This window comes from Musa acuminata, chromosome BXJ1-9 (genome assembly GCF_036884655.1).
Source record: "Musa acuminata AAA Group cultivar baxijiao chromosome BXJ1-9, Cavendish_Baxijiao_AAA, whole genome shotgun sequence".
Lineage (NCBI taxonomy): Eukaryota > Viridiplantae > Streptophyta > Magnoliopsida > Zingiberales > Musaceae > Musa > Musa acuminata.
In genome coordinates this window covers 27,651,844-27,723,932 of record NC_088335.1, presented here as the reverse complement: position 1 = coordinate 27,723,932, position 72,089 = coordinate 27,651,844, and positions in this window count along the sequence as shown.

Genomic DNA, 72,089 nt, shown 5'->3' with positions numbered 1-72,089 from the left:
CCAAGAAGGACCAAGTTATTTGCTATGAGTGCAAAAAGCCGGGACACTACAAGAGTGATTGTCCCCAAGTCAAAAAGAGAACAACAAAGAAGAAGGCGCTCAAAGCAACATGAGATGATTCGAGCGCGTCCGAAGAAGAGGAGTCCAATACCGAGCAAGTTGCTCATTACGCCTTAATGGCCATCGGAGAAGAGGTAACGAATTTAATAGATGCAGATATATCTTTCGATGAATTATTAAATGCCTTTGACTTATTTGATGAATGCAAAATTATTGATAGAAAATACAAATTGCTAAAAAAGAAGCATGATAGTCTTACTTGTGATTTTGATAAGTTAAAAACTGAATATCATGATAGTTTAAATTCATTCATCAAATGCCATGATCTAGAAACTTTCCAAATGGAAAACTTGCTACTTAAGGATACCTTAAAGAAATTTGAGGTTAGTAGCAAGTCACTGAACATGATCCTCGCAAACAAGGGTCATGTTCCCAAAAGAAGTGGAATTTGATTTGTGAGAAGTCCTCACCAAAATCCAACCACCTTCATAAAAGGACCCATCCTACATGTTCAATACCAAAACAAATGCAACTTTTGTTGCAAATTTGGACACACGACGCATTATTGTCCATTCAAGAAAATTAGTCCAAATAAATTGATTTGGGTTCCTAAAGGAACCATGATAAATGCTATGCAACATGATAAACAATGTAAATCTATTTGTGAGGCACCCAAAAGCAAATGGGTACCTAAAAATTATCTCTTCCTATAAAAACATTAAAAACATAAAAATTTTAGGCTGGAGCAAGAAATAATATTCTGCTCCTTGATTCTCGATATTCATAACCCAAGATCCAAAAAGGAACTCGCAATGCTCTCTAGCCTAAATTACAGACGGAGATTATAAATTTAAAATCACAAATGCGACTTAGATACAACCTTATTTGACTTTTCAGAATTAGAAACATATGATTCCCAAATTCACATATCCCCTGGATTTTCGAACCCATCAATTTCATCCGTTCATAACCTTCGAATCTAACTCTATATCATGAAGTGACTAAGTCTGTCATGAACTTGCAAGACTTACCAACTTGAAGAAACTATCACAAACATGTGTACGACATTGAGAGTATGCACGTTAAAAATCTATCTTGATCATGCAAAAGTCCTTATCTTAAAATAAAAAATTCTTACGTAATTACGTAAGTAAAGTTGATTGCTCTGAATGAAAATTCTCCTCAAGACAGAAAAACTCTCAGATCAGATCACACTGATCAGAACAAGTGCTCACCGCCTGTAGGCGGTGGCACCGCCCCAGCTAGAGGTAGCACCTCCAGCTGTCACGTGTTGCGAGCGGTTGCACCGCTCCAGCCAGAGGTGCAACCGCTCGCAACTCTGCCCCTTTTTAACCCAAGCTAGGGTCGGCGGTGAAACCGACCCCAACTCACTCCCTTCCCTCCTCTGCTCTTCCAAGCCTCCTCCATCCCCATTTCTCCCATCTTAGCATCCCAAAAACCCCTCATTTCGAAGCAAAGCATCAACAATCCTTTCCTCTCTTGAAGATCTCACTAAGGTACTCTCTAAGAAGCCCTTAAACTCTATTTTTTTGATTCATTTACTCTTGCTCATCACTATTGTTCTAAACAGCAGTAGTTATGGGATCTAGAAGATCCTCAAGGGACAAAGGAAAGAGGAGATTAGTAGAATATTTTGATCTCACCCTTTTCTATTCAAAATACCATGCTGAAAAATTTTCTTCTTTCGAACTTAGGAGTGTCAATAAGGGAAAATACGTAGACTTAAATGAACTAAGAGACTTAGAGACAATCCAATGGTTTGCAAACTTAGATCTACTTCCAATTTTACAAATTAACGAACCCATCTATCCAAGACTTGTTAGATTGTTTTACAACAACATACAAGTAGATGAAGAAGAAAGAATGTCCACCTATCTTTTAGGACAACACATCTCAATTACGGATAGATTCATTTGTGACATGATAGGCATTTCCATGAAAAGTAGAGGACTTTACTTTAGAGGATCATGGGATGATGAAACTGTTGGAACAACATACGTTGAAGCCCTAGGAACAATTTTTGCCAATCCCACTTTAGCATTTGTTCCTAAAAGTTGTGAACATCTACTGCCTCTAAACACTAAGGTACTTCATCATATCCTAACTAGCATCATTCTCCCTAAACAATACCATCATGATGAAGTAAGCCAATTAGAATTAGGAACTATGTATTTGATCATGAAAGGACATGACATCTGTCTTGGTTATCTTATCCAACAAAACATGTTAGAATTATCTAAGAAAGACATGATGCTCCCATATGGTGGTATAATAACTAGAATAATGAAAGCCTACGATATTCTAATACCACCAAAAGAAGAAGTAATAAAAGTAGATAGATTTAGCATAATTAATAAAAATCTACTTCACCGATTAAGATGTTTTTATAGAAACGGTAACTGGGTTAGAATGCCAAGAAGAACTGATCCTCCTCAACCTGAACCAGAACCGGAAACACCAGTATTTAGGGGTACCCAATCTCCTCCGATCTGTCCCTTTGAGGAAATACATCCTTCTGAGCAAACTCATACATCATCTGTCGAAGATATTGGGATTCGGATGGACCGATTCGAACAAAGACAAGAACGGCTTGAACAACGACAAGATCAAATCCTATCTGAGCTGTAGCAAATTCATCGTCAATTTGACCCCTTGTTTAGGCACTTTAATTTTTCACCTCATGAATGAGCTTGTATGAACACAATCATCTGTTGTTATTGTAAACTCCTTATGTTACTCACCATGATGTGCTTTGACTTGATCCTTGATATGGTTACCTGATATATTTTGAGCATATATAGAGTTGTAAACATCTATCGTGGTGAATATATGCCCTGTGCCTTGTGGTAAATATAAACTAAATGGTTATCTCGGATTTTATATTAAAACTAAAAGTTTTGAAAACCTTGTGCTTTGATTTCCATGATAAATATAGTTTGAAAAAGTGATATACTAATGCAGTTGATAAGTCATTGTCATTAATACTAAACATCAACTAGCTGACATGTTTTGATTTCATAAGAACAATTTGATTTCATAAGAAGAGGATTAGGAATGTTGATGTGTCCAAATAGATAAACTAGTCAAAATTATTTTTCGGACTTTATTGAATGATCAAATAACTTGATTGCCATGTGTTGAAATGTTTTGATTTTTGAAAAACTATAGCATAATCTTGTCCGAATGCATGAAAGAATTCATCTCATTTTCGGATTCGCTTAACAGTTGGAATGACAAAAATCAAACACACTCTTTTGAAAAATATTTTTTCCAAAATGGATTTGATAAAATGACTTTCCTCCTTCATGCACAAAGGATTATAAAAAAAGGGGAGAAGAAGTATTCAAAGCATTACACGTATCATGCCTTACTTTATATGCTTGATAACTTGCTTATATTATTCTCCTGGTATCACATCTATTATGCTTTTTGTTGATGACAAAGGGGGAGAAATATATGAATTGATTTGATGCTATAAACACTGATGCTATGATTATGCCATGCCTGCATCATCAAGAGATATATAAACAGATGCCATATATAGAATATGCTATAAACACTGATGCTATGATTATGCCATGCCTGCATCATCAAGAGATATATGAACAGATGCCATATATAGAATATGCTATAAACACTGATGCTAATGATATCAAAATCTTACTTCACAGCTTTACATGTTGATATCTTACAATATGATGAATTGTTACAATTACCATCATTCAAAATTGTTATGTAAGAATGAATGTCAAGTATTGACATCATCTTCAGAGATGTCACTTGAATTCTTAGGTCTTGAATTCAAGAATGACTTATCTCAAGTATGGCATATAGACAGGGGGAGTTAAGGTTAACTCCATTATCAATTGATTGTCCTCATAAAAAAAGGGGAGATTGTTGAATCTCGGATTTTGATGATGAAGTAAATTGTCATTTGTTGTCTAACCTATATGTTGAGATAAGTGTGCAGGATTAACTACGATGAAAGTAAGACGTGCAGCAGGAGTTGCGCCGGAGTCATGACAATGATCACGTTGGGAGTTCGAGAGCTTGACGGAAGTTCAGACTATCGTCGGAGGTTCTGCGGGAACAAATCCGAGAAGTCCATAAGCTTGCCAAAGAAGCTCGTCGGAACTCGCCAAGTGTATCGTCGCAAGTCCAAGAGTTTGCCGAAAGTCCGCAGGAGAATCACCGAGGGTTTATCGGATGGTCGACGGAAGTTCGCCGAAAACTCGCCGGAAGATGCGATTGACGCACCGGAGCAAGCTGCAAAAATTGTCTTAGGATTTATCGTAGTTAGCACAATGATTAAGTTGGTAATGGGAGGTGATCCCATTGGCTTAATCTTGGGGCAATTGGGCCCCTGAAAGACCCAATTTGGGTCGAATGGATCTACCCATTCGGACCCTAATTATTGTAGGAGGTGCAACCGCCCAAGCCAGGAGGTGCAACCGCCTGGGCTAAGTCTCCCAGGGAGATTGGGCGGTGCAACCGCCCCAGCCAGGAGGTGCAACCACCTGGGCTCAATCTCCAAGCGAGATTGGGTGGTGCAATCTCTCCTGACAGGAGGTAGCACCGCCTGAGCTCGGTCTTCGAGCTCTGGTAGGCGGTGCAACCGCCCCAGTCAGGAGGTGCAACCGCCTGAGCTCGGTCTTCGAGCTCTGGCAGAGAGGTGCAACCACTCCTGAGAGAGGTGGCACCGTCCAGAGGCTTAGTCTTCGAGCTCTACCAGGCGGTGCAACCGCCCCAGTCAGGAGGTGCAACCGCCTGATCCCGGAATTCCGGGAATTGACAGTTTTGAGCTCCAAATTTGAACTGGGTTGGGGCCTATAAACACCCCAACCATTCAGCACTGAAAGGAGTAACTAACACTCGAAATCTTGACATCTTTTTGTAATTTTTAGAGTTCAAAATTATTGTAAAGGCCAAAAGTTCTCCTCCCTCTGTTCTTCAAGTTTTGAGTTGTAAAGAGAGGAGAGAAAATTTCTGTAAGGGTTGTCTCCTAAGCCCGTCAAAAGGAGTAAAACTATAAAAGGGTGGTTGGCCTTCGCCTATTGAAGGAAGGCCTATAGTTGACGTCGATGACCTCGTCGGTGGAGGAAGCCAAAAGTGGAGTAGGTTAAGATTGACCGAACCACTCTAAATCTCGGTTTGCATTTACTTTGAGCATATTATCTTTACTGCAAACCTCCTCTGAAGCTTATTGCCTTCTGTGCCTTTACGATCGGGTTTCAAGCCTTTTACTTTACGAATCAGCGTTTAAACGTAAATCTGCTTTTTCGTACGATCATCATATTGCAAATTGCGTTTACGTTTTGAGCTTTACCATAACTGCAAACTGCCTTCATACTCTTGCTTAAACTGCATCTTGCCTAATCAAGTGATTTACAAATCAGCACTTAGACGTAAATCAGTTTCTTCGTACGAATGTCGAATTTCAGCTTGCGCCTATATTCTGGTTTTCATCATAGCTGCAAACTCTCTGCATAGATTAACTTTAATATCATCTTACTTAGAATCGGATTTTACACATAAATCATTTTTATCGTTCGAACGCAGCTTTCGATTTTAATCGCAGAAAGTTTTCCGCTGCACTAATTCACCCCCCCCCTCCCCCCCCTCTTAGTGCTCTCAATCCTAACATTTACACCTTTCCAAAGTGCTCCAAACCTCTTGATCCTCTTGCTCTCCTCTAGTAACTCAAAAGAATCCCCATTTTTTTTTGCTAAATCAAGGATCAATCTCAAACACCATTTTGATGATCACAAGAAGGAAAAGCTACTAAAGTAATCCCTAAACCAAATTGATTTCCCCTTTGTATTACCTATTCTTTCCTCTTATTTGTTTTCATAATTGTAATCTCCATGACTTCTAGAAGATCCTTAAGGGACAAAGGGAAGAGGAGATTAGATAAAACCTACGACTCCCTACTTTTTGATTCTCATCAACATGCCCTTAAATTTCTAACCATATAGTCTAGAAATATTCATAAGGGTAAATATGTTGATTTAGAGGAATTAAGTGATTTGGAACCTATTCAATGGTTTGCTAACCTAGATATCCTCCCAATCCTTCAAATATGTGAACCTATCTATCCTAGACTTATTAGATTATTCTATAATAACTTGCATATGGATGAACACGATAGGGTCTCCACTTATATTTTAGGACATCATATACCTATTATGGACATCGTAATTTGTAGCCTTATAGGAATTGCAGAGAAAGGAAGAGGTTGTTATTTTAGAGGATAATGGGATGAAGCATCAGTTGGGACCACTTATTATGAAGCCTTAGGAACCATCTTTGATAATCCTAACTTGTCTATTCCTCTAAAAAGCGTGAACATTTACTACCTTTCAACACTAAACTACTTCATCACATCTTGATAAGCATCATAATTCCGAAACAATATCATCATGATGAAGTTAACTAAATGAAAATAGGAACGATCCAATAATCCATGCTTATGGCATAGTTATCCCACCCGATGAAGATGTTATGAAACTAGATAGACTTAATGTCATTAATAGAAATCTACCATGAAGATTAAGGTGTATATTCAGAAATGGGATATGGACTAGATTACCTAGAAGAACTGGCCTCCCTCTACCTAATCAAGAACCTGAAACACCAATATTTAGGGGCAATCAATCTCCTCCTACTGATCCCTTTGAGGCAACACCTCCAACAGAGCAAGCACCCTCTTCATCTACCGATGACATACAACCTCGAATGGATCGATTTGAACAATATCAAGATCAAATTTTAACTGAATTGTAACAGATTTATCGACAACTTAATACCTTGTTTAGACATTTTGACTTACCTCCACCTAAAGAGCTAATGTATGCCTTTTTGCTGATGACAAAGGGGGAGAAGTTGATGGAATCTCTCTGAATATTGTAATGTTCTCTTTGATATTGTGTTCACTTTGATGTTGTGATGTGTTTATTTTGATAATGTTGTGAAACTTTAATGATGCAATATCGGATTCTTAAACTTTTGGATGTTACCATGCAATATAATTGTAATATCCCTCACTTTTGAAAATTTATTAATAAGGATTTATATGTAAATTGGAGGACCTATATGTAAATATAGAAATTTCAAGGGCTAAACTGTTAAGTTATAAAAATAAAAAAAAATAAAGAAAATCGAAATTTTTGGTTTTATTCCACCGCCCCCCACGCTTTTTGTGAGCGGTGGGGCGTGAGGAGAAGAAGAAGAGAAGTTGAGGGAGAAGAGAAGAAAAGAAGAAGAAGAGGGAAAAGAAGAGAGGAGGAAGAGGGAGAAGAGAAGAAAAGAGGAAGAAGAAGAAGAAAAAGAGAGGGAAGATGGAGAGGAGAGAGAGAGGCAGCAGCTGCAGCTAGGGCTGCAGCACCTCTGTTTCCCGCAGGTGGAAACAGAGGAGAGGATGTGTGGGGCGTTGGGGAGGAGAAGGGAAGAAGAAGAAGAAGAAGAAGAAGAAGAAGAGAGGAGGATAGCTGTGGCAAGGCTGCAGGGAGGAGGTGTGTGACGTTGGGGAGGAAAAGGGAAGAGGAGAAGAAGAGAAGGAGAAGAAGAGGGAAAAGAGAGGGAAGAGGGAGAGGAGCGAGAGGTGGCAGCAGCTAGGGCTGCAGCACCTCTGTTTCCTACAGGTGGAAACAGAGGAGAGGTGTGGGGCGTTCGAAGAGGAGAAGAAGAAGAAGAGGAAGAGAAGAGGAAGAGGAAGCAGGAGAAGAGGTTGTGATACCTCTATTTCCTGCAGAGGAAACAGAGGAGAGGGTGTGTGTGACGCCGGGGAGGAGGAGGGAAGAAGAAGAGGAGAAGAAGAAGAGAAGGGAAAGGAGGAGCTGCGGCTGCGGCGATGGAAGCTACAGCTGGAAGAGAAGGAGAGGAAGAGATGGTGAGGAAGAAGAGAAGAAGTAGAAGCGGGTGAAGAGGCGGCACCTCTGTTTCCTACAGGAGGAAACAGAGGAAAGGAGGTGCTGTTCGTCGGGGAGAAGAAGGGGAGGAAGGAGAAGAAGAGAAGAAGAAGAAAGGAAGGAGAAGAAAGAGGAGAAGGGAAAGAAGTAGCTGCGGCTGCGGCTGTGGCAGCTGCAGCTGTGGCAGGGAAAGAGGAAGAGAAAGGAAGAAGGGAAGGAGAGGAAGAAGAGAAGGGGAAGAAGGGGCTGCGGCTGCGGCGATGGCAGCTGCAGTTGGAAGAGAAGAAGGAGAGGAAGATGAGCAGGGAAGGAAGAAGAGGCTGTGGCCGTGGCTGAGGCTGCGACTGCAGCAGTGGAGCTGGGAAAGAAGAGAAGGAAAGGAAGAAGAAGAGAAAGGAAGAAGGGAAGGAGAGGAAGAAGAGAAGGGGAAGAAGGGGCTGCAGCTGCGGCGATGGCAGCTGCAGTTGGAAGAGAAGAAGGAGAGGAAGATGAGCAGGGGAGGAAGAAGAGGCTGTGGCCGTGGCTAAGGCTGCGACTGCAGTAGTGCAGCTGGGAAAGAAGAGAAGGAAAGGAAGAAGAAGAGAAAGGAAAAGGGAAGAAGAGAGGAAGAGGAGATGGGGAGGCAGCTGCGGCAGTGGCAGCTGCAGTTGGAAGAGAAGGAGAGGAAACAGAGCAGGGGAGGAAGAAGAGGCTACGGGTGTGGTGGCTGCGGCTGTGGCTGTGGCTGCGACTGCGGCTGCGGCTGCGGCTGCGACGTTGGCTGCGGTAGCTGTGGTAGCTGCGGCAGCGGTGGTGGCTGTAGCAGCTGCTTTTGGGAAAGAGAAAGAAAGGAAATGGAAAAAGAAAGGGACTGTCGCCGTGATTGCGGTTGCGATGGTGGCGGCTGCATCTGCGACAGCTGTGTTTGGGAAAGAAAGAGTAGGAACGAGAGAAGGGAGGAAGGAAATAGTGTGGTAGAAGGGGCTGCGGTCGAGGCTACGACTATGGTAGTGGCAGCGGCGATGGCTACGACAGTTGTGTTTGAAAAAGAAAACGGAGGAATAAGAGTAAGAGAGAGCAGGTGACTATGCCTCTATATTCTGCATGAGCTACAGTTGTGGAGGAAAAAGAGAAGAACATATGTAGAACACGGAACAAGGAGAGGACATGGAAGAAAAGTAGAAGGAGTTGGGCTGACACCTTCTTTGGATCTTCGGATCAAAACCTTTAAAAGGCAAGTTTCCTAATCGTTTCTCCTGTTATTGTTCTAATCTTTCCTATTGCAAGTTTCCCAATCGTTTCTCCTGTTATTGTTCTAATCTTTCCTATTGCAAGTTTCCCAATCGTTTCTCCTGTTATTGTTCTAATCTTTCCTATTGCAAGTTTCCCGATCGTTTCTCCTGTAATTGTGCAAGTGTTCTAATCCTTTCTATTGCAAGCTTTTTAATCTATCCTATTGCAAGTGTCATGATCTTCCTTAATGCAATTTTATCTCTACATTTGCTTTGAATATGAGGAACTTTGAATTGTTTTAGCCTTGCATTTGATATATCTCCTGTTTAGACATATTGATCCGAATCTGTGCAACTTTTGAGATTCTGACCTTTCTACCTTGTTATGATTATAACTTCATGTATTGACCTCTGATTTGGACAAAAATTATTTGATCAGAATATAGACTCATAAACCTTTTTTTGATATCTTTCTTTAGTATATTGGAGCACAATTGATAGTTTGAATCATTTGTCCAATGTGCCTCTTGAATTCTATCAGAAATCGAGCTTTGGTCGATTTCGTATATTCTGGTTTCATTCCTTTAGAAATTGATATCTTTTAGCTTTCTTATTCAATTGAGCTTTATATTACTGCTTTGAATTCTTGTATGCTCTTGTCCTACATGTATTTGGATACCTAAATCTGTTATGTAAACTTCATGTTTGTATCGTAATTTTTCATAAAGGCACATGTACATTTTGTTGTTCCGCATGTACTTCCGATATGTCCCAATTTATTGTTCACAATACCCTTTTGTACTCTGGTGTTTGTGGGATTATTTGGACCTTTGCCAGAAATGGTAAAGGGTATGTGCTTAGAGCCCGCGATGCTCTAGATTATGTTTGGTGGTCATTCAGAAATGAATAGACCATATTATGTTTGGAATCCCACTTCACCTTCTATCTGTTTGATATGAAATTCAGAGCCGACCTAGCACTTGGGTAGGGTGAGAGGGCTCGAGTAGGAAAGGGCTACCCATGGATGGAGTTGAGAACTCATCACGGCGTGGAGCCACCACTGAGTTAAACCTCACATGCACTATGCTAGGGTACGATGTCTGAGCTTCTATTTCGTATTCGTTCTTTGATATGCTTTGAAATGGTCCATATGCCATTGTTATGTTCCGAAATGTTTCATTTGTCATTGATATGCTCTGAAACATTTCATACGCCTTTGATATGCTCCGAAATGTTTTATTTGTTATTGTTACGCTTCGAAATGTTCCATACGCCGTTGATATGCTCAGGAACATTTCATACGCCATTGATGAGCTCCGAAACGTTTCATTTGTTATTGATATGCTCCGAAACGTTCATTCGTTGTTAATATGCTCCAAAATATTTCATCTATTATTGTTTCACTTCGAAATGTTCCATATGTCATTGATATGCTCCGGAACATTTCATAAGCTATTGATAAGCTATTGATATGCTCCAATTACTTTGTGCTTCATTTGCTATGAATTGATATGTTTGGAAATGTCCTATTTGCAATTGATATACTCCGGAACATCTCGTACGCTATTGATATGCTCCAATTACTCTATGCTCCATTTGTTATGAACCAAATATGTTTTGAATGACATGACATATATGATTTTGTATCTAATGAGATGGTATCCTTGAGAAATCTTGTATTCTGTCTTGCATTATGATATCTTACTTGTTTGAAATCGTTTCTTTTATTCTGAATATGCTTTGTCACTTGCTGAGCTGTTTTTAGCTCACTCCATTATTATATAAATCTTTCAGAGCAAGTTATCACTCTTTGAGATGGTTTGAATTGGGCTGAGGCAGTGGAGAACTATTCAGAATTATGGGCAAGTCTTGTTGGTTATTATGTTATTATTGTATAAGCATATTTTGTATGTAATGAAATGTTGTCGATAAATCGAAATGGATATATTATGTAAAAGTGTTAGAAGATCTCTCTTATTTGGAATTTCAGAATGTTAAGTCTAGTTTATGATGATATGAACTTATGGTGAATAGTTGGAGTTCTGATTGTATAATTTATTTAGCTTGTGGATTTATAAATGTTGTTTATGTTTGTCAAGTTGGCTTGGGTTGCCATAAATACGAATTATCGAGTGATGTGATATATGATTATAAACTGCACAGGTTTTATAGATGTGAATTTGATAGAATGTTTTTTAGTATCCTCAAATGTGTGTTTGGATCCTGGATTAGTTTGTGTTGAAAAAAATTTTAATATCATGGATATTTGAGGGGCGTGACAATAATGATGATGTTTCATGCATTGTAAGGCCACTTTATCATGCATGAAGTGATAAAACCATTCATTTAATATCTTAATGGCTTGAAATGTATCATGGCATGATAACTTGTAAACGTTTTTTTTTATCATGCTTGATTTCATATCAAAATGTTATCATAAGCTTAATTTGCTATTTACAATTGATACCAATGTCATCTTGCTAGATTCCACATTCATATCATCTTTCAAAATTTGAAAATGGATACGTGGTATCATATTTTGAACTAGTGAATCATGACTAGTAGTATCATGTTGATAAGTTTAAATGAATATAACTTATCAGTTTGATGCTTGAATTCAACAACCTTGAATTCAAGTATGTCTTTTCTCAAAGTATGGCATATAGATAGGAGGAGTTAAGGTTAACTCCTTCACCAATTGGTTGTCATCATAAAAAGGTGGAGATTATTGAATCTCAGATTTTGATGATGAAATCAAATGGTAAATTGTTCGACCTAATCTATGTGTTAAGATAAGTGTGCAGGATTAACTACGATAGCGGTAAGGTATAAAGCAGATGATAGGCCAGAGTCAAAGATTCGGATGAAGTACCGGAAGTGTGCCAGGAGCTCACCGAGATCGCCGAGAGCTCATTAGAAGATCGCCGAGAGTTTATCGGAAGATTGCCGAGAGCTCGTCGGAAGATCACCGAGAGCTCATCAGAAGATCACGAGAGTTCGTCAGAAGATCGCTGAGAGCTCGTTGGGAGTTCGCTAGAAGCTCGCCGGAAGACTCGTCGAAAAAAAAATTGACATACCGAACAAATTACTTGCCTTAATCGTAGTTAGAACATTAGTTGAGTTAGGATCGTGAGGTAATCCCACTAACTCAGTCAAGGACCAACTGGGCCCTTAATAGGGCTAAATTGGGTCGGATAGAATAGCCTATTCAGCACCTAAAATCATGACCGGTGGTGGCACCGCTTGAGACTCGGTCTCTTAGGTATTCTGGGTGGTGGTACCGCTTAGACTGGGCGATGGTACTGCCGACAGTTAATGCTAGCAAGTGGTGGTACTATCGGAGCTCAGTCTCCGAGCTCTATCAAGCGGTCGTACCGCCTAGATTAAGCAATAGTACCACCCAGTGTCAGTCTGCAAGCAGTAGTACTACCCAATAATGGCGGTGGTATCGCCATTACCTTGAAATCTGGGGATGTAACACTTTTTGGTTCTAATTCTAATGCCATTGGGGCCTATAAATACCCCATCCTTTTCTGCATGAAAGGGCATGAAAGTGTTAACATAATCTTGAATTCTTGGGGTGTTAAAGTGTTGTAAAATTGAGAAGAGTCCTCCCCTCCCTCTCTTAGCTTTGTAATCATCCAAGAAAGAGGAGTGAGGCTTATAAGGGTTATCTCCTAAACTCGGTAAAAGGAGAAAGAGCTTTAAAAGATGGTTGGTCTTCACCTATTGAAGGAGGACCATTAGTGGACGCCGTTGACCTCGACAGAGGAGGAATCATAAGTGGAAGTAGGTCACAACGATCGAACCACTATAAATTCTGGTGTGTTCTTTCTTTACTACAAATTCTCTTTACTACATTCAACTTTATTATATTGCAAACTGCCCAACCTTCTCTTCTCTACTTATTCAAAGTGAAACAAACGATTTGAGTTAAAATCGGTTTTTATCGTATGAAGTTCTTCGAATCGACATATTTTTTCCGCTGCACTAATTCACCCCCCCTCTTAGTGCCGCTCTTGATCCTAACATATGTAAACAAGGGCAACTTCTGATGATTGAACCAATTGGAGAGGAACTAGAAGCTAAGAATATGGACTCCGATCATGAAGGTAGAGATTCTAATGAAGATGTTGGACCTAACATACATACAATGCATGCATTAACCGGTTACTCTAACCCGCATTCTATGTTAGGGGTTTATTTAATATTTATTTATTATTAAGAGTCCAAGTCCTAGTGGACTTTAGGTGGAACTTTATAAATAATGATGTAACCCTTTCTGTTTGGCAATCAATAAAATATTATTTCAGTTTGTGGACAAACCCTAAGAGGCCGATCTCCTCGAATCAAGGAGGCCGATCCCCTCGAAATGATCAAAGGAGGCCAATCCCCTCGAAGTGATCTTCCTCTTTTTCTCTTCTTTATTTTACGATAAGACCTTTGTTGAATATCATATTTTGATGATGAAACCAATTGATAAGTGATTATGATTTGATCTACATTTTGAGTGACACAGGAAGCTTCGATCAAGGAGAGATAATTAAAGCAGGAAGAATAACGTTGGGCTAAAGAAAAATATGTCAGAAGATTGGACGTTGAGGCGAAGGATCGGTCGATATATCGACAGAAGGCTTCAGTCCATGGGTTCAGGCATCAGGCCAAGAAGAGCAAAAATTTCACCAAGTAAATCGGAGATGTAGAGGTCAACTAGCCGATTAGGTAATCGGCCGTAAGAGAGGATGATGCGCCAAAGATTCGGACGAAGCGCCGATAAACCAATGACATACTGGACAACTCTTGATTTGCTTTGTAATAATTATCTAAATCAAAGTAGGTTTTATGTGTGCAGGATTAACTATGATAGCAAGACATAAAGCAAAATGAAGTCCCGGAGTTAAGAACGTGATTTCATTGGGAGTTCGAGAGTTCGTCGAAAGTCCGGACGTTCATCGAAAATTCTACCGGAATTGACCGAGAAGTCTAAGAGCTTGCCAAAGAAGCTCATCGGAACTTGCCAAGAAGATCGTCGTGAAGTCCAGGAGCTTGCTAGGAGTCCGCTGGAACATTACCGAGAAATTTAATATTTTCATTACATCATGATGCATTACTTCAAATCAAACATGTTTTCATTTAATCAAAATCGAGAAATTAGTTAATCAAACATGATACCATTCAACAATGTTAATCAAACATGATACACATTATTACTTCTTAACCACATATAGCATGATTTCATAAGGTATTTTTAATCATTTTGTTTATTATAAACATGTAATTTTCATGATTATTTTTAAAATTACTAGAATGATAAGCATGATTCCTAATTTTTGTATTTTCATTATAAAACATGTAATTTTTAAGAAAATTAATTCTAAACAAAAAAAGAAAAATACATCATGAAAAATATCAAGTAATTTTAAAATAAATTAAGAGGGTTTCGATTACCTTATCGTTGAATGTCCTTAAGGCGTAGTTTGTCACCTTGCCTTTCTTGATTTTCTCCTCGTCTTCGAAGGAGCTCGATTCATCCCAAGTTGTTTTCTTTTTCTTGCGTTCAAAGCAAGTAGTTCCGTTCTTTTTGCTTTTTAATTTTTGTTTTATGAACTTTTTAGATTTCATTTGTAGTTCTTGTTCACCATCACTTGAGCTTATGCTCGAGTGGTCTTCAAATGTTCTATATCCCAAATCCTTCCTATTCTTTGGAAGGTTGTTTTGTTCATCATGTGCATTATGCACCATTTCATATGTCATCAACGAAACGATTAGTTCTTCAAGTGAAAAAAAATTTAAATCTTTTGTTTCTTGTATTGCCGTTACTTTTGATTCCCAAGCTTTAGAAAGTGATCGTAAAACTTTACTAACAAGTTCAAAATTTGAGAAACATTTATCAAGAGCTTTTAAACCATTGATAACATCCGTAAAACGGGTGTACATGTCAACAATGGTTTCGCTCGGCTTCATTCGAAAAAGCTTGAAATCATGCATCAAAAAATTTACTTTAGAATCTTTTATAGTACTTGTGCCTTCGTGTGTGATTTCAAGAGTGCGCCAAATATCAAAAGCCGTTTCGCACATAGAAACCTGATTAAACTCATTTTTGTCTAAGGTACAAAATAGAGCATTCATAGCTCTAGCATTTAAAGAAAACGTCTTCTTCTCCAAATCATTCCAATGGTTCATTAGAAGAGAAGACATTCAAAAACCGTTCTCGACAATATTCCATAAATTTAAATCTAACAAAAGCAAGAAAACTTCCATTCGAGTTTTCCAATAAGTGTAGTTCGTCCCATTGAAAAAGGGAGGACGAATGAGAGATTGACCCTCTTGAATGCCGAAATGAGCCATTTCTATTTGGGTGTTAAACCAAATTAGAAAATCATGGCTCTGATACCAATTGTTAGGATCAAGAGCACTAAGAGGGGGGGGGGGGGGGGTGAATTAGTGCAGCGAAAAACTTTCGACGATTGAAACTGCATTCATACGTTGAAATCCGATTCCGACGTGAAAGTCGTTCCATGCAGATAATAACTTTGAAAGCTTACGAAAATGTATTTAAAGTAAAGTAAGGAAGGCAGTTTACAGTTAAGATAAATAGCACAAAGGAAATGCAAACCGGATTTTAGAGTGGTTCGGTCAAACGTGACCTACATCCACTTTCGGCTTCCTCCTCTGACGAGGTCACCGACGTCCACTAGAGGCCTTCCTTCAATAGGCGAAGGCCAACCACCCTTTTACAGTTTCACTCCTTTTGATAGGCTTAGGAGACAACTCTTACAGAATTTTCTCTCCTCTCTTGAAAGATCAAAACTTGGAAGAAAAGGGGGAGGAGAACTTCTAGCCTTTATAACACTTTTGAGCTCTAAAATCATAGAGTAAGATCAAGTTTTCAGTGCACTTTCATGTAGGAAAGGGTGGGGTATATACAAGCCCCAAATAGTTTGAATTTGGAGCTAAAAAATGTCACCTCCTGGATTTCCGGGGTCCTGGCGGTACTACCGCCATACTGGGCGGTACGACCGCTTGACAAGGGCGGTTGCACTGCCTAGTCTCACTCGGAGACTGAGCCTAGGTGGTGCCACCGCCTGACTGGGGCGGTCGCACCGCCCAGTCTCGCTCGAAGACTGAGCCCAGGCGGTGCCACCGCATGGCAGAAATTCTGGTCCGAATGGGTTGATCCATTCGACCCAATTTGGGTCTATCAAGGGCCCAATTGCCCCCCAGATTAAGTTAATGGGATCACATCCCATTCCTAACTTAATCTACATGCTAACTATGATATTTCTTAAGATATTTACCGTAACTTGCTCCGGTGCGTCAATCGCTTCTTCCAACGAGCTTCCGGCGAACTTCCGACGAACATCCGACGAACCTTCGATGATGCTCCGATGGACTTCCGACAAACTCCTGGACTTGCAATGATTCACTTGGCGAGTTCCGATGAGCTTCTTTGGCAAGCTCCTAGACTTCTCAGATTTGTTCCCGTAGAACCTCCGATGACCGTCCGGACTTTCGTCGAACTCTCGAACTCCCAACGTGATCATAGTCTTGACTCCGGTGCAACTCCTGCTGCATGTCTTTCTTCCATCATAGTTAATCCTGCACATGTAAAATAAATCTTCGATCGAGACAATTAATCCTAAGCAATTAACCAAGTTGTCCGGCATGTCATTGGTCCCTCGACGCTTCGTCCGATTATAAGGCGCATCGTCCTCTCCTACGGCCTATTGCCCAATCGGCCAGTTGACTCCACAACTCCGATATCCTTGGCACAATACCCGCTCTTCTTGGTCCGATGCCCAAGCCCACGGCCCGAAGCCTTCTGTCGATACGTCGACCGATCCACTGGCTCGATGTCCAATCTTTTGACATGTTCCTCCGACACAACATGATTTTTCCTGCTTTAATTGTCTCATCCTGCGTCACTCAAAATGCAGATTAAATCATAACATATATATCATATCATCAAAATATTAGATTCAACATAATAGGCGAAGACCAACTACCTTTTACAACTGGATTATCCTTTTACCGGATTTAGGAGATAACCCTTACACCCCCACTTACTCCTCTCTCAAACTATTCTAACACTTGGAACTTTTGAGAGGAGTTCACATAAGATTGCAGCAGCGTTTCTTTCTATTTTTACTCTCAATTCTTATGTTACTTAACTAGGGATGAGAGGGGTATTTATAGGCCTCAAGTTGATTCAAACTTGGAGCCTAAAAATATCCATCCCAGGTTTCCTGGGTACGAGTGGTAACACTGCCAATGTCAGTCTGACACTAACACTGCATTGGGCGGTACCACTGCCTGACACGGGTGGTGCCAACGCCTAGCACCCGCCACTAGGCGGCACCATTGCCTGCAGCCTCTCGAAGACTATGTCTGGGCGGTACCACCACTCAGACCGACGGTACCACCGCTTGACATAGTCTTGGAGATTGTGCCACGATGGTGTCACCTCTTAGGTCACTGTTTGGGCCTTTTCATTGGGCCCAACACAATTCATACATGGGCCCAACTGGCCCATAATTGGGTTGACCCAATTTCAATCTCAATTATGTGCTAACTATGAATTCTAAGACATTTACTAAGCTAAACAAGTCTATAAGTCTAGTTTCTTCCGGCAAGCTTCCGGCGATCTTCTGACGAACTTCCGGCGAACTCTCAGCAATGTTCCAACGGACTCCCGGCAAGCTCTTGGACTTCACGAAGATCTTCTTGGTAAGTTCTGATGAGCTTCTTTGGCAAGCTCCTAGACTTCACGATGATCTTCTTGGCAAGTTCTGATGAGCTTCTTTGGCAAGCTCCTAGACTTCTCGATCAATTCCGATAGAACTTCCGACGAACGTCCAAACTTCCGATGAACTCTCAAACTCCCAACGAAGTCTCGTTCTTGACTCTGAGACTTCATTTGTTTTATGCCTTGCTATCGTAGTTAATCCTGCACACATAAAAATATACTTCGATCTAGACAATTATTACTAAGCATGAATTATGTTGTTCGACATGTCATTGGTCCATCGACACTTCGTCTGATTTTTGGGCGCATCGTCCTCTCTTATGGCCTATTGCCCAATTGGTTAGTTGAGCTCCGCATCTCTGATATCCTTGGTGCAATATCTGCTTTTCGTAGCCCGATGCTCGAATCCATGACCCGAAGCCTTCTATCGATACGTCGACCGATCCTCCGGCTCATCGTCCAATCTTCTGATATGTTTTCCTCTGGCCCAACATGATTCTTCCTGCTTTAAATGTCTTTTCCTAATCGAAGCATCCTGCATCACTCTGACCGCAGATCAAATCATAAACACTTATCAATTGGTTTCATCATCAAAATACGAGATTTAATAATCTCCCCCTTTTTGATGATCATAACCAATTGATGACGGAGTGAACCTTAACTCCCCCTATCAATATGGCATATGTGGATGAACCTTGAATTCAAAATTGTTAGGATCGAGAGCACTAAGAGGGGGGGGGGGTGAATTAGTGCAGCGGAAATCTTTTAGCAATTAAAAACGAAAGCTGCGTTCGTTCGATAAAAACTATTTTGATGCAAAAGCCGATTCTAAGATTGCTTATGATTAAGTGCAGTTTACGTCTAAACACAGTTTGCGTCTAAGCGCAGTTTACGCAGTTTGCGTCTAAATGCGGTTTGCGTCTAAATGCAGTTTACGTCTCAATGCAGATTGCGTCTAAGCGCAGTTTGCGTCTAAGCGCAGTTTGCGTCTAAGCTCAGATTGCGTCTAAGCGCAGTTTGCGTCTAAGCGCAGTTTACGTCTGAGCGCAGATTGCGTCTAAGCGTAGTTTGCGTCTAAACACAGTTTGCAGTTATAAATGGAATCAAAACGTAAACGTAAACTGCAAAGAAACTTGTTCGTAAAAGCGCAGAAGACAGTTTGCAGTTATAAATAGAATCAAAACGTAAATGTAAACTGCAATGTAAAGATCGTACGAAAACATCGATTTACGTCTGAATGTAGATTCGGAAAGATCAGAACTTAGAAACTTGTTCGTAAAAGCGCAGAGAGCAGTAGCTATGTAGGAGGTTTGCAGTAATGATAAAGTGCTCAAAATAAAAGCAAACCAGAGATTTAGAGTGGTTCGGTCAGTCTTGACCTACTCCACTTTTGGCTTCCTCCACCGACGAGGTCACCGACGTCAACTAGAGGCCTTCCTTCAATAGGCGAAGGCCAACTGCCCTTTTACAGTTTCACTCCTTTTAACGGGCTCAGGAGACAACCCTTATAGAACCTTTCTCTCCTCTCTTTACAACTCAAGACTTGAAGAACAGAAAGAGGAGAACTTTTGGACTTTACACAAATTTAGGCTCTTAGAATCACAGAAAAGATCTAGAATTCGGTGTAGGTCTGTATCTTTTCAGTGCTAAATGGGTGGGGTATTTATAGGCCCCAACCCAGTTCAAATTTGGAGCTCAAAACGATCAAATCCCGGAATTCCGGGATCAGGCGGTTGCACCTCCTGACTGGAGAGGTTGCATCGCCTGGCAGAGCTCGAAGACTGAGCCTCTAGGCGGTGCTACCTCTGTCAGGGGCGGTTGTACCTCGCTGCCAGAGCTCGAAGACCGAGCTCAGGCAGTTGCACCGCCTGACTGGAGAGGTTGCACCGCCTGGTAGAGCTCGAAACTTGAGCTCTGGCGGTGCTACCTCCTAATAGAGGAGGTTGCATTGCCCAGTCTCGCTCGGAGACTGAGCCCTGGGCAGTTGCACCTCTTGGCTGGGGCGGTTGCACTGCCCAGTCTCGCTGGGAGACATAGCCTGGGCGGTGCTACCTCCCTGCCTGGGCGGTTGCACCTCCCATAGCAACCTGGGTCCGAATGGGTTGAACCATTCGACCCAATTTGAGTTCTTCAGGGGCCCAATTGCCCCAGGATTAAGCTAATGGGATCACCTCCCATTTCTAACTTAATTAAAGTACTAACTACGATTATTTCCTAAGACATATTCTGCAGCTTGCTTCGGTGCATCACTCGCTTCTTCCGGTGAGTTTCCGGCGAACTTCCGTCGATCATCCGATGAACCCTCGGTGATGCTCCTGCGGACTTCCGGCAAACTCCTAAACTGCGACGATCCACTTGGCAAGTTCCGACGAGCTCCTTTGGCAAGCTTCTAGACTTCTCGGATTTGTTCCCGCAGAACCTCCGACGACTGTCAGAACTTCCGTCGAGCTCTCGAACTCCTAACGTGATCATTGTCATGACTCCGGCGCAACTCCTGCTGCATGTCTTTCTTCCATCGTAGTTAATCCTGCACACTTATCTCGACACATACATTAGACAACAAATGACAATTGACTTCATCATCAAAATCTGAGATTCAACAATCTCCCCCTTTTTGATGATGACAATCAATTGATAATGGAGTTAACCTTAACTCCCCCTGTCTATATGCCATACTTCTTGAATTTAAAAACTTTATAAATTCAAGAGACATATTCCCATCATGATTCCTATCATAATGTATCTCTTTGAAGATGATGTCAAGGCTTGACATACATTTTCAAATTTAACAAGTTTGAATGATGGTTATTGTAGCAATTCATCATATTGTAAGATATCGACATGTAAAGCTGTGAAGCAAGATTTTGATATCATTACATGATGTATACATTTCGAATATTTTAGCAAGTGTAGCATTGCATCACATGGTAAGATATCAGTTCGTACGATGCAAATTTTTGTTTGATATCTTGATACAGGGCATATGGCAATCATATATTTCTTGGTGATGCAAGTATGGCCTAATCATAGCATCAGTGATAGCAACCATATCAACATCAGTAATAGCAACCATATCATTATCAGTGATAGCAGGTATGGCCTAATCATAGCATCAGTGATAGCAACCATATCAACATCAGTAATAGCAACCATATTATTATCAGTGATAGCAGGTATGGCCTAATCATAGCATCAGTGATAGCAACCATATCAACATCAGTAATAGCAACCATATCATTATCAGTGATAGCAGGTATGGCCTCATCAGTAATAGCAACCATATCAATTCATATTTTTCTCCCTCTTTGTCATCAACAAAAAGCATAGTAGCATTATCAAAAAGCATGGTAGATGTGATTCCAGCAGGTTATCAAGCACATAAAGGAAGGCATGACACATATAATACTTTGAATATCTCTTCTCCTTGTTATGTTATAGTTCATTGCTTGAAGGAGGAAACTCATTTTTCAAAAAGTTTTCATAAGAGTGTATAGGAAAATCCTATTTTTAGCATTCAAACCGAAAATAAGATGAACTTCTTACATGCATTCGGATATGAGTAAGCTACTGATTTTCAAAAACATTTGTCACATAATTTCCAACATGTTATTTGATCAAGTGATACCAAATCATGTAATAGTAATCAATAACATCCGAAAAATAATTTTAACTAGTTTAAGTATTCGGACACATCAACATTCCTAATTCTCTTCTTATGAAATCAAATTGTTCTTCACTTAGAGGTTTTGTAAAGATATCAGCTAGTTGATGTTTCGTATCAATGAATTCTATGATTACATCATGATTCGTAACATGATCTCGTATAAAGTGATGTCTGATATCAATATGTTTTGTTCTTGAGTGTTGTATAGGGTTTTTTGTTAGGCATATTGCACTAGTGTTATCACATTTAATGGGAATATTTTTAAGATGAACTTTATAATCTTCTAAGGTATTTTTCATCCAAACAACTTGTGCACAGTATGCACTTGCTGCAATATATTCAGCTTCGGTTGTTGATAGTGCAACCGAGTTTTGTTTCTTAGATGACTAGGAAACAAGGGCATGTCCTAAGAATTGATATGTTCCTGATGTGCTTTTTCTATCTAATCTACAACCAGCGAAGTCCGCATCAGCATAAGCAATTAACTCAAGCTTTTCTGATTTTGGGTACCATAATCCTAGATTTGTGGTACCATTAAGATATCTGAGTATTCTTTTAACTGCCTTGAGATGAGATATCTTAGGGTTTGATTGAAATCTAGCACAAAGTCCTACACTGAACATTATGTCTGGTCTAATTGTAGTGAGGTAAAGTAAACTTCCTATCATACCCCTATAGGTTTTTTGATCGAAGCTTTCTCCACTTTCATCAATTTCAACTTAGTGGAGGTGCTCATAGGAGTGTTAATAGCTTTTGAGTTATTCATATTAAACTTCTTTAGTAAACTCATAGCATATTTAGTTTGACTAATAAAGATGCCATTGCTTAGTTGTTTGATTTGTAGACCTAAGAAGAATGTTAACTCTCCCATTAGACTCATTTCAAATTCAAGACTCATAGTTTTAGCAAAGGATTCACAAAGAGATTCATTCGTAGAACCAAAGATAATATCATCAACATAAATTTGAACAATGAGAAAATTATTTTCAAAGTTCTTGATAAATAATGTAGTATCAACCTTGTCTTTTATGAAATTATTTTCAATAAGAAAAGAACTAAGTCTCTCATACCAAGCCCTTGGAGCTTGTTTTAAACCATAGAGAGCTTTAGTTAATCTAAACACATGATTAGGGAGACTATTATTTTCAAATCCAGGAGGTTGTTCAACATAGACTTCTTCGGAAATAAAGCCATTAAGAAAAGCGCTTTTAACATCCATTTGAAATAATTTAAAATTATTACTACTAGCGTAGCAAAGGAGCATTCTTATGGGTTCTAATCGAGCCATAGGAGCGAAGGTTTCTTCATAATCGATACCTTCTTCTTGGTTGAAACCTTTGGCTACTAATCTAGCCTTGTTTCTAACCAAGATACCATTTTCATCTTGCTTGTTTCTAAAGACCCATTTAGTACCAATAACTAAATGGTCATATGGCCTAGGAACAAGCGTCCACACCTCATTTCTCTCAAATTGATTCAATTCATTTTGCATTGTGATAATCCATGAATCATCTTTCATGGCTTCATCAACACATTTGGGTTCAATTTGGGAGAGAAAGGCGGCGTTGGCACAAAAATTTTTAAAAGAAGATCATGTTTGAACCCCCTTTGATGTGTCTCCTAAGATTAGCTCCTTAGTAAGATTAGCTCCTTAGGATGAGCATCTACATACTTCCAATCATTGGGTAAGGAAATCTGGGAAGTGGATGCATCCAAGTTGCTAGTTGGAGACGGGGTTGCATTTAAATTCAAAGAATCAAAATTAACATCATCATCAAGATCATTTTTCCTAATTTCGGAAATCTCATTGAAAACAACATGGATGGATTCTTCAATAATTAAAGTTCTTTTATTGAAAATACGAAAAGCTTTAGAAACCGAAGAATAACCAAGAAAGATTCCTTCATCAGATTTAGCATCGAATTTTCCTAAGTTATCCTTTTCATTTAAGATAAAACATTTACACCCAAAGACTTTAAAATATGAGACATTGGGTTTTTTGTTATTCCATAACTCATAAGGAGTTTTGGTGAGTAAGGGTCTTACTAGAACTCTATTCAAAATATAGCATGCAGTGTTTACGGCTTCGGCCCAAAAATATTTGGGTAGGCTATGTTCATTCAACATGGTTCTTGCCATTTCTTGTAGATTTCGATTTTTTCTTTCTACTACCCCATTTTGTTGAGGATTTCTTGGAGTAGAGAAGTTATGGTTGTATCCATCGAGTTCACAGAATTCTTGGAAGTCATGGTTTTAAAATTCTCCACCATGATCACTTCTAATTGACGAAATCATAGAATCCTTCTGATTTTGAACAAGTTTACAAAACTTGGTAAAATATTTAAAGCAATCATTTTTTTGTTTTAAGAAGTAGGTCCATGTATATCTGCTATAGTCATCAACAATGACAAAGGCGTACTTGCTACCTCCAAGACTCGATGTAGAGATTGGTCCGAATAAGTCCATATGGATCAATTGTAAGGGCCTAGAGGTGCTTATTTGATTCTTAGCTTTGAAACTACCCTTAATTTGTTTACCTAATTGGCAAGCATCACATACATTATCTTTGATGAACTTGATATGAGGAATTCCTCTTACAAGTTCTATAGATGATATTTGAGTGATTAGTTTCATGCTAGCATGACCTAATCTTCTATGCCATAGCCAAGCATCCTCATTCATAACCGCAAAACACATTTCATCACATAAATCATTGATGTCAATAGTGTATACGTTATTTTGTTTTAATGCAATCATAGACATGTTCTTATGTGGTTTTTCAATGATGCAAGCATTAGATTCGAATTTGACAGTGTATCCTTTATCACATAATTGACTAATGCTCAAGAGGTTATGTTTTAAACCATCAACTAACAAAACATCTTCAATAAAGAAGTTGGATTTGTTACCTATGGTTCCTTTGCCAATGATTTTACCCTTGTTGTTGTCTCCGAAGGTGACATAGCCTTCGTCTATGCTAGTGAGCTTAGAGAATTGAGATAGATCTCCGGTCATATGCCTTGAGCATCCACTATCAAGGTACCATCTCTTGCTCCTAGCTTGCGATGGTGTGGGTTTCTACAAGAAAGGATGATTTTTAGGTACCCATTTGCTTTTGGGTGCCTCAAAGATAGATCTACATTATTTATCATGTTGCATAGAGTTTATCATGGTTCCTTTAGGAACCCAAATCAATTTGTTTGGACTAATTTTCTTGAATGGACAATAATGTGTCTTGTGTCTAATTTTGCAACAAAAGTTACATTTTGCTTGGTGTTGAACATATAAGATAGGGCCTTTTATAAAGGTGGTTGGATTTAGGTGAGGACTTCTCACAAATCCAATTCCACTTCTTTTTGGAATGTGACCCTTGTTTGCAAGGATCATGTTCAATGACTTGCTACCAACCTTGAATTTCTTCAAGGTGTCCTTAAGTAGCAGGTTTTCTTTTTGGAGAGTTTCTAAATCATGACATTTGATACATGAATTTAAACTATCATGATATTCAATTTTTAACTTATCAAAATCACAGGTAAGACTATCATGCTCCTTTTTCAGTAATTTATATTTTCTATTGATAATCTTGCATTCATCAAATAAGTCATGGAAGGCATTTAATAATTCATCGAAAGATAAATCAGCATCTAATAAATTCGTTACCTCCTCTCCGATGGCCATTAAGGCGTAATGAGCAACTTGCTCGGTGTTGGACTCCTCTTCTTCAAACGGGCTCGAATCATCCCATGTTGCTTTGAGCGCCTTCTTTTTTTTTGTTCTCTTTTTGGCTTGGGGACAATCACTCTTGTAGTGTCCCGGCTTTTTGCACTCATAGCAAATAACTTGGTCTTTCTTGGGTTCAAGTTTACTTTTAGTGTCATTCTTAAACTTGTTTCTTTTAATGAATTTTTTAAATTTTCTTGTTAGAAGTGCCAAGTCATCATCACAGTCCTCATCACTTGAGTTTTCTTTCAAGTGATCTTCCAAAGTTCTAAGTGCCATATCCGTCCTGTTCTTTGGAAGGATGTCTTCTTGCTCTTCATGAGCTTTGCAAGTCATCTCGTAGGTCATTAATGACCCAATTAGTTCTTCAAGAGGGAAGTTGTTTAGATCTTTTGCCTCTTGAATAGCAGTGACTTTGGGATCCCAACTCTTAGGAAGGGATCTTAGAATCTTATTTACAAGCTCAAAATCCGAAAAACTTTTTTCGAGTCCTTTTAGACTGTTGACAACATCCGTGAAACGGGTAAACATGTCGCCAATAGTCTCACTCGGTTTCATCCGAAAAAGTTCGAAAGAGTGTAACAAAAGATTGATTTTTGACTCTTTCACTCTACTTGTGCCTTCATGAGTCACTTCGAGTGTGTGCCAAATATCAAATGCAGTTTCACAAATCGAAACACGATTAAACTCATTTTTATCAAGTGCGCAAAATAAGGCATTCATAGCCTTTGCATTAAGAGCGAAAGCCTTCTTCTCCGAATCGTTCCAATCGATCATTGGAAGAGAAGACTTTGAAAAACCATTCTCGACAAGATTCCAGAGTTCAACGTCCATAGAAATAAGAAAGATCCTCATTCGGGTCTTCCAATAGGTGTAGTCCGTCCCATTAAACATGGGTGGACGTGTAATGGAATGGCCCTCTAGGTTTCCGGCGTAAGCCATCTCTCTTGGGTTTTAATTCGTTTGAGAGTTAACCGGGCTCTGATACCAATTGTTAGGATCGAGAGCACTAAGAGGGGGGGGGGTGAATTAGTGCAGCGGAAATCTTTCAGCGATTAAAAACGAAAGCTGCGTTCGTTCGATAAAAACTATTTTGATGCAAAAGCCGATTCTAAGATTACTTATGATTAAGTGCAGTTTACGTCTAAACACAGTTTGCGTCTAAGCGCAGTTTACGCAGTTTGCGTCTAAATACGGTTTGCGTCTAAATGTAGTTTGCGTTTAAATGCAGATTGCGTCTAAGCGCAGTTTGCATCTAAGCGCAGTTTGCGTCTAAGCTCAGATTGCGTCTAAGCACAGTTTGCGTCTGAGCGCAGATTGTGTCTAAGCGCAGTTTGCATCTAAACACAGTTTGCAGTTATAAATGGAATCAAAACGTAAACGTAAACTGCAAAGAAACTTGTTCGTAAAAGCGCAGAAGACAGTTTGCAGTTATAAATAGAATCAAAACGTAAATGTAAACTGCAATGTAAAGATCGTACGAAAACACTGATTTACGTCTGAATGCAGATTCAGAAAGATCAGAACTTAGAAACTTGTTCGTAAAAGCGCAGAGAGCAGTAGCTATGTAGGAGGTTTGCAGTAATGATAAAGTGCTCAAAATAAAAGCAAACTAGAGATTTAGAGTGGTTCGGTCAGTCTTGACCTACTCCACTTTTGGCTTCCTCCACCGACGAGGTCACCGACGTCAACTAGAGGCCTTCCTTCAATAGGCGAAGGCCAACTGCCCTTTTACAGTTTCACTCCTTTTGACGGGCTCAGGAGACAACCCTTACAAAACCTTTCTCTCCTCTCTTTACAACTCAAGACTTGAAGAACAGAAAGAGGAGAACTTTTGGACTTTACACAAATTTGAGCTCTTAGAATCACAGAAAAGATCTAGAATTCGGTGTAGGTCTGTATCTTTTCAGTGCTGAATGGGTGGGGTATTTATAGGCCCCAACCCAGTTCAAATTTGGAGCTCAAAACAATCAAATCCCGGAATTCCGGGATCAGGCGGTTGCACCTCTTGACTGGAGAGGTTGCACCGCCTGGCAGAGCTCGAAGACTGAGCCTCTGGGCGGTGCTACCTTTGTTAGGGGCGGTTGCACCTCTCTGCTAGAGCTCGAAGACCGAGCTCAGGCGGTTGCACCGCTTGACTGGAGAGGTTGCACCGCTTGGCAGAGCTCGAAACTTGAGCTCTGGTGGTGCTACCTCCTAACAGAGGAGGTTGCACCGCCCAGTCTCGCTCGGAGACTGAGCCCTGGGCGGTTGCAACTCTTGGCTGGGGCGGTTGCACTACCCAGTCTCGCTGGGAGACATAGCTTGGGCGGTGCTACCTCTCTACCTGGGCGGTTGCACCTCCCACAACAACCTGGGTCCGAATGGGTTGAACCATTCGACCCAATTTGAGTTCTTCAGGGGCCCAATTGCCCCAGGATTAAGCTAATGGGATCACCTCCCATTTCTAACTTAATCAAAGTGCTAACTACGATTATTTCTTAAGACATATTCTGCAGCTTGCTTCGGTGCGTCACTCGCTTCTTCCGGCGAGTTTCCAGTGAACTTCCGTCGATCATCCGATGAACCCTCGGTGATGCTCCTGCGGACTTCCGACAAACTCCTGGACTGCGACGATCCACTTGGCAAGTTCCGACGAGCTCCTTTGGCAAGCTTCTGGACTTCTCGGATTTGTTCCCGCAGAACCTCCGACGACTGTCAGAACTTCCGTCGATCTCTCGAACTCCCAACGTGATTATTGTCATGACTCCGGCGCAACTCCTACTGCATGTCTTTCTTCCATCGTAGTTAATCCTGCACACTTATCTTGACACATACATTAGACAACAAATGACAATTGACTTCATCATCAAAATATGAGATTTAACAAAAATGAATTCAAGTCATTGCAAATTTCATCATGAATATTTACAACACGTCATCATGCATAACATGCTCATACTTCTCCCCTTTTGTCATCAACTAAAAGGAGAAGTTCAACTATCAAGTGTTTGAGGCATACTTTCAAATCATTGCAAAATAAATCTCAAGTTTTATCATCATGCAAGCTAGCAAACATTTGAGTTTTGCAAGATTGTAAACTTTGCTAGATGTGCAAGTTAGCATGTTTTGCTTCTTAAGATAGGCAATCTATCAATTTTTTTGGTGATGTTCAAGATAGCAAGCTCTTTCTTCTATTTTGAGAAGTGCCATTTTTGCTTCCTTTGCAAAGTGCAAGCTAACAAAATTTTACATTATTTTACAACATACAAGCTAGCAATTTGACAAGTGTTACTTCTCTTTGAAGTATGAAGGCTAGCAAGTTTTTGAAAAATAATGCAAGATAACAAGCTAGCAAGATGCAATGTTTTACATGAAGCAAGCTACATGAAATACGTTTGCATCTTCTCTTTAGATGTGCTAGCAAGTAAACAAGTTTTTCTCCTTATAATTTGTGAGCTAGCAAATTTTACACATATGAAAGTTGGCAAGATTTTTATATCTTTTTGAGATGAGCAAGCTTTTTGCTTCTTCTTGAAGTATGCAAGTTAGCTAGCAAGCTAGCAAGCTAGCAAAATTCGAGAAATCAAGAGAAACCATAATCTATTTTAACAAATCTTCTCTTAAATAATTAACGAAAAGAATTCTTAGGAGATCATGATATAGATAAAATTCATTTAATCTTGTAGGAAAACAAGATCTCAATTCATGCATATAAAATCTCTCAATTCATTATGAATTATAATTCCGATAAATCATGATTCATTTAGATAGTATATAGCAAAAAGAAACAAGGAGAAAATGATTTTCATTCATAGAAAGATTTCAAGTATCAAATATCGAGAAATTAAGATCATGAATTGAATTATTTTCCTCTTTAGTAAATGACAAAGTGAAATGTAGGAGAAAAAGATTTCAATTCATACATAAGAAATCATATGATTCACATAGAAAAATCTATCTCTAGTAAAATACCAAGAAAAAAATCATAGGAGTACAAAGAAGAGATATTGATTCAAAAAATCTCAAGTAATTCCAAGAAACCAAGATCATGATTTTGATAAAACTCATTCAAATTCAAATCGTCTAAATCATCAAAATCTCAAAATTTCTTTCAAGAGATTCAAAATGACATAAATAATTTTATTGATTTCTTAGTGAAAAATCGATAAGATAGAGAAAAGGAAATTTTATACTTTCCTCCTTTTGTTTCAACTCATTGATTGATTTTATACATGCATGTTTTTTTTTTTAAATCCATGCATCATTCATTAACACCAAAAAAGAACTTTCAAAAGATCGTAAAAATTATCATGCATAAGTTCGAAATATAAACTCATTAATCATGCTTTTAAATCATCATTACATTTTCATTAAGACATCAAGCATGGTTTCAATCAAAATCGGAAATCATCAAGATACACATTATTTCTTCTTGAAAAACATACATAGGATTATCATTAGATTTAAATCTAACATTTAATCCTTTAACATAAAATATGTAATTTTTGTTATCATTTTCAAAATTACTAGCATGATCCCAATTTTTACATTTTCATTACATCATTAAACATGCAATTTTTTTAAAAAAATTATATAATTTTTTAAACTAAATTAAAAACAACTCATGAAGAACATCATGTAATTTCAAAGTAAACTAAGGGAGTTTCATTTGAGTTGTTTATCTCATTGTCAAGAGTCACCAAAGCGAATTTCATCGTTTCTTCGTCATCGGTTTCCTCCTCATCTTCGAATGCACTCGATTTGTCCCAAGTCACCTTCTTCTTCTTTTTTAGTTTATTTTTAATTTTTAATTCATGTTTTAAAATTTTCATGAGGAGTTCAAGTTCATCATCACTTGAGCTTATGCTCGAGTGGTCTTCAATTGTTCTAAGTATGAAATCCTTCCTGTTCTTTGGAAGGTGGTTCTTGAGTTCATTTTGTGCCACATTGGTCATTTTGTAGATTATTAAAGATCTAATTAGTTCTTCAAGTAAAAATTATTAAGATCTTTTTCCTCTTGTATTGCGGTTACTTTCAGATTCCAACTCTTATTAAGAGAACGTAAAATTTTATTTACAAGTACAAAATCTGAAAAGCTTCTACGAAGTACTTTTAAACCATTGACGACATCCGTAAAACGAGTGTACATGTCAACAATAATTTCTCTTGGTGTCATATGAAACAATTCGAAATCATGCATCAAAAAGTTAATTTTCGAATCTTTAACTTTGCTAGTACCTTCATGTGTGATTTCGAGAGTGCGCCATATATCGAAAGTCATTTTGCAAGTAGAAACCTAATTAAATTTAATTTTATCCAAAGCACAAAATAGAGCGTTCATAGCTCTAGCATTTAAGGAAAAAGTCTTCTTCTCCAAATCATTCCAATGGTTCATTGGAAGAAAAGGCATTCGAAAATCGCTTTCAATAATATTCCATAAGTTTAAATCCAAAGAAAGCAAAAAAACTCTCAGTCGAGTTTTTCAATATGTGTAGTCCATCCCATTAAATAAGGGAAGACGAATGAGAGAATAACCCTCTTGAAAGCCGAAATGAGCCATTTCTCTTGGGTGTTAAACCAAACGAGAAATACGAGGCTTTGATACAAATTATTAGGAACGAGTCGACACTATGAGGGGGAGAAAGAATTGATAGTGTGCACATCTCAAAGGAGAAGCAAAGATTGTTAACTAGCATATTTCAAGAAGAAAAAGTTGCTTTCTTGAACATCTCAAATATTGTTAGCTTATATTTTTTAAAATGATGTAAAAATTTGCTAGCTTACATAATGTAGAACTTGCTATCTTGAACATCACCAAGACTTGCTAGCTTGCAATCTCAAGAGAAGCATTGGTGCTATCTTGCCTATCTCAAGAAGCAAAACATGCTAAACTTACATATATATAGCAAAATTTATAAACTTACAAAACTCAAAATTTTTGCTAGCTTGCATGATGATAAAACTAAAGATTATGTTTATTATGCAACGATTTGAACTTGTATGTCTTAAAAACTTGATAGTTGTACTAGTTTTTGTTGATGACAATAAGTTTTATCATAAGTTTTATGATAATATGTTGCTTGGATTTTTGAATCCAAGAGTTCTATCAAATATGTCATATTGATACGGGGAGTTTGTTTAAACTTCGTCATCAATTGGTTGTCATTATCAAAAAGGGGGAGATTGTTGAATCTTAGATTTTGATGATGAACCAATTGATAAGTATTTATGATTTGATTTGCATTTTGAGTGATGTAGGAATCTTCAATCAGGGAGAGACAATTAAAGCAGGAAGAATCATGTTGGGCTAGAGAAAAACATGTCAGAAGATTGGACGTTGAGCCGAAGGATCGATCGACATATCGGCAGAAGGCTTTGTTCCATGGGTTTAAGCATCGGGCCAAGAAGAGTGAAAATTACACCAAGTAAATTTGAGTTACGGAGGTCAACTGGCTGATTAGGTAATAAGCCGCAAGAGAGGACTACTAGTCATAGGTGCCCAAAAAGCCAATCACGTGAGTGATGGCATGTGTGACTTGACATAAAATCTTTTTGCTTATTATATTTTGACATTTATCACTTTATATTGATTGTTACATATATGTATGTATATATTGTGATATCCTTGGATCTGTGCAATGGGAATCAAATTGTGATGAGATCACGATAATGAGACTGATTCACCTTTAAACACAGGTCCTAAATAATCCCGGTCATAGGTTACTCGAGAGGGACATCGAGATAACCGGACAGACTAGTGTGCTGTATACCCATCCATATGATGGATGTAGTTGGTCTCATAGTTGCTCGTGTGGGGACACTAGAGATACAGTACAGGTGCTCATTGGAGAATGAGTTCACTGATTGATCCGCTTACAGAATGCTGGATGGTTGATGATGCCTTATTGTCAGACAACGATTCCATAGTCCTAGTGGTGTATCTGGTCCTTAGACTTGAGACACCAAGGATGTCCTGTATGAGTGCTCCAGCCTTTGATACCAGACTTATAGGTTTGGATGTCCCAGATCTAGTATAGTAGGTCATTGGGAGTGGTAGCTGACCTTACGAGGGCTATTGAGTATCGATAGAGGATCATCCACTCTTGGCATCATGAGAGGAATATCCCATGTGTTCTGCTCAGACAAATCCCTGGCTAGGGTCATTTGGATTGAGAGAGAAAGAGTTCTCCGGGAGAATTCGATTAGAGCGAGACTCGAGAAGAAACCGTATAGGTCTGACAACATCATGCCCGATATACGGTATTTGGGATATTAGATGGATGAGGGACTATAGGTATACGGTAACTGAGGATAGACAGGTCCAATAGATTAGATTCCCCTGTATCGTTTGGGGACTACGGCGTAGTGGCCTAGTACGTCCGTAGTCGATGAGTCGAGTGAATTATTATAGAGATAATAATTCACTAAGTTAGAAGGAGTTCTGATAGGTATGACTCACGGCTAGCTCGAAATTGGGCCTAGAAGGTCACACACATATGATATGTATTGCGATAAGTAGAGGTTCGGATATGAGATGTCCGCTGGAGCCCCTATCTGATTGGATATCCAATAAGCCCCTGAATTATTGGATCCCATGGATGAGATCCAATAAGAGCCCATGTGAGATTATTGGATAAAGATCCACTAATCTAAAAGGCTTAGGTAATTGGATGCAGATCCAATACCCACTAGGGGAGGATCCATTTGAGTTTGACAGGGGACCTCTATAAATAGGAGAGATTCAGTGGTTTATAGGCTAGAGCCTTTACTTGCCTCTCCTATTTTCCTCCCCCTCTCCACCTTAGAGTACGCCTGGAGTTTTGAGGAGCGTCATCCTACTATGTGGATCACCGCTAGAGAGGTGGACGCTTGACCTCCCTCACCCTCTCCTAGAGATTTGTAAGGAAACAAAGATATACGATCTCCCAAGGTAACACAATATATTATATACGTATTTTGTTTCACGGATTTTTATGCACCAATCTTTGTACGATGATGAACATCTTTTTGAGAAATTGGGGATTTTATTTTCTTGTTCTTCCGCTGCGCATGTGATGTCCCCCCCAAGATTTCCCAACAGTAGTATCAGAGCCAGGTTATTTGTGCGAATGATTAGTTTTGAACCGCGTGTGTTGTGTTTAAGAAGAATTTTGACGTCAAATTATTGACGCAATAGACGAGGAAGAGCAGCAACTATTGCTGCCCTTGCTACGCTCAAAGATGGCTGCTTGCTTGCGGCCATCTTGATGTAGGCAGGCCGCCTACAGTGGTGGTGTGCAAGGGCGGCGCCTGTAGGTGTTGGACCCGTGGGTAGAGGCACCGCGGGGCAACGACGCCTGTGGTCGCTTCTCCCGCGGGATTAGGTGCCGCTGCCCTAGCGGCACCTGCGGCTGCTACTCCAACGGGCAAAACCCCCCCGCAGAGGCGGCCTCCCAGTGGGGCAGCATCGCTAGCGGGCGTGTCGCCTGCAAGCGAGGGCAGCGCCCTGCCCTCTACCGCACAACCTGCCGCCGGCAGGGTGGCGGCAACGACGGATACAACAGGGGAAAGGGAGAAAAGGGGGTTAGGGTTTTGGGCAAAAAGATAGTTTTGCCCCTCAGAATTTGAGAAATTTCAATGTTTGTCTTTTGTACAAATTATGAAAATACCCCTAGGAATTCATAAATTTCCTATATGTCCCTGATTTCAGAAAATATTAATTAATTAAAAGGTTTAGTTGATTATTATTATTTATTATTATCTAGTAGTCCTACATGATAATGATTTATATATGTGATGTTTAATATGTGGACGGATGATCATGGACCGTGTGATGTGTGTACTTGTGATTATTATTATTGGAGTCTGCGAGTCTCCATTATATTTCTTGTTTATTGTCGGGCTTACGTGCCTATGATTAAGTTGTAATCACATGACGAGGCGCAGCGGGAGCGTGGATGCGATAGCGGGACCCACGAGATGGACGATCGCGATGCATGAAGATGCATCAAGATGTCGACGGAACCGATGAGGACGAGATGGATGATCATAGGGCATGGAGATGCACCGTTGCACACATAGATCTTGATGTGAGTGATTAGGCTTACTGGCTTGGGCCTGATCACATTAGGTTGTGGTCCATGATCATCTGGTGTGATTGCTTATACACATACTAGATATGTATATATATTTGCATATATATATTTGCATATGATGTAGACATATATTAAATATGTATATGTGTGACATGTCATATTAGGAGACCAAATCATAGAAACATCTCTCTCGATAATATTAAGTCGGTAAACGTGAGGCAATTATATTGACCCACGTGGCCTTCCATCGTTATAGGTAGGAACTGATTCCCGGTGTAGGTTGAGTTGGTCGAGTCCCTCGAGGCTCACCTATATCGCGATTCGCTATCTAGCTTACGACATAGAGATGTCACCGATGACCTGAGGACATGGTATGCTTGGTTGAGTCCCTCGAGGGTATATCATCAAATCAGACTCATCTTGTAATGATGGTATTGACTTAATCGAGCATTATGGTTGGTTGAGTCCCTCGAGACCATGGTGATTCGAAGGCCGAACAGGACGAGAATCACAAGGAGTTATGATCGGCAAGAGTTGCCTACCTTTTGGGATTAGTGTGATTGGTCGAGTCCCTCGAGGTTATACTAAGACGCTGATTGGATCCTGATCCCCACTAGAAGTCTAGGAGACTAGAGAGAGGCGAGATGGACCTCAAGATGGGCAATGGAGCAAAAGTTGTTGTAGTAGCTGTTGGTGAGGTCACCCTACATCTGCTTGGTGGAGCTTTTATTGCATTAGATGCATGTTATTTTGTTCCTTCTATTATCAAAAACATCATCTCCATTTCATGTTTGATAGTTAGTGGATATAAATTCATGAAAGGAACATTGCCCATATAAGCCAATCATACTCTTTGCCCACTTCTGATGTGGGACTAATGGGATGTTACAATATCCCCAACTTAATTAGCTTGACGTCCTCATCAAGACCCAATATAACTTAGATCGAACCCTAGCATAGTGCATATGAGGTTTAACTCAATGGTGGCTCCGAGTTTTCTGACTCCATCCATGGATAGCCCTTTCCTACTCGAGCCCTCTCCCAAATTCTAGGTCGGCTCTGATACCAAATGTCATGACTCGAGTCTGATGAGCCAACTGGTCAATAATTTCATTTTGGTCCTTCAACCACGGACCAAAATGCTTAAGCGGGAGTTAACATAGTGCACTCATCAGGCCCATATAAGCCAATCATACTCATTGCCCACTTCCGATGTGGGACTAATGGGATGTTACAAGAAGGTGAGTACTTAAGTATAGAATTTACTCAGTTCCTTAAGGACCATGGGATATTATCCCAATAGATACCTCCTTATACACCTTAGCTCAATGGTGTCTCTGAAAGGAGAAATCGTACACGATTAGACATGGTATGGTCCATGATGAGTTTCGCTGACCTACCCATCTCATTCTGGGGATATACCCTAGAGATCGTAGCTTACCTTCTGAACAGAGTTCCAACTAAGTCGGTAGTGTTTACACCATATTTGATATGGAAAGGGAAGAAGCCCGATCTTAAGGTTGTTAAGATTTGGAGCTGCCCTGCCCATGTTAAAAGACACAACCTCGATAAGTTGGAATCGAGGACAGAGCGGTGCAAGTTTGTGGGATACCCCAAGGAAACTTGTGGGTATTATTTCTATCATCTCGAGAACCAAAAGGTCTTTGTATCCAAGAGAGCAGTGTTCCTTGAGAAGGAACACATTCTTGGCGGAGATAGTGGGAGCATGATAGAGTTGAGCGAGGTTAGAGAACCAAGCTCAAGCACCACTCTACAGCCCAAGTCTGTTCAACTACCTAACACACAAGTTTCAACTTTACGTAGGTCTAGCAGGGTATCCCATCCTCCTTAGAGATACGTGGGACATATTAAAGGAGAGGATGTTAAGGATATTGATCCTCAAACCTACGAGGAGACTATTATGAGTTTGGACTCCAAGAAGTGGCAAGAAGCCATGAATTTTGAGATGGATTCTATGTACTCTAATAAGGTTTGAAACCTAGTTGATGCACCAAAAGGTATTATACCCATCAGTTGCAAGTGGACCTTTAAGAAAAAGATTGGAGTAGATGAAAAGATAGAGACCTATAAAGCAAGGCTAGTGGCTAAGGGGTATCGTCAAAGGCAAGGTGTTGACTATGACGAAACCTTCTCACTTGTAGCAATGCTAAAATCTATTCGAATTCAATTGGCTATTGCAGCACACTATGATTATGAGATCTGACAGATGGATGTGAAAACAACATTCCTCAATGGGAACCTCGAGGAGGAGGTGTATATGATACAACCTGAGGGATTTGTATCCAAGAACTGCCCAGATAAGGTGTGCAAGTTGCTTAGATCCATTTATGGACTAAAGCAAGCTTTCCAAAGTTGGAACATAAGATTTGATGAGGCAATCAGATCTAGGAGTCGTGCCGGGTTGCGAGGAGCCGATTTCCTTATATTGCGACAACAATGGGGCGATTGCTCAAGCAAAGGAACCCAAGTCTCATCAGAAATCTAAGTATGTTCTGAGGAGGTTCCACCAAATCAGAGAGATCGTAACCCGAGGAGATGTAGTAGTGCAAAGAGTTTCATCCGAAGATAACATTGCAGATCCACTAGCTTTAGGTCAAGTGGGAGATTGCTAGTCATAGGTGCCCAGCAAGCCAATCACGTGAGTGATGACATGTGTGACTTGACACGGAATCTTTTTGCTTATTATATTTTGGCATTTATCACTTTATATTGACTGTTGCATATATGCATATATATATATATATATATATATTGTGATGTCCTTGGATCTATGCAATGGGAATCGGATTGTGATAAGATCATTATAATGAGACTGATTCACCTTTAAACACAGATCCTAAATAATCCGGGTCATAGATTACTCGAGAGGGACATTGAGATAATGGGATAGACTGGTATGTTGTATACCCGTCCATATGATGGATGCAGCTAGTCTCATAGCTGCTCGTGTGGGCACACTGGGGGATACAATATAAGTGCTTATTGGAGAATGAGTTCACTAATTGATCTGCTTACGGAATGTTGGATGGTTGATGATGCCTTATTGTGAGACAGCGATTCCATAGTCCTAGTGGGGTATCTGGTCCTTAGACTTGAGACACCAAGGATGTCATGTATGAGTGCTCCACTCTTTGATACCAGACTTATAGGTTTGGATATCCCAGATCTAGTACAGTTGGACGTTGGAAGTGGCAATCGACCTTAAGAGGGCTATTGAGTGTCAATAGAGGATTATCCACTCTTGGCATCATGAGAGAAATATCCCATGTGTTCTTGCTCAGACAAATCCCTGGCCAGGGTCATTCAGATTGAGAGAGAAAGAGTTCTCCGGAAGAATCCGATTAGAGCGAGACTCGAGAAGAAATCGTATGGGTCTGATAGCACCATACCCGATATACAGTCTCTAGGATATTAGATGGATGAGGGACTATAGGCATATGGTAACTGAGGACATACATGTCCAATGGATTGGATTCCCTTGTATCATCTAGGGACTATGACATAGTGGTATAGTACGTCCGTAGTTGATGAGTCGAGTGGATTATTATAGAGATAAAAATTCACTAAGTTAGAAGGAGTTCTAACAGGTATGACTCACAGCTAGCTCGATGTTGGGCCTAGAGGGTCACACACATATGGTAGGCATTGCGATGAGTAGAGGTTCGGATATGAGATATCCGCTAGAGCCTCTATCTTATTGGATATCCAATAAGCCCCTGAATTATTGGATCTCATAGACGAGATCCAATAAGAGCCCATGAGAGATTATTGGATAGAGATCCACTAATCTAAAAGAATAGGGTAATTGGATGTAGATCCAATACCCACTATGGGAGGATCCATTAGGGTTTGACAGGGAACCTCTATAAATAGGAGAGATTCAGCGGTTCATAGGCTAGAGCCTTTGCTTGCCTCTCCTATTCTCCTCCCCCTCTCCACCTTAGAGCTGTTAGGATCAAGAGTACTAAGAGGGAGGGGTGAATTAGTGCAACGGAAAACTTTCAACGATTTAAAACGACGTTCGTACGATGAAATCGTTTCCGACGTAAAATCGTTTTCGGAAACTTAACTTGAAAGCGAGATCGTAAAGGAGTGCAGCAAAAGTAATTAGGAAGTAAAGAACATATAGAGGTTTGCAGTAAGGTAAGTAGCAAGAATAAATGCAAACCAGAGAGCATCACAAATTTTAGAGTGGTTCGGTCAATCTTGACCTACATCCACTTTTGGCTTCCTCCTCCAATGAGGTCACCGACGTCCACTAAAGGCCTTCCTTCAATAGGCGAAGGCCAACCATCCATTTACAATTTCACTCCTTTTGACGGGCTTAGGAGACAACCCTTACAGAATTTTCACTCCTCTCTTGAATGATCGAAACTTGGAAGAAAAGAGGGAGGAGAACTTTTAGCTTATACAACACTTTTGAGCTCTAAAAATCATAGAGTAAGATTGGATTTTCGGTGCCATTTCATGCAGGAAAGGGTGGGGTTTATATAGGTCCCAAACTGGTTTGAATTTGGAGCTCAAAAATGTCATCTCCCAGATTTTCTAGGTCCTAGCGGTACTATTACCATAACTGGGCGGTACTACCTCTCGGAGATCGAACTCAGGCGGTACCACCACCTAACAGGGGTGGTACCACCGCCCAGTCTCCCTCGGAGACTGAACCCAAGTGGTACCACTGCTTGATAGGGGCGGTACCACCGCCTAGTCTCGCTCGGAGACTGAGCCCAGGCGGTACCATCGCTTGACCTAGGCGGTTGCACCGCTGGCTAGGAAATCTAGGTCCGAATGGGCTAATCCATTCGGCCCAATTTGGGTCTGTCAAGGGCCCAATTGCCCTCAAATTAAGTTAATGGGATCACCTCCCATTCCTAGCTTAATCTACATGCTAACTATGATATTTCTTAAGACATTTATTGTAACTTGCTCCGGTGCATCAATTGCTTCTTCTGGTGAGCTTCCGGCGAACTTTCGGTGAACATCCGACTAACCCTCGACGATACTCCGGCGGACTTCCGGCAAACTCCTAGACTTGCGACGATCCACTTGGTGAGTTCTAACGAGCTTCTTTGGCAAACTCTTGGACTTCTCAGATTTGTTCCCGTAGAACCTCCGACGACCGTCCGGACTTCCGTCGAACTCTCAAACCCCCAACGTGATCATGGTCTTGACTTCGGCATAACTCCTGCTGTATGTCTTACTTCCATCGTAGTTAATCCTGTACACTTATCTCAGTATATGGATTAGATAACAAATGACAATTGACTTCATCATCAAAATCCGAGATTCAGCAATCTCTCCCTTTTTGATGATGACAATCAATTGATAACGGAGTTAACCTTAACTCCCCCTATCTATATGCCATACTTGAGATAAGTCATTCTTGAATTCAAAGCCTTTGAATTCAAGAGACATATTGATAAGTTAAGATCGTTTAACCTTATCAATACTCCCATCATGATTCCTATCATGATGTATTTCTTTGAAAATTATGTCAAGACTTGACAACCATTTTCAGGTTTTATATTTCAAATGTGAAAGATAGCAATCGTAGCAATTCATCATATGGTAAGATATCAACATGTAAAACTGCGATGTAAGTTCTTGATATCTTAACATAATATAAATGTTTCAAGTGTTTAGCAATCATAGCATTTCATCACATGACAAGATATCAATTTGTAGAATTACGTTGTATGCTCTAGATATCTTAACATAATGCAAATATGGCAATAACATAGTGCAAATATGGCATAGTGCAAATATGGTAATCATAGCAATTCTATCACCAATTTATCATATATTTCGATGCAAGCTTTTGATATCTTAACATAATTCAAATTCAAATATGGCACTCATAACATCAATTTATATAGCATTAAATTCAAATATGGCACTCATAGCATCAATTCATATATTTCTCATTCAAATATGACACTCATAGTATCAATTCATATATTTCTCCCCCTTTATCATCAACAAAAAGGAGAACAATATTAACAAATTTTAACTAGGTTTATGTCATTTTTCAATAATGAATGATAGGATACCAATTATACAAACATCTCACGGAAAACATAACATGGAGATGACTTTCATTACTTCTTCCTCTTTATTTGTTATTATCTTTTTGCATAAAGGAGGAAAGTCATTTGTGAGCTTACTCGAATGAAGTTAAAATTGATAAGATATTAAAGTATGCTTTATTTTTACAAGAATCAAGATATGTGTGTGAATCAAATCCTTCCACGTAAAACTATTTCTCAAAAGATATAAGAAGGAATCGTCAAATCTATTTCTCGAAAGATATTTTTCACATGATAAGTCTATGAGAGATAGATTTGTTAGTTGATTCCATATGTCAAAAATCAATGATGTGAATCCAAAACTCGATATGACATATGTTTAGTCCGGAAGAGAATAATGTATTGAGAAAATCCGATTGTTAGGATCAAGAAGATCCGAAAATGAAATTTAACACTTTCATGCATTCGGACGAGGTTTTGCTATAGATTTTCAAATTCAAAAATGAAGATAAAACATGCTTATTATCATGGAAATTTTTGTATCCAAAACACATAATTTCCAACATGTAATTAAGGCATGTAATTGTATAAAATCATCATGACAGTTAAGTGATTTGATCATTAAATCAAAAAAGTCTGAAAAATAATCTTAACAAGTTCATGCATTCAGACATATTAACATTCCTAATTATCTTCTAATGAAATCAAATTGTTCTTCACTTAGAGGTTTTGTAAAAATATCAGCTAGTTGATGCTTAGGATTAATGAACTCAATGATTACATCATGATTAGTGACATGATCTTATATAAAGTGTTGTCTAATATCAATATGTTTTATTCTTGAGTGTTGAATGAGATTTTTTGTTAAACATATTGCACTTGTGTTATCACATTTAATGGAAAATACTCAGCTTCGGTTGTTGATAGTGCAACTGAGTTTTGTTTCTTAGATGACTAGGAAACAAGGGAATGTCCCAAATATCGACATGTTCCTGATGTGCTTTTTCTATCTAGTCTACACCTAGCAAAATCCGCATCAGCATAAGTAATTAACTCAAAATTTTTGGTTTTTGGATACCATAATCCTAGATTTGTGGTACCTTTAAGATATCTAAGTATTCTTTTAACTGCTTTGAGATGAGATATCTTAGGATTCGATTGAAACCTAGCACAAAGTCCTACACTGAACATGATATATGGTCTAGTTGCAGTGAGATAAAGTAAACTTCCTATCATACCCCTATAAGTTTTTTGATCGAAGCTTTCTCCACTTTCATCAACTTCTAACTTAGTGGAGGTACTCATAGGAGTGTTGATAGCTTTTGAGCTATCCATATTAAATCTTTTCAGCAGATCTAAAGCATATTTAGTTTGACTAATAAAGATGTCATTGCTTAGTTGCTTAATTTATAAGCCTAAGAAAAAGGTTAATTCTCCCATCAAACTCATTTCAAATTTGAGACTCATGGTTTTAGCAAAAGATTCACAAAGAGATTCAACCAAAGATAATATCATCACCATAAATTTGAATAATGAGAAAATTATTTTCAAAATTCTTGATAAACAATGTAGTATTGACCTTGCCTTTTGTGAAATTACTTTCAATAAGAAAAGTACTAAGTCTCTCATACCAAGCCCTTGGGGCTTGTTTTAAACCATAGAGAGCTTTAGTTAATTTAAATACATGATTAGAGAGGCTATTATTTTCAAATCCGGGAGGTTGTTCAACATAAACTTCTTCAGAAATAAAGCCATTAAGAAAAGCGCTTTTAATATCCATTTGAAGCAACTTAAAATTATTATTACTAGCATAGGCAAGAAGCATCCTTATGGCCTCTAATCTAGCCATAGGAGCGAATGTTTCTTCATAATCGATACATTCTTCTTGGTTGAAACCTTTGGCCACTAATCTAGCCTTGTTTCTAACCACGATACCATATTCATCTTGCTTATTTCTAAAGACCCATTTAGTACCAATAACTAAATTATCATTTGGCCTAGGAACAAGTTTTCACACATCATTTCTCTCAAATTGATTTAACTCATCTTGCATTGCAATAATTCATGAATCATCTTTCATGGCTTCGTCAATATATTTAGGTTCAATTTGGGAGAGAAAAGCGGCGTTGGCACAAAAAATTTTAAGAGAAGAACGTGTTTGAACCCCCTTAGATGTGTCTCCTAGGATTAGCTCCTTAGGATGAGCATCTACATACTTCTTGGGTAAAGATGTTTTGGAAGTGGATGCATCTAAGTTGCTAGTTGGAGAAGGGGTTTCATTTAAATTCAAAGAATTGAAATTAACATCCTCATCAAAATCATTTTTCTTGATTTCAGAAATCTCATTGAAAACAACATAAATGGATTCTTCTATAATTAAAGTTCTTTTATTGAAGATACGAAAAGCTTTAGAAACCGAAAAATAACCAAGAAAAATTCCTTCATCGGATTTAGCATCAAATTTTCCTAAGACATCTTTTTTATTCAAGATAAAACACTTACACCCAAAAACTTTAAAATATAAAATATTAGGTTTTTTTATTGTTCCACAACTCATAAGGAGTTTTGGTGAGTAAGGGTCTTACTAGAACTCTATTCAAAATATAGCATGCAGTGTTTACGGCTTCGACCCAAAAATATTTGGGTAGGCTATGTTCATTCAACATGGTTTTTGCCATTTCTTGTAAATTTCTGTTCTTTCTTTCTACTACTCCATTTTGTTGAGGATTTCTTGGAGTAGAGAAGTTGTTGTTTCCATTAGATTCATAAAATTCTTGGAAATCACGGTTTTGAAATTCACCACTGTGATCACTTCGAATTGATGAAATCATAAAACCCTTTTCATTTTGAACAAGTTTACAAAACTTGGTAAAATATTTAAAGCAATCATTTTTATGTTTCAAGAAATAAGTCCATGTGTATCTACTATAGTCATCTACAATGACGAAGGCGTATTTGCTACCTCCTAGGCTTGATGTAGAGATTGGTTCGAACAAGTCCATATAGATCAATTGTAAGGGCCTAGAGATGCTTATTTGATTCTTAGATTTGAAACTACCCTTAATTTGTTTTCCTAACCGACAAGCATCACACACATTATCTTTGATAAACTTGATATGAGGAATTCCTCGTACAAGTTCTTTGGATGATATTTGAGTGATTAGTTTCATGCTAGCATAACCTAATCTCCTATGCCAAAGCTAAGCATCCTCATTCAAAATCGAGAAACACATTTCATTGCAAAGATCATTGATGTATATGTTGTATACGTTATTCTATTTTAATGCAACCATAAATGTGTTTTTGTGTGATTTTTCAATGATGCAAGCATTAGATTCAAATTTGATGATATATCCTTTATCACATAATTGACTAATGCTCAAGAGGTTATATTTTAAACCATCAACTAACAAAACATCTTCAATAAAGAAGTTGGATTTGTTACCTATAGTTCCTTTGCCAATGATTTTACCCTTGTTATTGTCTCCGAAGGTGACATAGCCTTCGTCTATGCTAGTGAGTTTAGAGAATTGAGATGGATCTCTAGTCATATGCCTTGAGCATCCACTATCAAGGTACCATCTCTTGCTCCTAGCTTGTGATGGTGTATGTCTCTACAAGAAAAGATAATTTTTAGGTACCCATTTACTTTTGGGTGCATCAAAAACTGATCTACATTGTTTATTATGTTGCATAGAGTTTATCATGGTTCCTTTAGGAACCCAAATCAGTTTGTTCGAGCTAATTTTCTTGAATGGACAATGATACGTTTTATGTCCATGTTTGCAACAAAAGTTGCATTTGCTTTAGTGCCAAACATGTAAGATAGGGTCTTTTATGAAGGTGGTTGGATTTTGGTGAGGACTTCTCACAAATCTGATTCTACTTCTTTTGGGAATGTGACCCTTATTTGTAAGGATCATGTTCAAAGACTTGCTAGCAACCTCGAATTTCTTCAAGGTGTCCTTAAGTAGCAAGTTCTATTTTTGGAGAGTTTCTATATCATGACATTTTATACATGGAGCTAAACTATCATGATATTCAGTTTTTAATTTATCAAAATTACTAATAAGACTATCATGCTCCCTTTTTAACAATTTATATTTTCTACTAATTATTTTGCATTCATCAAATAAGTCATGGAAGACATTTAATAATTCATCAAATGATAAATCTGCATCAATTAAATAAGCCATGGAAGGCATTTACAAAATTTTCACTCCTTTCTTGAATGATCGAAACTTGGAAGAAAAGAGGGAGGAGAACTTTTAGCTTATACAACACTTTTGAGCTCTAAAAATCATAGAGTAAGATTAGATTTTTGGTGCCCTTTCATGTAAGAAAGGGTGGGGTTTATATAGGCCTCAAACTGGTTTGAATTTGGAGCTCAAAAATGTCATCTCTTGGATTTCCGGGGTCCTGGCATTACTACCGCCATAACTAGGTGGTACTACCTCTCGGAGACCGAGCTCAGGCGGTACCACCGCCCAATCTTGCTCGGAGACTGAGCCCAAGAGGTACCACCGCCTAGTCTCGCTCGGAGACTGAGCCCAAGCGGTACCACTGCCTAACTTAGGCAGTTGCACTACCCAGCTTTCCTAAGAGACTAGCTCCTGGGCAGTGCCACCGCCTAGCAAGAATTTTGGGTCTGAATGGGCTAATCCATTTGGCCCAATTTGGGTTTGTCAAGGGCTCAATTGCCCCCAGATTAAGTTAATGGGATCACCTCCCATTTCTAACTTAATCTACATGCTAACTATGATATTTCTTAAGACATTTACTGTAATTTTCTCCGGTGCGTCAATCGCTTCTTCTAGCGAGCTTCCAGCAAACTTCCGGCAAACATCTGACGAACCTTCGGCGATGCTCCGGTAGACTTCCGGCAAACTTCTGGACTTGCGACGATCCACTTGGCTAGTTTCGACGAGCTTCTTTGGCAAGCTCTTGGACTTCTCGGATTTGTTCCCGTAGAACCTCCGACGACCGTCTAGACTTTCGTCGAACTCTCAAACCCCCAACGTGATCATGGTCTTGACTCCGGCGCAACTCCTACTGCATGTCTTACTTCCATCGTAGTTAATCCTGCATACTTATCTCAACATATGGATTAGATAACAAATGACAATTGACTTCATCATCAAAATCCGAGATTCAACATATTCATCATTCTGAATTATAGATATTTCACATCACGATGGTCTCAATTTGTCAAATTACATCCTACCATGCATAATCATAACTTCTCCCCATTTTGTTATTGTAAACAAGAAAGAAGAAGGGAAGAACATAATGGTGTAAAATATTTCAATTATTACAAGGCATATAAGTCATAAATACCAAGAAATCATGTCATGAAAGATAAGACCATTTGAATACGAAAAGATATGATTCATATAGTAAATCTCTTCTTTAAATAAAATACCAAGAAAATCGTAGGAGTACAAAGAAGATATCTTGATTCAAAAAATCTCAAATAATTCCAAGAAAATAAGATTATTATTTAGATAAAACTCATTCAAATTTAAATTATCAAAATCATCAAAATTACTTTTCTTAAAGTTCATTGAAAGCAACGTAAATAGATTCACATGAGAACTTGATTCATGCATAATGTCTCAATTTAAAAAAAAGTTATAATTCTGAAAAATTCATGATTCATCTACAAAATTTTCTTCTTTAGTGAATGACAAGAAGAAGCATAGGAGATCAAATACAAGATCTTGATTCACAGAAAAATCTCAAGTATCAAATATCGAGAAATCAAGATCATGAATTGGATTATTTTCCTCTTTAGTAAATGGTAAAGAGAATCATAAGAGATCAAATAAGAGATCTTGATTAATAAAAGATTTCATATTATAAGTCTTGAGAAATTATGATTTTGATAAAACTCATTCAAATTCATTTTCATAGTCCAAGATATTCACAAAATCATAATATACATGGATTCATTAGTCTTTTATCAAAAAATCAATAAGATAGAGATGGAAAATGTATTCCCTTTTTATGTGTTTTATTTTAAGTTGTTTATCTCATACAAGCATGATTTTTTCTTTTTATGCCAAATAAAATATGCATCGATGTTTAGGATAGAAAAATAAATTTTGTCATAAAAACCATCAAGACCAAAAAATCACAAAAATCATCATGTATAACTTTAACATCTCATGTATAGAATAAAATCATCAATCATGGTATCAAAATATTTAATATTTTCATTACATCATTAAATCATCAAGCATGATTTTATTAAACATGAAGCATTTTTAATCATGATCGAAAATCATCAATTTAGATACATATTATTAAAAAAAACATACATAGGATTAATCATATATTTAAATCTAACATTTTGTTCCTTTATCATAAAACATGTAATTTTTATTATCATTTTCAAAATTAGTTAGAAAAAGAAAAGCATGATCCCCTTTTATTTATTTATTTATTTTTTACATTTTATATACTAATTTAAAAACAACATATGAAATGAATCAAGTAATTTCAAAATAAATGAAGGGGGTTTCGAGTAAGTCATTTACCTCATCGTCTAGAGCTGTTAAGGCGAAGTTCATCGTTTCGTCTTCATCGGTTTACTCCTCGTCATCGGATGTACTCGTTTCGTCCTAAAGTGCTTCCTTCTTCTTGTGTTCATAGCAAGTAGTTGCATTTATTTTAAGTTTAGTTTTGTTCTTAGATTCTTGTTTTAAGAATTTTTTAAGCTTTATAGTCAAGAGTTCATCATCCCTTGAGCTTTTGCTCGAGTGATCTTTATTTGTTCTAAGTCCTATGTCCTTTTTGTTCTTTGGAAGGTAGTTCTCGAGTTCTTCATGTGCATTGCACGTCATTTTATAGGTCATCAAAGATCCAATAAGTTCACTAAGTGAAAAATAGTTCAAAACTTTGGCCTCTTGAATGACCATTACTTTAGGGTCTCAACTCTTTGGAATGGATCTTAATATTTTGTTAATGAGTTCAAAGTTCGAAAATATTTTACCAAGAGCTTTAAGACTATTGATGACATCTGTAAAACGGGTGTACATGTCTCCAATAGTCTCGTTTGGTTCTATACGAAATAATTCAAAATCATGCATCAAAAGATTAACTTTAGAATCTTTTAGTTTACTAGTGCCTTCGTGTGTAGTTTCAAGAGTATGCCAAATATCGAAAACCATTTCAAAAGTAGAGATGCGATTAAACTCATTTTTGCTCAAAACACAAAATAGAGTGTTCATAGCTCTAGCATTCAAAGAAAAAGTTTTCTTCTCCAAATCATTCCATTCATTCATTGGAGTAGATGACTTTTGAAAACAACTTTCGATAATATTCCATAAATTTAAATCCAAAGAAAGCAAGAAAACTCTCATTCGAGTTTTTCAATATGTGTAGTCTGTCCCATTGAACATGGGAGGACGAACGATAGCAAAGCCTTCTTGAAAGTCGAAAAGAGCCATTTCTCTTAGGTGTTAAACCAAATGAGAAATAACGAGGCTCTGATACCAACTGTTAGGAATGAGTCGGTACTAAGAGGGGGGGGAGGGGGTGAATTAGTGTAGCGGAAAGATTATGTTGGTTTATAAAATATTCGTTCGATTAAAACCGATTTCAACGAAAACTGTTTCGGAGATATATTAACTTTGAAATCATATTCATAAGTGTAATGGAAGTAAAGCAAGTAAGTAGTTTGCAGTGAAGGTAAATAGTAAGAATAGAAATATAAACCAAGTTTTTATAGTAGTTCGGTCGCCGTGACCTACATCTACTCCGCCGATTCCCCTTCCGTCGAGGTCACCGACATCCACTAATGATCTTCTTGTAACGAGCAAAGATCAACTGCCCTTTTACACTCTTCCTCTTTTTCATGGGTTTAGGAGACAACCCTTACAAGCCTCTCTTTTTAGACCTCACTTCTCCCTTTAGACAAACTTCTAAATACTAGGAAGAAGTGATCCTAAATCCTAAGAGAGATTTCCAATTTTTTTATTAAGTATTTTTTCCCTTTTTTTTAAACTCAATTTCATGCTTAATTCTTGCTACTCTATGCAAGAATAGCTGGGGTATTTATAGACCCCAAATGGCTCAAAACTTGGAGCCAAAATTCAAATCCCCGAAATTTCAGGGTATGGGTGGTACCACCGCCTGCACTGGGTGGTACCACCGCCTGCAGCCTGACACTGGGCAGTACCACCATCCAGTCTGGCAGTACCATCGCCTAGAAGACTGCGTCTGGGCAGTACCGTCGCTTGACACAATCTCGGAGACTATGCTACGATGGTTCCACCTATTTGATCACTGTTTAGGCCTTTCACTTAGCCCAACACAGCCCAAACTTGGGCCCAACTGTCCCCTCATTGGGTTGGCCCGATTCCAATCCCAATTATATGCTAACTATGAAATTTAAGGTATATACTTCTGGTTAGTCTAGGTTTCTTCCGATGAGCTTCTAGCAATCTTCCGGTGAAATTCCGATGATCTCTCGGCAGTGTTCCAACGGACTCTCGGCAAGCTCCTGGACTTCACGATGATCTTCTTGGTGAGTTTCGATGAGCTTCTTTGGCAAGTTCCTGGACTTCTCGATCAATTCCGATAGAACTTCTGACGAACATCCGGACTTCTGACGAACTCTCGAACTTCCAATGAAATCTCTTTTTTGACTCCGAGACTTCATTTTGCTTTATGCCTTAATCACTATCATAATTAATCTTATACATTTAAAACCTCCTTCGATCTAGATAATTATTATAAGGCTTAAATCAAATGTTGTCCGGCATGTCATTGGTTCATTGAATCTTTGTCTGATTCTTCGGCGCATCATCCTCTCTTGCGGCCTATTGCCCAATCGGCCAGTTGACCTCCACAACTCCTATTTCCTTAGTGCAATTTCTACTCTTCTTGGCCTGATGCCCGAACCCATGTGTCACGCCCCATCAAATAATATCCATGATATTAAAAGATTCATCACAAATCCATCTAGGATCCAAACACACATTTGAGGACATTGAAAAACTTTCTATCAAATTCACATCTATAAAACCTGTGCAGTTTATAATCATATATCACATCACTCGATAATTCACATTTATGACAACCCAAGCCAACTTAACAAACATGAATAATATTTATAAATCCACAAGCTAAGTAATTTTTGCAATCAGAACTCCAACCATTTACCACAAGTTCATATCATCGTAAACTAAACTTGACATTTCGAAATTCCAAATAAGAGAGATCGTTTAACACTTTTACAAGGTATATCCATTTCGGTTCATCGACAACATTTTATTACATACAAAATATGCTTATACAATAATAACATAATAACCAACAAGACTTGCCCATAATTCAGAATAGCTCTCCACTGCCTCAATCCAATTCAAACATCTCAAAGAGTGACAAGCTGACCTGAAAGATTTATATAACAACGGAGTGAGCTAAAAACAGCTCAGCAAGTAACAAAGCATATATAGCACGAGAAGGGACAGTTTCAAACGAACAAGATATCACAATGCAAGAAAGAATCCAAGAGATTCAAGGATATCATCTCATTAGATACAGAATCGTAAATGTCATTTCATTCATAACATATTGGATTCATAACAAATGAAGCATAGAGTAATTGGAGCATATCAATAGCATACGAGATGATCCGGAGCATATCAATGGTAAATAGGACATTTCAGAATATATCAGTTCATAGCAAATGGAGCACAGAGTAATTGGAGCATATCAATAGCGTATGAAATGTTCTGGAGCATATCAACGACATATGGAACATTTCGAAGCGTAACAATAACAAATGAAACATTTCGGAGCATATCAAAGGCGTATAAAATGTTTCGGAGCATATCAATGACAAATGAAACATTTCGGAACATATCAATGGCATATGGACCATTTCGAAGCATATCAAAGAACGAATACGAAATAGAAGCTCAGACGTCGTACCCTAGCATAGTGCATGTGAGGTTTAACTCAGTGGTGGCTCCATGCCGTGATGAGTTCTCGACTCCATCCACGGGTAGCCCTTTCCTACTCGAGCCCTCTCACCCTACCTAAGTGCTAGGTCAGCTCTGAATTTCATATCAAACAGATAGAAGGTGAAGTGGGATTCCAAACATAATATGGTCTATTCATTTCTAAATGACCACCAAACATAATATAGAGCATCGCGGGCTCTAAGCACATACCCTTTACCATTTCTGGCAAAGGTCCAAATAATCCCACAAATACCAGAGTACAAAAGGGTATTGTGAACAATAAATTGGGTCATATCGGAAGCATATGCGGAATAACAAAATGTACATGTGCCTTTATGAAACATTACGATACAAACATGAAGTTTACATAACAGATTTAGGTATCCAAATACATATAGGACAAGAACATACAAGAATTCAAAGCAGTAATATAAAGCTCAATTAAATAAGAAAGCAAAAGGATATCAATTTCCAAAGGAATGAAATCGAGAAATCGACCAAAGCTCGATTTCTGGCAGAATACAAGAGGCACATTGAACAAATGATTCAAACTATCAATCGTGCTCCAATATACTCAATAAAGCTATCAAAAGAAAGGTTTATGAGTCTACATTCCGATCAAATAAGTTTTGTCCAAATCAAAGGTCAATACATGAAGTTATAATCATAACAAGGTAGAAAGGTCAGAATCTCAGAAGTTACACAGATTCGAATCGTTACGTCTAAACAGGAGATATATCAAATGCAAGGTTAGAATAATTCAAAGTTCCTCATATTCAAAGCAAATGTAGAGATAAAATTATAGTAAGGAAAGATCAGGACACTTGCAATAGGAAAGAATTGAAAGCTTGCAATAGAAAGGATCGGAACACTTGCAATAGAAAGGATCAAAACACTTGCAATAGAAAGGATCGAAACACTTGCACAATTACAGGAGAAACGATCGGGAACTTGCCTTTCAAAGATTTCAATCCGAAGATCCAAAGAAGGTGCCAACCCAAATCCTTCTACTTTTCCTCCGTGTCCTCTCTCTGTTTTGTTTTCTACATGTCTTTTCTTTTTCCTCCACAACTACAGCTCATGCAGAACATAGAGGCATAGTCACCTGCTCTCTCTTACTCTCATTCCTTCGTTTTCTTTTTCAAACACAGCTATCGCAGCCATCGTCGTTGCCACTACCACAGTCGTAGCCATGACCGCAGCTGCTGTCACAACCGCAGCCCCTTCCACTGTACTACTTCCTTCCTCCCTTCTCTCGTTCCTACTTTTTCTTTCCCAAACACAACTGCCGCAGACGCAGCCGCCACCACCGCAGCCGCAATCACGGCCATGGCCCCCTTTTTTTCTCTTTTTCTTTCTTTCTCTTTCCCAAAAGCAGCTGCTGCAGCTGCCTCCCCTTCTCCTCTTCCTCTCTTCTTCCCTTTTCCTTTCTCTTCTTCCTTTCCTTCTCTTCTTTCCCAGCTGCACTGCTGCAGTCGCAGCCTCAGCCACGACCCTAGCCTCTTCTTCCTCCCCTGTTCATCTTCCTCTCCTTCTTCTCTTCCAACTGCAGTTGCCATCGCCGCAGCCGCAGCCCCTTCTTCCCCTTCTCTTCTTCCTCTCCTTCTCTTCTTCCTTCCTCTTCCTCTTTCCCTGCCACAGCTGCAGCTGCCACAGCCGCAGTCGCAGCTACTTCTTTCCCTTCTCCTCTTCCTTCTCCTTCCTTTCTTCTTCTTCTCTTCTTCCTCACCATCTCTTCCTCTCCTTCTCTTCTAGTTGCAGCTGCCACCACCGCAGCCGCAGCTCCTCCTTTCCCTTCTCTTCTTCTTCTCCTCTTCTTCTTCCCTCCTCCTCCTCGGTGTCACACACACCCTCTCCACTGTTTCCTCTGCAGGAAACAGAGGTATCACAACCTCTTCTCCTGCTTCCTCTTCTTCTTCTCTTCCTCTTCTTCTTCTCCCCGACGAACAACACCTCCTCTCCTCTGTTTCCTCCTGCAGGAAACAAAGGTGTCGCCTCTTCACCCGCTTCTACTTCTTCTCTTCCTCTTCTTCTTCTTCTCCTTCTTCTCCTTCTTCTTCTCCTCTTCTTCCCTTCTCCTACCCGACACCCCACACCCTCTCACTGCAGCCCATGCCGCAGCCATCCTTCTTTTTCCTCTTTTTCTCTTCTTCTTTTTCCTCTTCTTCTTCTTCTCGTCCCCAACGCCCCACACCTCGTCTCCTCTGTTTCTGCCTGCAGGAAACAGAGGTGCTGCAGCCCTAGCTGCTGCCACCTCTCGCTCCTCTCCCACTTCCCTCTCTTTTTCTTCTTCTTCTATTCTTCTCTTCTCCCTCTTCTTCCTCCTATATTCTTTTCCCTCTTCTTCTTCTTTTCTTCTTCTTCTCTTCTTCCTTTCTCCTCCCAAATGCCCCATAGCTCCTCGCTGTAGCCCTTACCATAGCCACCTCCTCTTTTCTTCTTCTTCTTCTTCTTCTTCTTCTTCTTCCTCTGCTTCTCTTCTTCTCTTCTTCTCCTCTTCTTCCCTTCTCCTCCCCGATGCCCCCACACATGAACTCCTCTATTTCCTCCTACACGAAACAGAGGTGCTGCAGCCCTAGCTGCTGCAGCTATCTCTCTTTCCTCTCCCTCTTCCCTCTCTTCTTCTTCTTCTTTTCTTCTTTTCTCCCCTCTTCTTCCTCTCTTCTTCTCCCCACGCCCCACCGTTCATCTCTCTGTCTCGAGAATAGAGAGCGTGGGAGGCGGTGGGATAAAACCGAAATTTTTGGTTTTCTTTATTTTCTTTTCATTTTGCAACTTAGCAGTTTAGTCCTTGAAATTTCTATATTTACATATAGGTCCTCCAATTTACATATAAATCCTTATTAATAAATTTTTAAAAGTGAGGGATATTACACCATGGCCCAAAGCCTCCTACCGATATGTCGATCGATCCTTCGGCTCGACGTCCAATTTTCTAACATGTTCTATTCCGGCCCAACATGATTCTTCCTGTCTTAATTGTCTCTCCCTGATCGAAGCTTCCTGCATCACTCAAAACGCAGTTCAAATCATAAACACTATCAATTTAGTTTCATCATCAAAATCCGAGATTCAACATGCCGGTGGCCTCGACGGAAGAGGAATCGGGAGTGGATGTAGGTCACGACGACCGAACCACTATAAAATCTAGTTTGCATTTCTGCTTGGCCATTTATATTTATTGCAAATTGTTATACTTCTTTATTACTTTGGTTGCACACTCTTATGAACATGTTTCAAGATAACATCTTTCCGAAATCGATTTTAATCGAACAAAGAAATTTCGAACCGACGTAATTTTATCCGCTACACTAATTTAACCCCCCCCCCCCCCCCTAGTATCGACTCGATCCTAACATTTGGTGTCAGAGCCACATTATTTCTCGCTTTGTTTAACACCTAAGAGAAATAGCTCTTTTCGACTTTTAAGAGGGCTTGTTTATCGTTCGTCCTCCCATATTCAATGGGATGGACTACACTTATTGGAAAACTCGGATGAGAGTTTTTTTGCTTTCCTTGAACCTTGATTTATGGAATATTATTGAAAACGGTTTTTAATAGTCTTCTACTCTAATAAATGAATGAAATGATTTAGAAAAGAAAACTTTTTCTTTGAATGCTAGAGCTATGAACGCTTTATTTTATGCTTTGAGCAAAAATAAGTTTAATCGTGTTTCTTTATGTGAAACTAAACATGAGATTTGGCACATACTATAAGTAATTCATGAAGGCACGAATAGAGTAAAAGAGTCTAGAATAAACCTTTTGATGCATGATTTTAAATTATTTCGAATGGAATCATGTCAAACTATTATTGACATGTACACCGGTTTTACGGATGTCATCAATAATTTAAAAGTACTTGATAAATCTTTTTCTAATCTTGAACTTGTAAACAAGATTCTAAGATTTCTTTCTAAAAATTGGGATTTGAAAGTAATCACAATACAAGAAGCAAATGATTTGAACTATTTTTCACTTAATGAACTTATTGGGTCTTTGGTGACCAATTAAATAACTTATATTGAATATAATGAACATGAAAACTACCTTCTAAAGAACAGGAAGGATTTGACACTTCGAATAATAGAATACCACTCGAGTGATAACTCAAGTCATGATGATGATGACCTTGAACTTCTCACAATAAAACTTAAAATGTTCTTAAAACACGAATCAAAAAATAAAAATAAACTTAAAAAGAAGAAGCTGCCAAAGAACAAGAAAGCACTTAAGGTGACTTGAGACGAAACTAGTGTATCCGAAGACGAGGAGCAAACCGACGAAGACGAAGTGGTGAACTTCGCTTTGGTGACTCTCAACAATGAGGTAAACAACTCAAACGAAACTCTTTTGCTTTATTTTGAAATTACTTGATGCATTTCTTGAGTCATTTTTAAATTAGTTTAGAAAAATTATAAATTGTTAAAAAATAAATAAAAAAATTGGGATCATGCTAGTAATTTTGAAAATGATAATTGCATGTTTTATGAAAATACAACAAAATGCTAGATTTAAATATAATAATTAATCCTATGTATGTTTTTAAGAAAAAATAATATATATCTAAATTAATGATTTTCAATTTTGATTGAAGATGCCTTATGTTCAATGAAACCATGCTTGATGTTTTAATAAAAATGTTAAAAGATTTGATATCATGCTTAATGAGTTTATAGCTTGAAATTGTGCATGTTATACCTTAAAAACTTGAAACCATGTTTTGGTATCATGCCCAAAGTAATGATGCATAATGATCATGCTTCATGAGTTTATATTTCAAAATTATGCTTGATGATTCTTATAATTTATTGCTTATCGATCTTTGCCATAATGAAATTTGATTTTCGATTTTAAACATGAAGCATATTTTGATTTGACATAAATAGTAGAGGCATGCTTGTATGAAATAAAAAGGGAATACATTTCTTGAAAATTTCTCAATCTCTATCTTATCGAGTTTTCATCTTAGAGATCATTATTAATGAATCTATTTATGTTATTAATTTTGTGAACCATGAAATTGATTTTGATGATTTGAATTTAATGGGTTTTATCAAAATCATCATCTTGATTTCTCAAGATTTATAACTTGAAATCGTTTTTGAATCAAGATCTCTTATTATGTGTTCTCATATCTTCTTATTGAGATTTATCCAAATGAATCATGGTTTTTCTCTTGATTTCTCAGAATTTATAACATAAGATTACCTTTGAAGATCATTGATTATTTAATCTCCTTATATTTCTTTTTGTTTAGTGTATGTCTTAAAATTCATAGTTAGTACATAATTAGGTTAAAATTAGGTCAACTCAATTAGGGGACAATTGGGATCATGTTTGAGCTATGTTGGACCAAGTGAAAGGCCCAAACAGTGACCCAACAGGTGGTATCATTGGTGGCTCAATCTATGAGACACTGTCTCCGAGACTATGTAACATCCCTCATTTTTAAAAATTTTATAAGGGCCTATTTGTAATGTAGGGACATAAACATAAATATTAGAAATGTGATACGATTTATGAAAGATTCATATTAGGTTAAAAAAAAAAGAAAAATAGTGGACATGTATCACTAGCTAACCTTAAGTTGGTGCCACCTATGTTTATTCTAAGGATGACACATAGGCTTCTTTTATGTATTCTTGCCACCTGCAATCCTTATATTAGCTAAATCTAATGCATTAGAGGAGAAATTAAAAGAAGAAAACTTAAGAGCTGCAACCAACGCGGGTTTGAGAAGAGAAGGGAAGAGGAAGAAAAAGCTTTGCTTTGGCTTAAGATTTTGCATCAATTCCACACTTTTGTGACTCAAAATTTTTAAAGACAAGTGTTTTAACCCCTTCCTACAGAAATCTTGATCTCTTATTTTATCTTAATTTTGAAAACTTTGGAAGATTTTGGCTTCATACTTGATATTTCTATCGTTTAGGAATTAAACTGTGAATCTGAAATTTTTCGAGATTTAACTTTTCTGTATTGTTCTAGCCATAACATTCTGCATAGACTCTTGATTTTGGAAAATCTAAATGCATCTAAAAAAAGACTCATATCTCTTTCTTTTGATACCAATATTGATAAATTTAGAGTCTATTTACCTATTGAAAATATCATTTCAATTAACCCTATGAAATAAGTGAAATAAAGACTATCGGTTTTGACCTTTCAGTACTGTTTTAACTCTCTATTGAAAACTTTGATTTATGAGAAACATAATTTATTGGAAACTAGACTCATAAACATTTCTGATCATATATGATTTGAATGATTTGGAGCATAAATTCCTATTAAATCATTTGTTCTTATCAACACTATAAATTTTGAAAACAGAGATAATATTCTCTGACCTTTGGTTACTAAATTATTTATGACTCCTTGTTCGAAACTTCAATTCATACAAAACTTAATTTATCTAAAACTAGATTAATACATATTTTGAATGATCCCTATTTTGTATAAATTGGAGTATAATTGGTTATCTAAATAAATCATGCAATGTGCTCCTCAAATTCTATTAGAATCGAGCTTTGATTGATTTCACCTATTCTTATTTCGTTTATTTGGAAATTCATTTCAGCTAAAATCATTACTTCAGTTCTGCTTTACATTATTGCTTTAAATTTCTGTATACTCTTGTCCTATAAGTATTTGCATACCTGAATCTATTATATAAACTTTATGTTTGTATCACAATGTTTTGTATAGGCACATGCATTCCGTTGTTCTGCATGTGTTTCCGATATGTGCCAACTTTATTTTTCACAATGCCCTTTTATACTTTGGTGTTTGTGGGATTATTTGGACATTTGATAGAAATAGTAAAGGGATTATCTGGACCTTTGCTAGAAATGGTAAAGGGTATATGCTTAGAGCCCGCGATGCTCTACCGGACCCCTTTGGCTTCATCCAAACGTGGATGAATGATGCTCCCAAACATGGGAGATTATGTTTGGGATCCCGCTTCACCTTCTCTCTATTTGATATGATATCTAGAGCTTTGGTTATGTGCTTCTATATGTGCTTTGGATAAGAATGAAATGTATGTAACGTCAAATGCGACATTGAGCTTCTGTTTCATATTTGTTCTTTGATATGTTCCGAAATAGAATATCTCCGAAATGTTCTATTTGTTATTGATACGCTCTGAAACATTTCATAAGCTATTAAAATATTCTAAAATGTTTCATCTGCCATTGATATGTTCCGAAGCATTTCATCTGCCTTTGATATGTTCCGAAGCATTTCATCCGCCATTGATATATTCTGAAATATTTTTTCTGTCATTGATATGCTCTGAAATGCTTCATATGTCATTGATATGCTCCGTAACATTTCATATATCATTGATATATTCCAAAATGTTTCATTTGTTATTGATATGCGATGAAACATTTTATATGTCCTTGATATGCTCCGAAATGCTTCCTATGTCATTGATATACTCCGAAATGCTTCATATGCCGTTGATATGCTCTAAAATATTTCATACATCATTGAAATATTCTGAAATATTTTATTTGTTATTGATATGCTCCGAAACATTTCATACGTCCTTGATATGCTCCGAAATGCTTTTTATGCCATTGATATATTCCAAAATGCTTCTTATGCTATTGATATGTTTTGAAATGTTTCATCTGCCATTGATATACTTCAAAATGCTTCATATGCCATTGATATGTTCCGAAGCATGTCATTTGCCTTATTTTATATTCTGAAATGTTTCATCCACCATTGATATACTCCAAAATGTTTATATGCCATTGATATATTCTGAAAAATTTCATACGCTATTGATATGCTCCAAAATATTTCATCTACCATTGATATGATCCAAAATGTTTCTTATGCTATTGATATGTTCCAAAATATTTTATACGCTGTTGAAATGCCTCGAAATGCTCCTTACATCAATGATTTTCTCCAATTAGTCTTTACTCCCTTATTATGAGCAAAACATGCTTCGAATGAAATGACATTTTAATTCTGCATTTGTTAAGTGGCTATCTATAAACTCTTGTATCCTTGCCTTGCATTTGGTACCTTATTTGTATTAGGAATGAGTCAGCACTAAGAGGGGGGGGGGGGGTGAATTAGTGCAGCGGATAAAAATAATGGTTTTGAAAAACTTTGAAAAACTTCATACGATGAAAAATTGTATCGAAAATGTACTTGACTTGAAAGCGTATGAAAGCGTAATGAATAAATAAGTAGATCAGTTAACAGTATGTAAATGGCAACAATAGAAATGCAAACCATAGAAGAACACGCCAATTTTATAGTGGTTCGGTCGTCCGACCTACATCCACTCCCGATACCTCCTCTAATGAGGTCACCAACTTCCACTATTGATCTTTCTTAAAGGACAAAGATCAATCATCCGTTTACAAAACTTTCACAAGTGGCTCACTCTCCTTTTACAAACTTTCACACTTAGAAACTATAGAGGTGAACTCTCAACTTTTACAAGCTATTTCACTATAGTTTCGTATCAGTTCTTATCACTTTTCTTCACTTACTAGCTGAGAAGTAAGGGGTATTTATAGCCCTCAATTGGCTTCAAAATTGGAACCAAGAAGGTCTCATCCCGGGTTTTCCGGGTCTAGCGATACCACCGCTTGTGCTGCATGGTACCACCGCCCAGACTGACAGCACCATCGCCTGACACTGACACTGATACTAGGTGGTACCATAGCCCAGTCTGGTAGTACCACTGCCTGACACATTCTCGGAGATTGTGCCACGACGGTGCCACCTGTTGGGTCATTGTTTAGGCCTTTCACTTGGTCCGACACAGTTCATACATAGGCTCGCTTGGCCCTTAACTGGGTTGGCCCAATTTCAATCTCAATTATGTGCTAACTATAAAATTGAAGGCATACACTAAACAAGTTTGGTAAGTCTAGGTTTCTTCCAGCGAGCTTCCGATGATCTTTAAGCGAACTTCCAACGATCTCTCGACATTATTCCAGCGGACTCTCGGTAAGCTTCTAGACTTCATGATGATCTTCTTGGTGAGTTCTGATGAGCTTCTTTGGCAAGCTTCTAGACTTTTTGGTCAATTCTGGTTGAACTTTTGACGAACATCCGGACTTCCGACAAACTCTCGAACTCCCAACGAAGTCTCGTTCTTGACTCTAGGACTTCATTTTGCTTTATGCCTTGATCACTATCATAGTTAATCCTGCACAAATAAAACCTACTTTGATCAAGATAATTATTATAAAGGCTTGAATCATGTTATCCGGCATGCCATTGGTTCATTGATGCTTCATTTGATTCTTTGGCGCATCATCCTATCTTGCGGCCTATTACCCAATCGGCCAGTTGACCTTGGCAACTCCAATTTTCTTAGTGTAATTTCTACTCTTCTTTGCTCGATGCCCGAACTCATGACCCGAAGCCTTCTATCGATACGTCGATTGAGCTTCCGACTTGACGTCTCTGACATGTTCCACTCCGGGCCAATATGATTCTTCCTTCTTTAATTGTCTCTCCCTAATCGAAGCTTCCTGCATCACTCAAAACATAGATTAAATCATAAGCACTCTCAATTGGTTTCATTATCAAAATTCGAGATTCAACAATCTCACCTATTTTGATGATGATAACCAATTGATGATGGAGTTAACCTTAACTCCCCCTATCAATATGTCATATTGATAGAACTCTTGGATTCAAAAATCTAAGCAACATGTTATAATAAAATCATGCATAACATCATACTTCTCCCCCTTTGTCATCAACAAAAAGGAGAAGTTCAACTATCAAGTGTTTAGACATATAAGTTTAAATCATTACATAATCTCTAGTTTTATCATCATGTGAGTTTTGTAACATACATCTAGCAAATTTGTTCATCACCAAATCATCATTAATGTGCAAGATTACAAATTTTGTAAGTTTACATTTTTACTTCTTAAGATAGGCAAGCTAGCAATCTTCGGTGATGTTCAAGATAGCATTTTCTTCTCTTTTGAGAAGTGTGATTTTTGCTTCTTTTGCAAAATGCAAGCTTACAAAATTTTACATTATTTTACAACATGAAAGCTAGCAATTTGGCAAGTGTTACTTCTCTTTAAAGTATGAAGGTTAACAAGTTTTTCAAAAAGAATGCAAGATAGCAAGCTAGCAAGATAGCAATGCATCATTTTAGAATATGCAAGCTAGCAAATTTTAAGTTTTGCAAGTTTGTAAATTTTGCTTGATGTGCAAGTTAGTATTTTTGCTGAGTATCATGTATGATATGCCCATATTAACGATTGATTTATTTTTTGTATCATGTATGAAGTAAGGATGAAATGTAAGGTTTTGAAATTGTGCATATTTTAATTTGAAACTATAATGATGCACAAACATATTGAAATAAGATTGATACTTTACCTTTGTCATGATTTAGAAATTGATATAAAGGGAAAAGAATTACAAAATTATATTCTTCCCTTCTTTTTGACAATGACAAAGGGGGAGCAAACTTGCTAGTTTGAACATCGTAAAGAAGAGCAAACATGCTAACTTGTATATCTAGTAAAATTTATAAACTTGCAAAACTCAAAATTGTTGCTAGCTTGTAGGTTGTAAAATGATGTAAAATTTTGCTAGTTTGCGCTTTGCAAAGGAAGCAAAAATTACACTTATCAAAAGAGAAGAAAGAAAATTACTAGCTTGCATGATGATAAAACTTGAGATTACATTTATAATGCAATAATTTGAAATTATGTATAAAAAAACTTGATAGTTGCACTTTTCCTTTTTGTTGATGATAAAGGAGGAGAAATTATGATGACAATCACGTATGGAATGATGTATTGAAAATTTGATTATGCATGATTTTATGATTACATGTTGTAAATATTCATGATAAAATATTACTTTGACTTGAATTCAACTTGAATTCAAGGTTCTATCAATATGGCATATTGATATAGAAAGTTAACGTTAACTCCGTCATCAATTGATTGATATCATCAAAAAGGGAGAGATTGTTGAATCTCAGATTTTGATGATGAAACCAATTGATAAATGTTTATGAATTGATTTGCGTTTTGAGTGATGCAGGAAGCTTCGATCAGGGAGAGACAATTAAAGCAGGAAGAATCATGTTGGGTAGGAGAAAAACATGTCAGAAGATTGGACGTCGAGCCGAAGGATCAGTCAACGTATCGGCAGAAGGCTTTGGGCCATGGGTTTAAGCATCGAGCCAAGAAGAGTGAAAATTATGCCAAGGAAATTAGAGTTGCAAAGGTCAACTGACCGATTGAGCAATAGGCCGCAAGAGAGGACGATGCGCCAAAGAATTTGATGAAGCATCGATAAACTAATGACATGTTGGACAGTACTTGATTCAAGCTTTGTAATAATTGTCTAGATCGAAGTGGGTTTTAAGGGTGCAGGATTAACTATGATAGCGATAAAGGCATAAAGCTAAATAAAGTCCCGGAGTCCAGAACGAGATTTTGTTGGGAGTTCAAGAGTTCATTGAAAGTCCGGACGTTCGTTAGAAGTTCTGCCAGAATTTACTATGAAGTCCAAGAGATTGCCACAGAAGCTCATCGAAACTTGCAAAGAAGATCGTTGTGAAGTCCTTACATAGAAGATATCAAGAAAAATTTGGTAATGAGATATACTTCATGAATATAAGAAAAATAAAAGATAAGATCATATGAATACCAAAAGACATGATTCAAAATATTTTCTTTAATAAAATGCAAAAAACCATTTGAGAATTCAAGTTTTGATTTATATAAAGTGAGGAATCTCGATTCATATAAAGAAACTATCAAGTTTTGATTCCAAGAATTCAAGATCAATCATGATATAGATAAAACTCATTCAAATCATATGAAAATCATGACATGAAAGATGAAAGATCAAGAAAGATCAATTTGTAAATGATTTATCTTGACAAATCTCCTTTTTAGTAAATAACAAAAGGAAATCTTAGGAGATCAAATAATAAAAGACATTCGAAAGAAATTTGAAGTCATGAATTCTGAAAAAGATATTCTCTTTAGTAAATTGCAAAAAGAAACTTAGGAGAAAAAGATTTCAATTCATGCATAAGAAATCCTATGATTCATATAGAAAATCTCCTCTTTAGTAAATGGTAAGAAGAACCATAGAAGAACAAGGAAGAGATATTGATTCACATAAGATGAAATATATCTCAAGAGAAAGTTCATGATTCGATTGGAAAAATCTTATTTAGATTCAAATCATCAAAATCTTTTTCATAGTCCAAGAGACTCATGCAAATAGATTCATCAATCTCCTTTTTGAAAACTTGATAAGATAGGGATTGAGAAATTCTTAAGAAACATTTTTTCCTATTTTTAGTTGTTTCAATTTAAGTGATTGATTTCTTACAAGCATGCCCAAGTTTTTACGCCAAATCAAAATGTGCATCATCGTTTAAAACCAAAAGACAAAGACAAGATTCATCACAAAAATCTTCATGACAAAAAATATAACACATTAAACATAAGACTTCTTTAAATAAGAGATTTGATTTATCATTTTAATTCCAATGACAATACATCTTCCTTTTTATGTGTTTCACTTTATGTTATTGATTTCATATAAGTATGCCCAAGTTTTTCATATGAAAACTATACATCATGTTTAAAATCAAATAGCAACTTTCATTAAGACAAAGATCAATCATCATGCATAATATAAAATCATCCTTACATGCATGATCATCATACATAATTTTAAATCATCATTTTATTATTACATCATTAAATCATCAAGCATGGTTTCATAAAGCATCTTGAATTAAAATCAAAAGGAAATACGGAAATCATCAAGATACATATTATTTCTTCTTAAAAACAGACATAGGATTATCATTAGATTTAAATCTAATATTTTGTTCCTTTATCATAAATAATTCAATTGTCATTATTATTTTCAAAATTACTAGCATGATCCTAATTTTTTAACATTTTCATTACATTATTAAACATGTAATTTTCAAGAAAAAATTATATATAATTTTTCTAATCTAAATTAAAAATAACTCATGAAAAGCATCATGTAATTTTAAAATAAATTAGGGGATTTTGGTTACCTTGTCGTCGAAAGCCCGTTAAGACGTAGTTTGTCACCTCGCCTTTGTTGATTTGTTCTTCATCTTCGGATGAACTTGATTTGTCCCAAGCCACTTTGAGTATTTTCTTCTTCTTTGGCAATATTTTCTTTTTAAGTTCATTTTTATTCTTTAATTCTTGTTTTAAAATTTTTTTAAACTTTAATGATAAGAGTTCAAGTTCATTATCACTTGAGTTTTCGCTTGAGTGGTCTTCTTTTATTCCAAGTGCAAAATCCTTCCTATTCTTTGGAAGGTTATTCTCAAGTTCATCATGTTCGACATGTGTCATAAAAACTCATTTCATAGGTCATTAAAGACCCAATAAGTTCTTTGAGTGGAAAATGGTTCAAGTCCTTTGATTCTTGTATTACTGTTATTTTTTATTTCTAATTTTTAGAAAGTAATCGTAAAACTTTATTAACAAGTTTAAAATTCGAAAAACATTTGTCAAGTACTTTTAAACCATTAACGACATCCGTAAAATGGGTGTACATGTCAACAGTGGTTTCACTCGGCTTCATTCAAAATAGTTCAAAATCATACATTAAACGATTGACTTTAGAATCTTTTACTCTACTCATGCCTTCGTGTGTGATTTCAAGAGTGCCAAATATCGAAAGCCGTCTTGCAAATAAAAACTTGATTAAATTCAATTTTGTCTAAGGCGCAAAATAAGGCATTCATAGCCTTTGTATTTAAAGAGAAAATCTTCTTCTCCAACTCAATCCAATCATTTATTGGAAGAGAAGACTTTTCGAGTTTTCCATAAATCAAGATTCAACGAAAGTAAAAAACCCCACATTCGAGTTTTCCAATAAGTATAGTTTGTACCATTGAACTTGGGAGGATGAATGAGAGAGTGACCTTATTGAAAGCTGAAAAGAGCCATTTCTCGTGGGTGTTAAACAAAATGAGAAAAGAATATGGCTCTGATACCCAACTGTTAGGATCAAGAGCGGCACTAGGGGGAGGGAGGTGAATTAATGCAGTGGAAAAATTACTTCGGTTTGAAAAACATTTGTACATTGAAAACTAATCTTGAAAGATGTTCACTTGGAAGTGTAACGGGGCGTAATGAAAGCAATAAGAAGGTAGTTTGTAGTTAAAGTAAATTGTTCAAAAGAAATGCAAATCAGATTTTTTTAGTGGTTCGATTGTTGTGACCTACGTCCACTCCACCGATTCCTCTTCCGTTGAGGCTACCGGCATCTACTATCAGTTGTCCTTCAATAAGTGAAGACCAACTACCTCTTTACAACTCTATTCTCCTTTTGCAGGCTCAGGAGAGAACCTTTACACCCCACTTACTCCTCTCTTAAACTACACTAACACCGCTCTACTTCTTTGCTCTCAATTCTTGTGTTATTTAACTAGGGATGAGAGGGGTATTTATAGGCCTCAAGTGGATTCAAACTTGAAGCTTAAAAGAGTCTTATCCTAGGTTTCTCGGGTCTTAGCGATACCACCGCTTGTGTTGGGCGATACCACCAACACTAACACTAGGCAGTACCACGGCCCAGTCTAGCAGTACCACTGTTGGAAAATCTTGGGGGTGATATCACATGTGCAGCGGAAGAACAAGAAAACAAAATCCCCTATTCTCAAAGAGATGTTCGTCGTCGTGCGAAGATTGGTGCGCAAAATCTACAAAACTTAAAACACTCATCAAGCCCTTATATGCTAATCATACACATTGCCCACTTCCGATGTGGGACTAATGGGATGTTACAATATCCCCAACTCAATTAGCTTGCTGTGATGAGTTCTCGACTCCATCCACGGGTAGCCCTTTCCTACTCGAGCCCTCTCACCTTGCAGTCTCAATTCTTGTGTTATTTAACTAGGGATGAGAGGGGTATTTATAGGCCTCAAGTGGATTCAAACTTGAAGCCTAAAAGAGTCTTATCCTAGGTTTCTCGAGTCTTGGCGATACCACCGCTTGTGTTGGGCGGTACCACCATCTGCAGCACTGACACTAGGCAGTACCACGGCCCAGTCTAGCAGTACCACTGTTGGAAAATCTTGGGGGTGATGTTCGTCGTCGTACGAAGATTGGTGCGCAAAATCTACGAAACTTAAAACACTCATCAGGCTCTTATAAGCTAATCATACACATTGCCCACTTCCGATGTGGGACTAATGGGATGTTACAATATCCCCAACTCAATTAGCTTGCCGTGATGAGTTCTCGACTCCATCCACGGGTAGCCCTTTCCTACTCGAGCCCTCTCACCTTGCCCAAATGTTAGGTCGGCTCTGATACTAAATGTCATGACCCGAGTCTGATGAGCCAATTGGCCAATAACTCCATTTTGGTCCTTCAACCATGGACCAAAATGCTTAAGTGGGAGTTAATGTAGTACACTCATCAGGCCCTTATAAGCTAATCATACACATTGCCCACTTCCGATGTGGGACTAATGGGATGTTACAAGAATAGGAGAGGCAAGTAAAGGCTCTAGCTTATAAGGCTCTGAATCCCTTCTATTTATAGAGGCCGCCTGTCAAAACGTAATGGATCCTCCCCTAGTAGGTATTCGATCTGCATCCAATTACCCAGGTCTTTTAGATTAGTGGATCTCTATCCAATAATCTCTCATGGGTTCTTATTGGATCTCGTCCATGAGATCCAATAATTCAGGAGCTTATTGGATATCCAATAAGACAAGGGCTCTAGCGGATATCTCATATCCGAACCTCTACTCATCGCAATGCCTACCATATAGGTGTGACCCTCTAGGCCCAATATCGAGCTGGTCGTGAGTCATACCTATTAGAACTCCTTCTAACTTAGTAAATTATTATCTCTGTAATAATTCACTCGACTCATCGACTACGGATATACTAGGCCACTACGCCGTAGCCCCCAAACGATATAAGGGAATCCAATCCATTAGACCTATCTATCCTTAGTTACCATGTACCTATAGTCCCTCATCCATCTAATATCCTAGATACCGTATATCGAGCATGGTGTTGTCAGACCCATACGGTTTCTACTCGAGTCTCGCTCTAATCAGATTCTCCTAGAGAACTCTTTCTCTCTCAACTCGAATGACCCTAGCCAGAGATTTATCTGAGTAAGAACACATGGGATATTCCTCTCATGACGCCAAGAGTGGATGATCTTCTATCGACACTCAATAACCCTCGTAAGGTCGACTGCCACTCCCAATGACCAGTTGTACTATATTTAGGACATCCAAACCTATAAGTCTAGTATCAAAGAGTGGAGCACGCATATAGGACATCCTTGGTGTCTCAAGTCTAAGGACCAAATACACCACTAGGACTATGGAATCGTTGTCTGACAATAAGGCATCATCAACCATCTAGCATTCCAAAAGTGGATCAATTAGTGAACTCATTCTCTAATGAGCACTTGTACTGTATCCCTAGTGTCCCCACACGAGCAACTATGAGACCAGCTGCATCCATCATATGGACGGGTATACAGCACACTAGTATGTCCTATTATCACGATGTTCCTCTCGAGTAACCTATGACCAGGATTATTTAGGATCTGCGTTTAAAGATGAATTGGTCTCATTATTGTAATCTCATCACGATCCGATTCCCATTGCACAGATCCAATGACATCATAATATATACATGCATATATGTAATAATCAATATAAAGTGATAAATACTAAAATATAATAAGCAAAAAGATTCCGTATCAAGTCACACGTGCCATCACTCACGTGATTGGCTTGCTGGGCACCTATGACTAGAAATCTCCCACTTGACCTAAAGCCAATCACCTATGTGTCTGATCCCCATCAGACCCCTTATGACGCTCAATGACAATTTGAGACAATGGCTTTGTTAGTGGATCTGCAATGTTATTTTCGGATGAAACTCTTTCCACTACTACATCTCCTCGGGTTACGATCTCTCTGATAAGGTGGAACCTCCTCAGAACATGCTTAGATTTCTAATGAGACCTGGGTTCCTTCGCTTGAGCAATCGCCCCGTTGTTGTCGCAATATAAGGAAATTGGCTCCTCGCTATCCGGCACGACTCCCAAATCTATGATGAATTTCTTCACCCAGACTCCCTCTTTTGCTGCATTTGATGTAGCAATGTACTCCACCTCTATGGTTGAGTAAATAGTACTATCTTGCTTGGAACTCTTCCAGCACACTGCTTCTCCATTCAAGGTGTACACATACCCCGAATTCGACTTGCTATCATCAACATCAGACTGAAAACTCGAGTCTATGTAGCCTTCAACCTTGAGGCTACTACCTCCATATACTAGTAAAAGATCTTTAGTCCTTCTCAAATACTTAAGGATACACTTTATTGCTTTTCAGTGCTCCAAGCCTAGATCCGCCTGATACTTGCTCGTTACACTCATAGCACGTGCTATATCAGGCCTAGTACATAGCATGGCATACATGATAGACCCTATTATTGAGGCATAAGGTATCATATCCATGTTCTCCCTTTCTTCTAGAGTCTTTGGGGACATACTCCTAGAAAGTGATATCCCATGTCTCATCGGTATGAGACCTCTCTTGGAATTTTCTATGCCAAACCTTTTGACAATGGTTTCTATGTACCTAGACTGGGACAAGCCAAGCATCCTCTTGGATCTGTCTCTATAGATTCAAATTCCCAAGATATAGGATGCTTCCCCTAAGTCCTTCATGGAGAAGTGTCTAGATAACCAAGCCTTTATTGTGGATAACATTCCTATGTCATTTCCAATTATCAGGATGTCATCCACATATAATACCAAAAAGGTGATGGCACTCCCACTTACCTTCCTATACTCACAAGGCTCATCTTCGTTCTTAACGAAGTCATAAGATCTGATTGCCTCATCAAATCTTATGTTCCAACTTCGAGAAGCTTGCTTTAGTCCATAAATGGATCTAAGCAATCTGCACACCTTATTTGGGGGGTTCTTGGACACGAATCCCTTAGGTTATATCATATACACCTCCTCCGCGAGGTTCCCATTGAGGAATGCAGTTTTCACATCCATCTGCCAGATCTCATAATCATAGTGTGCTGCAATAGCCAATAGAATTCGGATGGATTTTAGCATTACTACAGGTGAGAATGTTTCGTCATAGTCAATACCTTGCCTTTGACGATACCTCTTAGCGACTAGCCTTGCTTTATAGGTCTCTTTCCATCTACTCCGATCTTTTTCTTAAAGATCCACTTGTAACCGATGGGTACAATACCTTCGGGCGCATCAACTAGGTTACAAACCTTGTTGGAGTACATAGAATCCATCTCAGAATTCATGGCTTCTTGCCACTTCCCGGAGTCTATACTCATAATAGCCATCTTATAGGTTTGAGGATCAATATCCTCAACATCTTCTCCTCTAATATGTCCCATATATCTCTCAGGAGGATGGGATATTCTGTCGGACCTATATAAAGTGTTAGGATCGGAGCGGCACTAAGAGGGGGGGGTGAATTAGTGCAGCGGATTAAAACGTCGGTTTTGACAAATCTTTCGTACGATAAAAATCGAACTCGGAAGTGCTTAACTTTAAAGCATATTCGTGAAGTTGTGCATCAAAGGTAATGAGGAAATAAAGCACGTAAGAAGGTTTGCAGTAATGTAAATAGCAATAATGAAATGCAAACCAGAGATCACGCCGATTTTAAAGTGGTTCGGTCAAATGACCTACATCCACTTGCGAGGCCCTCTTCGATAAGGCTCCCACCTTCCACTAGCAAATCTCTTGAAGGGGAAGGGCAAATACCCCTCTTACAACTTTTTACAAGCGGTTCACACTCTTACAAATTTTCAGCAAGAAAGAAGGAGGTGAACACTCTAGCAAATTGAAAACAAGACTTGCTAAGACTTTTCTAAGACCTTTCTCTCAATCAATTACTTCTCAAAAAGTTGTCATCTCAGCTGAGATTTAAGGGGTATTTATAGGCCTCAAGAGGAATCAAATTTGGGCTCCAAAATTTGAAATCTCTTTGGTTCCCGTGGTAGTGCCACCGCCTGTCAGTGTCTGACACTGATAGTGGATTGGCAGTGCCACCGCCCAGCCAAGCGGTGCCACTGCCTGGCTCTCGGGTGATGGGCGGTGCCACCACCCAGTTTGGCGGTGCCACCGCCAGACCCTTCGGTTCACTGGTTGGGCTTTAAATTTAGCCCAAACCAAGTCTAATTTTGGGCCCAGTTGACCGATAATCAGGATATAGGATTATCTTTTAATCCTAATCCTAATTAATATGCTAACTATGAATTTAAAGACATTTCCTAAGCTATTACAAAGTCCGCAAGTCAAGACTTCTTCCGACGAGCTTCCAGCGAACTTCCAGCGGTCTTCCGACGAACTCCCGGCAAGCTCCTAGACTTCACGATTTGATCTTGGCGAGTTCCAACGAGCTTCTTCGGCAAGCTCCGATCTTTCTCGGCGAGCTCCGCGAACTTCCAACGAACCTTCCGGTGAGCTTCCGAAAAACCCTTTGGTAAGCTCCCTACTCATTCTCGGCTAGTTCCGGCAGCATTCCTGACGAACCTTCGGACTTCCGTCGAACTCTCAAACTCGCAACAAATCATTCGCGCTTGACTCCGACACATTGTTTCGCTTTATGTCTTCATCGTTATCGTAGTTAATCCTGCACACACAAGCCAAAACTCTACTCCGATCTAGACAATTATTACAATGCGAATTGACATTCTGTTGCCCGGCACATCATTGGTTGGGTCGATACCCGACATCCGAAACCTTCTGCCATCCAATATCCTAACGTGATCTCCTTCGGCGCAATGTCAATTCCTCCTGCGTTAACTGTCTAATCCTGATCGAGTAGACCTGTATCACTCAAAACGTAGATTAAATCATAAACACATATCAAGTAGTTTCATCATCAAAATACGAGATTCAACATAAAGTTGGAACTTGTGTGTTTGATACCTGAATAGACTCGGGCTGTAGAGTGGTGCTTGAGCTAGGTTCTCCAACCTCGCTCAACTCTATTATGCTCCCACTGTCTCCACCAAGAATGTATTCCTTCTCAAGGAACACTGCTCTCTTAGCTACAAAGATCTTTTGGTCCTCGAGATGATAGAAATAATACCCACAAGTTTCCTTGGGGTATCCCACGAACTTGTACGGCTCTGTCCTCGATTCCAACTTATCGGGGTTGTGTCTTTTAACGTGGGTAGGGCAGTCCCAAATCTTAACAATCTTAAGATCGGGCTTCTTCCCTTTCCATATCTCAAATGGTGTAGACACTATCGACTTAGTTGAAACTCTATTCAGAAGGTAAGTTGCGATCTTTAGGGCACATCCCCAGAATGAGATGGGTAGGTCAGCGAAACTCATCATGGACCGTACCATGTCTAATAGCGTACGATTTCTCCTTTCAGACACACCATTGAGCTAAGGTATATAAGGAGGTGTCCATTGGGATAATATCCCATGGTCCTTGAGGAATTGAGTAAACTCTATACTTAAGTACTCACCTCCTCGATTTGATCAAAGAGTCTTAATACACTTTTTAGTCTGGTTCTCTACTTCATTCTTATACTCTCTGAATTTTTCAAAAGCCTCAGACTTGTACTTCATTAAGTACATATATCCATACCTTAAGAAATCATCAGTAAAGGTAATGAAGTAGGAGTAACCACCAATGGCATGAGTTGACATGGGTCCACATACATCACTATGTATGAGTTCCAACAATTCAGTGGCTCTCTCTCCAGTTCCACTAAATGGAGAGTTGGTTAGTTTTCCACGAAGGTAAGGCTCGCAAGTGGCATATGACTCATAGTCGAATGGATCTAGATATCCATCATTTAGCAACTTTTGAATCCTTCCCTCATGGATGTGACCTAGCCTACAATGCCACAGGTATGCACTATTTATCTCATCTCCTTTCCTCTTAGACACATTTACATTCATGATAAGTGGAGTAGTATCTAGCATAAACAAAACATTATGCAATATTCCTTTCATGATGATCTCATCATCTAATAATATCGAGCAACCATTGTTCTCAAAAACTAATTTATATCCACTGACTATCAAACATGAAATGGAGATAATATTTTTTATAATAGAAATAACAAGACCATCCCTATCAAAAACTCCCTATGAATTATGGAATAACAAAAAATTAAATATTTCCTATTTTAAAGTTTTCGGTTGTAAATGCTTTATTTTGAATGAAAGGGATGCCTTAGGAAAATTTGATGCTAAATCCGATGAAGGCATCTTTCTTGGTTACTCTTCCGTTTCTAAGGCTTTTTGGGTTTTTAACAAAAGAACCTTAGTAATAGAAGAGTCTATTCATGTAGTTTTTAATGAAATTTCTAATTTAAAAAAAATAATTTTGATGATGATCTTAGTTTTGATAATATGAATTTAAATGAACCCCCTCCTCAAAATAGCAACTTGGATGCACTTTCTTCCGAAATTTCCTTACCCAAGGAATGGAAGTATATAGATGCTCATCCAAAGGAGCTAATTATAGGGGATACATCAAAAGGGGTTCAAACCCGTTCCTCTTTCAAGAATTTTTGTGCTAATACCGCCTTCCTTTCTCAAATCGAACCTAAATGCATTGACGAGGCCTTAAAAGATGATTTTTGGGTTATT